The 72,089-nt window shown below is 31.3% G+C and overlaps 1 protein-coding gene across 2 annotated transcripts; it reads right to left on the reverse strand.

The window, feature by feature from the left end:
- Nucleotides 1-289: 289 nt before the first annotated feature.
- Nucleotides 290-39,696, reverse strand: LOC127723017 (fibrinogen C domain-containing protein 1-B-like). 2 transcript variants are annotated; one of them, XM_052229424.1, is made up of 5 exons: nt 39,664-39,696; nt 36,650-36,789; nt 5,692-5,788; nt 4,269-4,436; nt 290-935 (listed from the first exon to the last, which is right to left on the reverse strand). In XM_052229424.1, exons 2-5 carry the CDS (start codon nt 36,674-36,676, stop codon nt 688-690), a joined length of 540 nt encoding a protein of 179 aa, XP_052085384.1. In that variant the 5' UTR covers nt 36,677-36,789; nt 39,664-39,696; the 3' UTR covers nt 290-687. The 2 variants fall into 2 exon arrangements, with proteins under 2 accessions (XP_052085384.1, XP_052085383.1); XM_052229423.1 differs by lacking the exons at nt 36,650-36,789; nt 39,664-39,696 and adding exons at nt 6,462-6,601; nt 17,920-18,046.
- Nucleotides 39,697-72,089: the final 32,393 nt, after the last annotated feature.

Here is a 72,089-nt window from a genome sequence, read left to right on the forward strand (position 1 = left end):
AAAGGCATGCCAGTTAAAACAAATAATAAGAATAGATTGGAGCCAATCCTGTGGAAATATAAGTTTTAATTAATATTACCTTCTGTTTTACTGTAATCGGTAATCGTAAGTTGGTAGTTAGTTCTCTCATACCCCACATATAATGTTTTAAAAAATATATTTTATGTTGATTGAAATCCAAGATGTCAATGTAAGCGAGCGCATACCGAAATAACGTATCACAGTTTATGTTCACAATAAACAAAGGAGCCAACTGCACTTCATCATTGATGACAAGAAAGCATGCAAGAGAATGTGACAAGTTTATTAAGCAAGAAAAATATCGTTGATATTATTGTATGGAGGTGTAAAATACATAGCAGAGCAATCGTATCTGACATGAAACAAGGCGTTCGCATTTCTTTAACTCGTAATATCAATACTGTTCTAGATATATTTATGTTTATATGAATCTGAAGTGGTTATTATTCCCATTATAGCGTTGAGTAATGTGTCATTGCATTGTAAAATATTTATTATGGTCATATCGTTTTCGCTGCATGTGAAGCCAAGATAACCTTGGTTTTTGATAATTGAACTGAATTTAGTATACCATTTTTTACGGATGTCAAGATTAATACATTGATATAAAAAAAAAATCAAAAAAGTGTTTGTATTATAAAGGTTTCATCTATCATACATTTTTTCTTATGTTTTTTTATTTCTTGGTTTAATCATCATTCTTGTCTTTGTTATGCCGTCTTTGCGCCACGATTTCCAATTAAGGTTGTCTTTGAACACACCGTTGATGTTGGCATTAGTACATTTTGCATGCCACCAACCACTATTTTTGGAATCAGAACACGACCGAAGTGGTTTTAAGTCGTTATCCTTGTCACGAGTAGAAAACATCATACCATTCATTGGATTGTTATCCCCATCGTTCATTGAATCACCTGTAAATTTAAATTTAAAATATGTAAATTAAGGCAAAGTATTTTACCGATGCTATGATTAGTCGGAAAACAACAGCACAGTACATTAGTGAGATACTTTTTATACGTCTTTCTATGGAATTAAAGACACGTATATTAAAGAAGATGTTCTCTTAACACTAGACATGACTAATATCACGATTTAATTACATTCAAATCATTGTAACAATGACAATGACATTATCTTCGAAAACTGCCATGTTCATTTCAGCTACAGGCAATTGTTACCCTATGTTCTTATGATACTTTTGTATTTATATTCATTTAACTCTCATGTAGAATGGCAAATTTTACAGAGATTCTAACTACAAAGTAGGTTGTTCTAAAAAAGAAGTAGATATTGTGACGATAATATGCTGCAAACCATTTATTTCAAATGTTAGCTTAAAGTTTCCTTTGAACTTGAAATGTGTCTGCTCAAGTGTGAAAAACTGTAACACAGTATACACAGTACCAGAAACATTTGCGGGGTTGCATGTACCATTAAATCGTGTAGAATACAAGTATAACCTAAAGTCTTTTTATGACTGTCCGTCAATGAATGAATAAATGAATGAATGAGTTAATATTTTAAACATAGCATATAGTATAATAAAGTATGCTAGCTCTACTCTTTTAATTAATTGATATGGTGACACAATCATACCACATCTTCTTATTTAATTTTAAAGTATTATGTGCTAAAGTATAGTAAACAAACAAAAATCATGATGTTATAATAGATTTAATGAAATGCATGCTTAAATCAGATGAGTGCAACAAGGAACCATGTACATTCACATTTTGAATCTTGTTTCTTACATGGTATACGTAGAAACAGAAAAAGGTATACGTATAGCATTCAAAAAATGTGTCCTTCTTTCTAAAATTTTCCTTTTAAAATAAATCATAACACGACAGGCTTGTTTTCCAATAACATCTATATTGAATTTCTTTTGACGGACACTATTCTGAATCGTGTTAACGTTGCTTTTCGTAAATTTGTTGTTTTAAAAAAAAAGCAAACCGGGCCTTATGCAAAGACAAATCCGGGTCCTTCCATTTTGACATGACCCATTTATTTCGTTCCATGCACATAAATACAAACATTGAGAAGCACGAAGTGACAAAATTTTGCAATTTCCATCTTAATATCTTTCTTGCCTTACCTTTCTTTCCATACAATATGCACAATTTAACGAGAAATTAAACAAATTCGATCCAAAGGTCATTTAATTCATCATTTTGACATGCCTTTTTACTTTTTTCTCCGTTAATTCAGAACGGTTGTAGAAAATATTTTATCTCATAATTGAAATTAGTTATATGTTTATTTATTTTCTTCAATATCATAAAAATAACAAATAAATAAATAGAAATCCTACCATTTCTCTGTCTGCCGATGGTCCCTCACCGTACCGGATATTATATACTATTGAGTCCGAACATTTTTATCCGGGGTAGTTTAGACACAGTGTACTTAAGTTTTATCAATATGGAATAATATTCGTATACTACTTGTATTAAAAAGCCTGCTAAAATACGTCATTTTTGCCTAATTACCCAATAGCAATGTTCAGTCATGTTGCTATCAATTCTACAATATTATGTCTGAGTTGAAATGAGTTTTATCGGAAAAGCTTGAAGATTAAGTTCAGTGCATTTTAAAATTGTTTATATCATAATGGTTGAAAAGTAGATTTGAGTCAATATCAATATCGTTCTGAAAATATTCAATAACATGGCGGAAAACTTCTTTTCTTGATTTATCGTGAAACATGGTAAAAATTTACGCAAATTTGTATCTGTGGATCAAACGATCATGCTAAATTATTTTCTTTTTCCTTAATCGTTTGTTTCACTAAATTTATATCAAATTCTCTGCTAACGTACAAATAATCATTGTATATTTTGTTGAAAAAAACGTAGAAATGTTTAATTGTAACTTTTTATCTGTACACTTTCACAAAAGGTAAACCATGAAATTATCAGTCATCCAAAACCATAATTGAACTGTTTCATCCAAAGAACATTTCACAGCTTTTTTTTAATTGAAAATTGGAATTTCCACGTTATTCAAGATGAAATAAAGTTAAAAAAAAAATGCAGAAGTTGGTCTCAGTTCCCCTATTCAAAAAACGGACAGAGGAGCTCGTTGAAAAATGTTTGCCTTAGATGACGAGTCTTTTCTAAATGTTTTATAGTCTATTCTCATCTTCTGTTTTACACCACTGTCTTGTACTAGGCATATGATTGACTTGCAAGCATGTTAAATCCGGTCGAATTACGTACTGTTATCATTGACAAGACCGGACCCATTTATTTTACAGGGGAGTGTCACCAACATTTACTTTCAAAAAATTTCATCTTTGATTAATTTTTATAAGGTCAAAAAGTATGAACAGAGCTAAGAGTGACAGATGGCTAACAATTTTTTAAATTTCATTGTCTTTGATGTCTGCAGGTAAAAGTTCAAACGGGTCCATTAAATTATTAGTGTAAACACAATGCACGTGCAAACCCAAACAGTTGACTAGGTTAAAGAAAAATGGTAATTCCTGTTTTTCCGAACGGCAGTAAAACGGTTATCAAAGAAAGGCATCCGTTTGGCTATGTGGGATGTATAAATTCCAGCCACGTCTGGTCTAAATTATGACGTGAAATCCACTGTCTCGTGTAGATACTGCCACGCCCTCTGCACGTTAAGAACAGAATTCTTTGAGGGGTCCATAGGTGACATTTTTCAAGGGCTAAATTTTGTTTTCCAAAATAACAATTGCTGAATTGGTAATGCTGATTTTATATTTGGCCAGGCATACAAATATACTTTTACTTCAAATGATTATTTACTCGGTCTTAAAAAACTCGACTCACAAAAATCAAGAACAGATTTTCGATTATAACTCGTGCATCTAGGTTCTTGATATCCAATCCACAGAACAAAAACCAATAACACTTGTTTTTTCTTCAGGTTGATCCTTTTTTTTAGCAGACAATTGAGAATTAACACTTCATTTTCACATCTCCACACAATAGGTCCCCAAATAATTATCAACGATCGGTACATTACGTACGCACGCATTCCCCCTACATTTGCGCATACAAATCATTAAATTTACGCACAACGTTTTATAAAGTTTTTGCAATTCATTTTACAGGTAATTAAAGGTAAACTTATAGATAATTCACATTCCATTTCTTTACGGTCCTAGATTTACCATTACAGCTTTCAATATCAATTTTCAGGTTATATTTAAATAACAACTGTACAAGGGGACTTAATCCTGTGTAATTATAAGTTTAAATTATGATTACCTGCTGTTCCACTGTAACTTGTAATTGTAAGCTGGTAGTTAGTGCTCTCACTCCCCACACATATTCCATCGTACACAGCATAAGCTGTAGTCTTATTGACATCTTCAAGATCAAATCGGACTTGGTAATTTTTTTGTTGTCGAAGAATATAATGAAGATTGTCATTTCCTTTTGAAATAAATAATAATTAAAAGATAATTAGCGGTACATATTCTGTCGATATACTGCTTTAAACCTTGAAAATTCATAGATATTTGTGTACAATGAAATAGATTTTTTGAATATCAAGAAATCGGCGAGCAACCTTTCATTCCTTCTCAAACAAGAAAACAAACAAACAGACATTTAAACGTTAAAAATCGTCTCCAACAAATAAATTGTATAAACACGATGTAATATTTTCTACCAAGATTTACCAAGATTAAGTACTAGAAAAGTAATTGATTTAGTATCAAACACCTGCAATCAACACAAAAAGAATAACACCAACGTAGATTGTAGTAGATTGTAGTAAGGAAAACCACTGACAAACACTTTTTAAAATATCGTGCTTGTTATGGGCAACACTGTTCTCGGTGTTTATAAAGTTCGCCCTTTGAATTGTTCATGTTATTGTCCATCATAAAAGCATAAAGTTTCAAGGTAGTATTTCGAGATCTCAGCCATACGTGTTGATGGCTATCAAACGTTCGATTAACACTAACAGAATCACAAGGCATACGTTTTGATGGCTATCACACGTTAGATGAACGATACAACAGAGTCGTCACAAGCCATTCGTATTGATGGCTATCACACGTTCGATGAACGTGACACCAGAGTCACAAGCCATTCGTATTGATGGCTATCACACTTTCGATGAACGTTACAACAGAGTCACAAACCATACGTATTGATGGCTATCACACGTTTGATGTAACAAACAATTTAAGTTTTTGGATCTTAGACTATTACAAATATGCTTAAACATATAGTAAAATGTAAGTTACGGTTTTCACATGCCAACCGAATCAAGTTTGAAACTAATATATTTATAAATATGCTTGAATATAATCAAATAGTTAGGTTATTCTATTAGCATGCATAAGGTCAAATTAGCTTGTATGTAAACTGCTGTTGTTGGAAAATGTTTATTTAATTTCCGTCTGTTGTTAATTAGACAAGAGAGGGGAAAGATACCAAAGGAACATGCAAACTCATAAGTCGAAATAAACTGACAACGCCAAAAGAAAAAGACAAACAGTCGTACAAAAGTACACAAAACACAACATAGAAAACTGAAGACTGAGTAACACGAACCCTACCAAAAACTTGGGGTGATCTCAGGTGCTCCGAAAGGGTAAGCAGATCCTGCTTTACATGCTAACCCGTCGTGTTACTACAAACCGGTAATAAAAACAAAATTCTAATTAAAATATCTTACCAAGCCAATGTTCTCCTGCTATATCCCCAAATCCAGTTTTGTAATCCTCCCAATCTCTATAGAAATCAACATTTCCATCAAATCGTCTTTGAATTGTCTACAGATACAAAGTATTTTGAATATAAACGAAGATTTTAAGACCCAACGTCATGAAAATAATAGTATACTTCAGAATAAATTTAAATAAACAATTATTATATTTGCAAACAATCTTTTTTTCAATTTTTTTGTAGAGTTTGTGCTACTATTTTAAAAAAAAAATCAATTTTCAATTTCTAATTTTCGCAGTTAATAATTTTGATACACTTTTTTTTAACGATATCTTTAAGAATGACATTTTCTAAAAAAATGAAATTAATTGAATTAACAATGTTTTATTATTAGATATAGAGTAAGTGCATTTTTTTTCTATAACTACACTTCAGTGAAAAAAATTAATACAGTTATATTGCCATATAATCGGAAGGTTTGGCTAGCCATACAACCTGGTTCAACCCACCTTTTTTCTTAAAATGTCCTGTACCAAGCCAGGAATATGGCAGTTGTTATCAAATAGTCCGGTTCTCTGTATGTTGGCGTTTGATTTTGTAGCAGTTCAGTATTTATGTTGTTCCGTTGTTTTCCTCTTATAGTTGATGTGTTTCCCTCGGTTTTGGTTGTGACCCGGATTTGTTTCAGTTAAATCGATTGATGACTACTGAACAGCTGTATACTACTGGTGCCTTTTTTTATAATATTTTTTTTTTTATTGACAGAAAAATCTAACTTACCGTCCACCCTCTACCATCAGTGTCCATGTCACAAAACACAGTTATGGTTGGACCGTTTTCTGGCTGGATAGTATGTACCCCAGTACATGTTCCAGGAGGAAATTCGCTACAGTCGGTTGGTGTAGGAGAAAAGACCATAGCTGGTGAAAAGGAAATTACTATATACTTGTAGTATTATGATGCAATAGTTGAAATCAAATTATTATGATAATACACATCAAATTTATACGTATCAGTGCTCATAATGTAGGCAACATTTAATGGACTTGTTAACATCAATTTTGTTTTAATGGAACGATTTCGTTTACGTTTGGTCCTTTTTTTTGGGGGGGGGGGGGGGGGGGGGTATTTAAGCTAATCAACGTAACATGTGTCTTATTGTCCTAATATTCTGACTTTGAGCATTAGTGAAGACACATTATGTCAAAAACTGCATTTTGTGCAGTATACTTGGTACATTAATTAAATTTCACAATATTAGATAAAGTGCACAAAATGTCACGAATATAATGAATATAATTAAATTGTGTACATGTTTGTAGAATTTGTAAGCAACTACAAGGGACAGGATCATATTAAATTAATTATTTTAAATGGAGGTTAAAATAAATTGAGTAACCATAGATGAATAAACAATATCTCAAATCAAATGGGATATCAAAATAAAAAAAGAATAATAAATAGTCTTATATTATTCCTTGTCAAACAATAGGCAAAACGTTATCCTTTATGTTACACAGAATCCAACAATATTTTTTTTTTGTATTATTTTCATAAATTAAGGCACCTGTAGTTAACAGATGTTTAAATCCTATAATTCACATGCTAAAAATACAACACCCTCTATAGGAATACTCTAAAAATGTAAATTAAAAAACTATTCAGGTATATATGTTCTAAGACTGCGAACACATGTCTCTAGTGATTTGATACATAGACCTATCGTATCGATCAACTTATTTATTATGTTGACATCAAACCATTGTAGCGTCAAATTCATGCGTTTCTCCACTATTGAAAGAAAAAACAACTGTCCATACCAGTAACAGTTATTTTACGACTGATAATATTTGTCAAAGTTGTAACAGTTGTAAAATTTCACTGTTGCAGTTATTTTTTAACTGTTCCAACTTTAACAGTGTTTGTCTTATACATAAATCGATTGCAACAACGCTAAAAATAGTTGTCACAGTCATTATAGGACTGATACAATTATTTTAAAGTTGTAATAGTTGATTTACAACTGTCCCAACTCGAAAAACGTTGCAACAGTCATAAACAAACTGTTTTAACGACGAAAAGGTTGTCACAGTTATAATACGACTGCTGGAACCATTTGAAGGTTGTAACAGTTATTTCATAACGATCCCAAAGCAAAAAACCTTGAAAGAGTCATAAATGAACTGTTTAAACGCCGAAAAGGTTGTTACAGTTAAAATATGTTTGGTACAGCCATTATATAGTCATAGCTACATTCTGTAAAACAATTTCACTTTGCGTATTAATAAAGTTGTAACAAAATAGACAGCATTGTCGCACCCATTTAAAACATTGATTTAAATAATAACTGATGTAAAAGAAATAGGATATTGAAATATTTGTCACTGAATATTTTGGTATTCGCAACTAATTTGGTTATTTGTTTAACTTATCAACTTATTTAAAACTACCTTGCCTCACATATCTTTGAAACAAATTCTGAACCAGCAATTTCACATGGGGCTGTCTTATACGCATTAAATACTTCATATGAAAAAACACCTCACCTATAAGATAAATTGAAAACAGATTTTTCCAATATCTTCAACGGTAACAGTTAACCCTTTTCAAAATTATCGAAACAACAACTTTTTAATTAAGTCATTCATGCATTTAAGGCTATCTCCAATGCCCGTAGTTTTACGAATCACATCATAATAACGGTCAATATATTATAAACCCAGCGGGAATATACATACCTGTCATCCCCGTTTTAAACTACTTATTCCCGAGGGCTTATTTCATACGGCATGGACACTAATAGAAATCATTTGATTGTTTTTTAGCTTTTATTTGAGACCACATTTTTTTTTGTAACAAAATTATACCACATCATTTGATTTTTCATGATCTTATAAAAAAAATCTACTAGTTAGAATTTTCATGACTGTTTTTGTTTTTGTTGAAAGCTATGTCATGTATATGTTGACCTCTAAATTAAATTGTTGTTGTTTTTGTGTTGATGTCTCATCATAGCAGGTTACTCACATCACCCGTTTTAATATCATGTTTTAGCCAGCTGCATATTTGTATTTCATGAGCTTTTCACACCATGATATATTAATAATGTACAACAATAGTTATTACATTGTGTATTCACCATTGATAAGCAAGAGAGTCAAACTCTAATTGTACAGCCACAAAAAGAAAATTCCAATTCTCATCCTCCGTCTTGAAACCACTATTTATATTATTTTCTTTTTTTATTTCTTGTTATATTTTTTCTTTTGCTAAAAGTTTTCGAATCATAGCAAATTAAAACCCCAAAATATGCTTTCAAATAAAATTAAAGATAAAACAAACAGCTCACCCTATAGTACATAATACAAACACGCCCTTGTAATGCAAATTGTGTATAATAAAAGGGTAGCAAAAACATATTGGGATATTTTGAAGGCATTTATTCAAAAGCAAATAAAATGATTCTGTAGAAAAACATGCCCGAGATCAGAAGCTTGTAAATATTGGATCACATATAACGGATTTTGGTAAACCATAATACAGTTGTTATCAATGGGCCTATAACAATAGGAGACATCAGATATGATAATGAAGAAATTATTGTTTTATATCCTTAACTGACAAAATTTTTATTAAATTTTGTCGCCAACTGGTATTAAGTACTGGTGACCTCTAAACATGTTGGTATGCATAATTCTTTAGTTTTCAATCATTTTTTTATAAATATTTTACTTTCATTCTTATATGGTGGGTTGCAAAACCCTGATAGAGGCTTCTTTTTAAATGATTATAGTGGCTTTTGTTTGTTTGTTGAATTTGATGGTTGTGTCATCGAAATTCATACCACATCTCCTTATTCCGGTTATTTTACATTATACAAAACTATAATATTATCAAATGAATGTTAATAATCATTGTTAATAGTTCTCTGACTTTTGATATAAACAAGAGTGAAAACGCTGAAATGTCACGTCTGATTTACCTACATGTATAATTGAATTTATGAATATTGAAAGTCTGTAATATGAAAGTTTTACTACAATCATAACTATTGCAAGTATCACATACACTTAAAATTCATGAAATTATCAATGATCCATTAAAATGAAGTCAAAGTCAAATTAACAATGCCAGACAGATGATTTACAGCTTACAATCATTACATAACCCAAATTTAATGAATGTAGTGGTTTATAGTACAAATGTATCGGAGAAATAGACTAAACATCCAAACCATGAAAAGAAAATATTGTGCAATGAACCATGAAAATGAGGTCACGGTCAGATGAAACCATCCAATCAAACATGTACACCTTATGATCATTCCATATCTCAAAAATTGTGATCTTATAGCTTATAGCATCTGAGAAACATTGGGATATACAATGTAGACCAAACCCCAAAAACTTAACATTGTTCAATGAACCATGACATTGAAGCCAAGGTCGGATGAAACCTGCAAGTCAGACATATACACCTTATTATCATTCCACACCAAAAAATAGTTGATCTAGTGCTTAAAGTATCTGAGAAACGGACTTGACAATGTAACTACTAACTAAATAACCTAAATCACTGAATCTTGAAATGAAGTCAAGGTCGGGTGAACCCTACATGACAGACATGTAGACCTTGCAAGATACCCATGTACCAAATATATATAGATATATGACAGACAGAAACTTCATATCAACATATTTACTATCTGAATACAAGATAAGAAGCATCCAGGTCTTTTAGCTTCTAAAATGTAAAGCTTTATACGAATAGTTTACACTGTCGCCGCAACCAGATTGTAATACCTATTTCTTACATACTTTAATTTTTTTCGCAGGCAAGATAATAAAATGATACTTTGAAGTACATGTATTGTTTAATTTGATTGACCAGTATAAAATGCCAGTTCCACTTTGAACAGTAATTTAGACTTTATTTATAAACATGTACATTCAGACTTTAAGTATAGCAAGCAGACGTTTGATACTCAACAATAGTGACGGACAGTGAGATACCCTCATGGGTAGTCAATAAAATTGAGAATGGAAATGGGGAATGTGTAAAAGAGACAACAACCCGACCATAGAACAGACAACAGCAGAAGGTCACTAACAGGCCTTCAATGCAGCGAGAAATTCCCGCACCCGGAGGCGTCCTTCAGCTGGTCCCTAAACAAATATATATACTAGTTCAGTGATAATGAACGCCATACTAAACTCCAAATTGTACACAAGAAACTAAAATTAAAAATAATACAAGACTAACAAAGGCTAGAGGCTCCTGACTTGGGACAGGCGCAAAAATGCGGCGGGGTTAAACATGTTTATGAGATCTCAACCCTCCCCCTATACCTCTAGCCAATGTAGAAAAGTAAACGCATAACAATACGCACATTGAAATTCAGTTCAAGAGAAGTCCGAGTCTGATGTCAGAAGATGTAACCAAAGAAAATAAACAAAATGACAATAATACATAAATAACAACAGACTACTAGCAGTTAACTGACATGCCAGCTCCATACTTCAATTAAACTGATTGAAAGATTATGTCTTCATCATATGAATATCAGGCAAAATCTTTCCCGTTAGGGGTTTAGTATCATACCATCATAACATATATGAGAAGAACATAACCCGTGTCATGCCAACAACTGGTTTTTAAATAAATGTGTTTAGTGCTTATGCAAAGACCCTATAAGTGAATCAATATTAACGCCAAAATATGCAATCTTTAATGACCTGACAACAGTATCGTAACTATATTCCTTCTTAATAAGTCTATTTAAAGGTTTTGTTAGCTTCAGAGGTGAGTACTGACATTTTTGTGTAGTAAACAATTGCAATGCAGCATTATTTTCAGATGTGATGCACTATACATTTCACTGAAACTACAAATTCTCATTATCCAAATTGCTATTTTGAATAAATGATTATCCAATGTATTCATGAATTCAGATATGATGCATTATTAATATTCACTGAAACTACGAATATGCATTATTCCAAAATTGCTAGTTTAAATGAATATCTATCCAAGGTATTCATGAAATTCAGATACATGTATGATGCACAATTATTAGTCACTGAAACTATGAATTCTCATTATTCCAAATTCAAATTCATCATGTTCATATGAAATAGCAATTTAATTGCTATTTCATATGAACATGATGAAAAAGTATCCAAGGTATTCACAGTCATCCAGTAATGTGGCTTCTTAAAAATTGTAAGTTTGAAATTTGTTCAATGCACAATTTCTTTCTTGTCCTGTTGAGTTTTAAAATCACATCAGCAACATGGCATAATGCTGTAAGCGCTATTCGTTATTTCTAAAAACAATAAAGAATTAACACAAAATTAGGAATTAATCCAATGTTTCACAATTTGCAGTTATTAGAGTGACTCAGTGACATCTATATTTCCTATGCATCAAAATCAAAGTTCATATGTAGCCGGCTTTATATTCTGGCTGGGAATCATGGTCAAACCAATGTGAATTCTACAAAAAGTAATATACATTGAGAATAATGTACTGAAATATTGTAACTAATCTAATACTTTATACATTACCTAGAAGAAAGTCACAATTACAATAACTGTATTTACTAGGAAGAAAACTACCAATCCTAATTTGCTTGATAACAAAGTTTTAGGACTCATACAATTGCATTTATAAGTCCCATACAACAAGAAGAATAAAACCTTTTTTGAGGGTCTAAATTCTTAAAGATATTGTCTTCCTATCTACATGTTTTCTGAGGTGTGTACTTTCATTGACGGATTACTGTCTAATTGCGGATAATTTGAATATATCCACATTTTGAAGTCAGAGGATAATTAAAATTTGTGAACCTCAGTATAATATCACCTTCAATACACCTGACAGTTTTCATCCCTCAGGGCAATAAACTATTGTGTCTAAATCTGTTTATTACCAGTATAGCATGTATAAAAAAATTCCTAATTATTACCTATTCAGTATTAACATCTTGATTATTACCTAGTATTCTACTGTCACATTTGCATGTTCAAGAATTCATGATCAATAAATATATTTCAGTAATTTATTTTGAATTAGAATTATAGATATTTTCAAACTAAATTCTGAGACATACAAAGAATTTAACTAAGTCAATTTTGTGACAACTTACTTGTCAATACAATATATATAAAAACGATTTTGAACTTCATGAACTACTTAGTTTATGCCATGTTTACATAAAACAAATATGCTTACAGATAAAATTTTGCTGTTAATTTTTTTAAAAAGGCAGAAAAGATATAATTGAACACGATAAGAGGAGATGTTGGATACTAATATCAATGATATATCAACTCCCCCCCCCCCCTTCCCCCCAAAAAAAGAAGAAAAAACCAAAACACATGTAGAAAGATATGGCTAATGAATAGAAAGTCCTTTAACGATGAAATTTATATATAAATCAAAAGGCTTGAATGTTAAAACTGGATAACATTACACTTATATGCATGGAAACATATTTGTTGATGTGGATGGCCATTAATGCTTATATCCAACACATGAATAAAAGGAGATGTTGGTTATATGCCAAAGAGACAGTGGCCCCAAAACCAAATCAAGTAAATAGGAATTAAATGGATTTTGACTAACCATGCTAACAGGACACAATTTATATAAAAATGACAGAGTTCACATGAAAATATCTATGCATTTTGGTTTTTATACATAAATTCTAGCATGTTTATATAGTACACACATTCGTATTTAGTGATTTTATATTCTATGCTAAATCTAAAAAGAATACAGTTAGGAAGCTCACTTTGCTTCTTAAATAGTTTTTGTATTTCTTGTTAACTGTAAACCACCTAGCAATAAGCATGATACATTATTTATAGATATTTATTCATTGCAATAATTCATTTTGAGAAAAGATGCAACCTTCACAACCTTTTGTTCAATAAGACGCATTAAATACATAATGAAACAATGACCACATCTTGTTAAATAACCTTTTTAAAAGGACAACTGTTATGACTTTGTCCATTGTTTCCGGAAAATTAAATTAATAATATTGTTTTATTTTGTTAATTAATATTATTTTGAACCATTATAGAAATACTCATTTTCGATGCTTTATATTATTAAATATATTCATTTAATTGATCTGTTTTGTTGTCCATGACTCAGAAATTATTTGAAAACAAATATACTTATAATGCATTCTTGTTAAATAAATCACCTATAGATAAGAATTTAAACAGCAAAATATATGAATATTTACTTTGTAGTCAAATTCAACATTACCGTGATTACTTTAAGTGTTCTTCAAAATGCAAGACATTATTATACATCATCCAAAAGGTAATTAAGTAAACCAGGGAAATACTTAGAAACCGGTGTTAGCAACACAATATAAGCATATGTACATGTGGTTGATTTTTGGTTAAAAAAAATCCAGTGACAAATATTTCATGCCAATATAGGACAAGACAGTGAACAATACATTACCATACAATATGTATAGGTCCTATGAAAGGCCATCCCGCACAACCAAACCAATGCCCTACTTGAAAAGGGTTTAACAATTAGACGACAAGATCAAGAGTGACCTTTTTCTATTCCCTTGTCACCCTTGGGGTGATGGTTGTGAAGTGGATAGGGGATTGAAAAGTTTAGTCAGATTTATGAAGACACATGATTAACATGAGAATTTCACTAGCAATAGGTGACTTTAAACAATCAATTTTGTTCTAAACTGATCTGATTTTTTGTTCAATATGAACATTTGCACAAGTCACAGGTCCTTTAATAAATGAAATGTCATGTTTTGTCACACATCAACATCCTCCCAAGGATAACAGGTCAGAATGTGCCATGTCAGCTAGATCCACACATACAGTCTACACAGATGGGCACAGGCTTTTCAGCCCAGGCATGTAAAATGACTATCAGGCCTGTAAAATTTTCTATCATTCTGCCAATATTGATGATTTTCCTATTTTCATTTTCATCTAATAAGAGATTTGTCAAGGGCAAGATGAAAAAAGGAATGTGCATAAGATCACTAAGAGAGTGTTTGACTTGGGGTTTTCAGCATAGAAAAAAAATGGATTAAAAAGGGGGGGGGGAAATGGGGATTTACCTGAATTTCAATGATGCATAAACTTTTTACAATCTTAAATCCTAACTGCCTTGGAACATGCTACTATGCAGAATTGCGGCGAAAGATCATATAGGATAACATCATGTCGATTCTTACCTGTACTGTAGAAAGAATTTGGACATTTTTTCCTTCAAAATATTGGATGAATGATGATGATAATGATGATAGATTTGCTTTAAAATATTGTTCATTTCTACTCACCGAATGCAATTTCAAGCTCAGCTTATATTGTGGTCTAACTAAACAACTGTAGCTTCCTTTTGTAAAATGTTGTTTGACGACCACGGTCGGTCTGCCGACAGGAATGCAACAAAACAATAAAGAGGATGAACCGTTAACGGTGAAAATTTGTTCCGTTTTTGATCAAATTTGACAGATTTGATTAATTATCATCGACAAATATCCCTCATGGATAGCACTTCAAATAAAAGCAGTTATTGTCCTGTATAGAATAGGTAGTCATATTCTTTAAATTTATTTCAGGTACACCGTCGTTAGTTCGTAATCCTACACTTCTGCATAATTTATCAAAACAATTTCAAATATGAATTAAAATGAATTCATTAGCATTATTAGCATCTTCTGCAATAATTCTTAACCTCTTTTTTAAACGGAGACTTTTCATATGATGAAGCAAGTTATGAACAATTCTGAATAAACGGAATATTAGATAAAGATACCTAAAGGATAGTCAAACGCACAAGTCGAAAATGAACGGACAATGACGCGGCAATAAACGGGAAACGACAAAATGATCAACAACGATCGCAAAAAAGAAATAAATAATAATAAAAATAAAACCCACAATAGATGATAATAATATAATGTATTTGACAGCACCAACGTCTGAAAAGTTGACACAAACAAATTTTAACTGTCCCAACTATCAAAAGGTTGGGATACACACTATACAACTGCCACAACAACAAGACTGTAACAAATAGTATTTGACTGTGACAACGCCGTAAACAACTGCACAGTCCTCAAATGACTGTGGATAATAATTTTTGTTTTTCACAACCCCTAAAAGTGTTGGGATAGGCATGAATAAGCTGTTACAACAACATAAGGCAACTGTCACAACCCTTACATTTCTTATCATTTGATTTGAAAGTCATTTTCAGTCTTCCACAGACCAAAACAGTCGTACAACGACTGTTACTAATATGGACAGTTGTTTTTTCGTCCACTAGTCCGAAGTTTTATGTAAGGAGCACAACCTGCTCAGGAAGTCCGTTTAGATTGAACATACACGAGCGCAACGTATTAACTGAGATATAAAAAATTCTTGTTGACGTGAGCAGAGGCTATGTTAATGCTGATAATTTTGAAATTGACAATTGGAAAATTGAAATATTTACATTTGTCATATTCTAGTCGTTCAACGGTGTCAAAATCGAGGAAATATTAAAATATCAAGCTGACCTGTACCGAGTCATGAATATGACACTTGTTTTCCGTTCGTTAGATGTGTTTGAGCTTTTGATTTTGCCATTTTATAAAGGACATTCCGTTTTGAATTTCTCTTTGAGTTCGGTATTTTTGTTATTTTACTTTTTTTTATTTCTATAAACTGTCGCTTATATTAAATACATGAAATTTGTAGATACAAAATATATAGGTCCCAATTCAATCTGGCTATAGGGTTTCAAAGGAAAAATGATAGCTTTGTGTTTGAATTTTACTTATATAATTGTATTATATTCAAGTGAGAGAGCAGTTTTATTTAGTGATGGATATAAACAAATTTGACCATTGATCGATGTATATGAGATAACTGGTAAATTATACACATGGTAGTATAAATGGGGTCTATAGAATAGAGAAAAGGTAAAATTACAAAAATACTAAACTCCGAGGAAAATTCTAAAAGGAAAGTCCCTAATCAAATGGCAAAATCAAAAACTCAAACAGATCAAACGAATGGATAACAACTGTCATATTCCTGACTCGGTACAGTAAGGAATAAGTGTGTGCTAAATTATAAATAATAGATAGAAAAAAATGAAGACCTTCATATCATGACCCTAATATATAGTATGGAATCATTCGAACTTGGATAGGAACAAAAATAATACAAAACAGGTATACATCAAACACGTAAACACACCTACCTACAAAAGCAAAGACATTTAATTTTAAACGATTATCATTTAAGTAATACAACAAAATTAACCCACACTGAATTCAGTATGATCATCAGATGCGTATTTAAAATCACATAACAAAGGACAAAATAAAATTAAGAACCACGAAAAGGAATGCATACTTTTATTTTTGGAGAATGACCAAACAAATTAAACAAATATTGTATATCTATAAGATAACTTTTATTTTATTGTTTATCTACATTATTTTAGCTTGTGTACTATATAACATAAAGGTAATTTGTGATATCATTAACATGTCCGAATTGGCACATTTAACAGAAAATTGTCAATTAACACTAAGTGTGGGACAAAAAAGATACAACTAAATTAATGCGACAGTAGAAAACCGGTGTTAAAATCCCGTAAATTGATTAAGAACAGACAAATCAAGATATCAAACAAAGTAACTTGGAGAATCGTAGAACTCCGAAAGAAGGAGACTAGATTTGTGACAGGATAAGCGTCTTCTCCAATGCATGCAAATTCACAATCAGTCAAAATGTCATAATCGGTAAATGTACAGATCAGGCGACTATAATAGAATCTTAAGATCTAAGACCACGCAAAAATGTTGCTAGTGTGTTAAGACACTGACAAATCGTATCGTCAACCAATTTGTAAGGTTGACGGTAGAACTAATGTTGTGTCGAATTCTGTCGTTCTTCCTTTTAACTCATTCAATATATAACTTGACTTGATATCTTCGTCCATGAGATTTTAAGATTAAAAAAAGGTTTGTCCATAGTTTACTTCAAAATTTAATTCTTATCCTGGTATCTATGATGAGTTTATTCTTATCTTGACATCACACTTGTGACTAACGAGGGGACAAACGGTCGGACATTTGCATCACTATATAATCCCTTTACGTGCGAAGGTATGAAAACAGAACAGATATATTAAAATAGTCTTATAATAATATATAATTTTTATTTTGTAACAATCCTACCTAGTTTTGGAGTCTTTGTACTTGTATGTGATCCTGTAGAGGGTTCCTTCATAGGGCAGCAAGCCAAAAATAAGGAACAGTGTTCTAAGATTTGGTCATAGGTACTTGAGCAGCAAGTACTATCACTTGTGCACAACAAGGCACACTGGATTCGGGATTTTGCTTCCACTGTATGAACTGATGCTCCATTTTGAACTATTCTTATGTTTGTGTTGGTGTTAAACTTCTGTGTTTTAATACCAAAACTTTCAACATATTGTGCAAAAAGTGCAAACACAACTGCTGTTCTTATATAAAACATAGCATTCATTGATAATCCGCTACCATTTGAGAATATGGTTTTGTAGTTTTACTGTATAGCGTCTTCGCACAATAACCAAACAAATATGATGAGTCTATGACGATGTAACAAAGTGATTGCTTTATTGTATGATATATTGGTCTATTGATTTCTGTCATAAATAATTGAAATTATAATTTCAATAACATCACATAAACATTTTGGAAATGTATTTATTTTTCAATGGAGCTTGAAACTTGATATAAGAAAGTCGTATGATTTCAATTGGTCGAGCTTTTAACTCTTATTTCATGAAATTAATGTATGACAGATCATCAATACATTTAGAAAATACTTGGAGTAAATTACATTTTTCAGTCCCATGAAAAATATACGATAACCAATGAAAAACCTTTATTAAGTGTAGACACCTTTTGCGTTTACCGTAAAAACGTACATTTGGTATTACAAATCTACGAAAATTAAGAAGAAGGGTACAAAGCGTTATCTATTTTTCCTGATCTTTCAATCTTAATTAAATTTGGTAGTTTCGATTTCTGTCGTTGTTCCTTATTTTTTTTTCATTTTTTAAAGTACTGGTTAAATACAATAGCTGCTGGACTATGAGTTCCCGAGGGTATCATCAGCTCAGTAGTAAGTCACTGCTTTGATACTGACATGATTTATGACATACATTTCTTAAATTATTAAGACACTCAGGTCCCTAAAATAAATTAACTTTCGGTCGATTATTTTAAGGTATCATTTAAACATATTTATACACCCTCGGCTTTCAAATATTTTGCTTTGGAAAAATCGCTTTGGACGCAAAACATGTATGAATTGGTGTTTGTATATTTTTTGTTTAAGTGTGCAGAGGAAAGAAAATTCAGAAAGTTGTTCCGGACTTACAAAGTTGAACCAGTGTAGCTTTCATTGAAGTGAGAGGTATAGCTTTAAAACAAAGTTTAATCCACCTTTTGTTCTACATGAGAAAATGCCTGTACCATTAAGAAATATTTCCATTCGTTTGATGTGTTGAAGTTTTCAATTTTGCCATTTTCAGTTATGAATTTTCTATGAAGTTCGGTATTTTTCTATATCATATTTTTTACTTGCTCTGAGTAGGTTTTTTTACTGTCTTTGGACTGTTATCTATTAGATCAATATTAAGTGCGTATATACTAAGACATATTCCTAAACTTCATCGTTGAAAAAAAAGAAACTAATGTTTATGGCATTTTAATAGAGAGTACTTTTAGATTGGAACTTTGTAGATATATTCGTTGTGTCCTTTATATCGATCTGATGAGTCATTTCTGTTAACTGATTTTACCATTTGTTTTTAATTTGTTGTTGTTAAATCCCCTTCCATTTACAGGAAAGGTTGATCGCTCGTGAACATGTTGAAACCCGCCGAATCGTATGCTATCCAAGGTCAGGAGCCTGTTATATGGTGGTTGTTGTTAGTCGTTGTTTATCATATGTGTTTTGTGGTTATAACATGGTACAGTCCTGTACATCAACTAAGCCAAAGAGTTTTTTCATTTAAATTATTCTATTTTTGACATGTCGGGACATTTTATTGATTAATATACGGTATGGTATTTGCTCATTGACGACTACTAGTTGCCTTCATCTACCGATTATCTGTTGTGCAAACACCCTCGAACTGAAATGACACAACGTAACGAGATTCTAATTCATTGTGAACATTATGTACTATATCTTGTATGAAGGTATTATTTTGTTTGCCTCGAACAAAATATTTCATTTGTTAGAAAGCGTATGAAGCCGCTGCCAATAATTCAGGACTCGTTATGGATCGTTTTGAATAATGTCGTAAAAGGCATGCTTTAATTAGTGTACCAGTACACTCGTCCTAATCCCTGGAGCATTATCGACTACTTTTAGTGCAGTGTATTGAAATGAGTGTAACGTATACTAAAATATTAATGATTTCTAGATTAGTTTTATTGACAATCAAATATCTGATTATCTTTAAATCGGCACAATAACACTTATTGCGTAACAATTCAGTAAACACGGTAAATATTTCATAGGTACTTTTGATGTGCAATATTTTAAGCTATTGACTAGTATGATACATCAAAACTTCAATTAAGAAGGCAATTTCATTTTACTATGGAACAGTGATGCATTGCATAGTTATGACTTACGCTTATGAAACAGACATTCAAATTAAAAAAAAAGATTATACTATGTTAGAATATTGCAATTAGTATTGTCAAACTTAATTGAACACTGCGTTGTAAGTAGTCAGTATTTCTGTGTTGACACGAATTATCATTGATATTGTAATATTAGTAAATCAACTGTTTACAAAACTGAGAATTGTTCGAAATACTTAGGACTTTCGACACCAGAAATAGACTATATTAGCTGTATTTGAAAAACCTTTCGGTATGTTTTGTTCTCAATGCTCCACCTCTTCGAACTGTATTTGTTTGGCCTTTTAACATTTTTTTATTTGGGCGTCCCTGTCTTTTGTAGAAAGACGAACTACAAGTCTGATATCTTCTATAAGTTGTTTTTAAATTTTTTATTGGAATGAGTGTATGTTTCAAAGGAATAACAGAAGAGATTATAGCTTTTAAAGATATCAAACCTCGTTTTGTACAAGCTTAACAATATGACATATTGTTTTAACACTTGTCTGGTATTTATGATGTTGAAGACCATATATTGACGTAAATAACTTTTTTAGTCGGATTCCTGTCTGATCTGTATAAAACGTTAAATGTCGGTGATTTTGTTTGGTACTATATATCTTTATTTTATTACCTTGATGTATACTTCACAAATAATACAAGATGGTCCCGAGCGATAGATAATAGGTCCTGAAGTTGTGAACGTTTTATTAATTCACAGTTTTCCTTTTATTTGTTTTTGTGCTATTACGCTCTGTTTTCATATGACTCTTTAGCGTGACTCGGATTTTTTTGCTGACGTTTTTGTCAAATTTCATGTACACTTCTCCAATTTGAATTTACAAAGAGTTCCGTAATTTTGTTATACTTTTATACATGTACCAATGAGTTGTCTTTACCTACTTTAGCCCTGTACTTCTGAAGTCACACCTATTCAAATCCGTTATAAACATAGATAGGGTAAAAAGAGAATTAACATCCGTTTAAAATTCATGACGCTTTCCTTTATGATGTTCTCTCCTCTGTTTCAAAAAAACAAGCTTTTCAAAAGAGTGTTATAAATTGATGAAAGAGAGACTCCAGATACCCGAGGGACATAAAAACTCATAAATCGAAAATAAACTGACAACGCCATATAGGTTGTAGAATTATTACAGCGATTCAAGTATTATACACCTACAACAAAGCAAGGGTAAATCTAACATAGTATACAGCAGTTCCATATATATCGCATCTGGTGCAGTAAAATAGGTACCCGTAATGTTAATATTATAACTGGTCGATACTTCTGCTGGTGGACTGTTTCTCCCGAGGGTATCAACAACCCGGTAGCCAGTACTTCGGTAGTGGAATGAAAAATAAACGTATAATGTTTTTTTTTTAATTTTTTGTTTCAAAAGGTTTGACATCATTTTAAATTAAGGACAATATCTCCTTCATGCTAAGCTCTGATTCCTTCCATGGCTTTGGATATACCATTTGTCTTTTTTTGGTTTATAAGCTCTTCATTTTTCTTTAATAAGTTTTGGATTTTCAAAATTTTGATCTCGATCATCACTGAATAATTTTGTTGTCGAAATTCGCATCTGGTGCAGTAAAATTGGTACTGTTAATGTTGTTACTATTGATGATGCCACTAAAGCTTTCTCTTAAATGACTCGTATATCTGCATTGTAGATTCATACAGAAATAGTGTCTAGCCTTAAATATTGTCGGCGTTACATTGCTGAGTTGTGAAAGTCAGTGAATTCAGTTTAATGTTCGTTCCTTCCAACTGCACATGTTATTACAGGATACGACACTACATCATCTTTGTTTAATTTAGGCAACAACCCTATCAATTCAATGAGTTATATCAGATCAATTCAATGACTTATTCCCGTTCAATTCAATGACTTATTCCCGTTCAATTCAATGACTTATCCTATATATCACCATAATATATAAATGATTCCTTCGACGTCAGGTTGATAGCAATGTGGTATGATGCTAAGAAAAAGTCTAAACATTGCCATAAAAATTTGAACAGGCTATGTGTGAAATTTGCCCCCTGTGAATGCTCTAACTAAGCCCAACTTCCACCTTAAGAAACATCATTTAAACTAGGCGTGTTAAAATCTCTATTGAAAAATCTGATGAATGCGCATAAAGCTAAATCGGTTATTGGGTCGCTTCTATAATCTTGGTTAGGAAGCAGGAAATTTTGCTCTTGAACCTTTCTTGTTTGAAGGTCAAATGTCATCAGACTTCCTTCAAGGTTTGGTGTGCATGTGCAAAGGTTAATCAGTGTGCAGTAAGATTTGTGCGTTTTGAAGATAATTTGTCTTGAACTGAACTTTGTCAATGTAAAACACCTGTGTCATTATATCAATACACATTTGATAGATGTTGATGATGATGATGCGGCTTGATTATCTGAGCTATTTACATCTTAAACATTCGAATTAATTTTAAAAACTTACTTTGCATTTAGTTATTGTCTATTTGTTTCTGTTAACACATTTATGTAAGTTATCGCACAAAAATTATTTTCGTTCTATACGATATGGTACTTGGCAAATTACGAACGTCAAATAACGCCAAGAAACGTTGACAAGATACTAATATATTCTGAAAAATTTGAAAAGAACACATGTTTATGTAAAAACAGAAATGTCATAGATACATTTAGTCTGAATGAAATGTCAAATACTGATTAAAAAGCCAGTGGGACTAAATTCAATAAAATTAAGTTTTTCCCCTCCTTTACTTCCCGTTTAAGTTTTAAATACTGACAAGTCTATTAAAAAGTACATTTTTATATGAATTTGTATAATCAAAATCCAAGGCTATCCTTGTATGGAAACAAAATTGAGTCATAATTGAACAAAATTCTTAACTAATAAAAACATCAATTTCAAAGCATAAAACGTTATTCCTTTTTTATTTGATATCTCCCACAAGCTTCATAAATGCTGAATCAAATATTGACTAAACAATATGTTTACAAGTTCTGAAATAAACACCAAATTGTCAGTTAAGAAGACAACATTTGGAAATATATAATTGCTAACCTTGACCCTCATTATGCAAAATTGTTACCACTTCTGAGGCTTATGACATCATTCATCTGACGATTCACGATTTTCTCTTTCTAAGGATATATGATTTAGCCGTGTGTTCTATGGGTGCATTACATTACTTTTTGTTATGATTTTACCGCTGGTCTAACATGGTATCATCTATCTTTTTTTGTCACTTATTTTAATTGAATCGGTTTGGGTATGGAAGGGGAAATTACCAAAAATACTATCAACGTCATATAAATTTATAGGCAAATACAAATTTTAATCAAAATACAAACTATATAAAACAGAATTGACATAATCGATTTTGAATAGGCGAAACTAAGAAAGGCATGCTTTGGCTTCCAGAAAAAAATAACTGAATTCAACGAGCTTACAAAACAAAAATAGTAAACTTCACATTCAAAGATTCAAGCAAGCGATAAAACAAAGATAAAACGAAATGCAGCCTTTTTTTAGGGGGGAGGGGAGAGGGTGGGTTGGGGGTTGGGGGTTATATGAAGGTGAAAAGAAAAAAAATGATTTCAAACGGCATGCCAGTTAAAACGAATATTAAGATTTGGACCCAATTCTGTGTAAATATCAGTTTTGCTTAAGATAACCTTCTATTTTACTGTAATCGGTAACCGTTAGTTAGTATTTAGTGCTCTCATCCCCCAACATATAGACTTTAAAAAATATATATTATGTTGATTGAAATCTAAGATGTCAATGTGAGGAAATCCATACCGAAATAACGTATTTCAGTTAATGTTCACACTACACGAAGGAACCAATTGCACTTTATCATCGATTAAAAGAAAACATGCAATGGAATGTGACAATTTTATTGAAGTAAGAAAAAGTATCTTTGATATTATTGTATTGAAGTGTAAAATACAAAACAGAGCAATCTTATCTGTCAACGTATAAATCAATGACGTGAAACAAGGCTGACATATTTCTGCAACTCGTAATATAAATGCTAGTCTAGACATATACATGAATATATAATAAATTATACAATATTTTATATCTCTAAACATCAGAAGTGGTTGTTGCATCAAGTAATGTATAAAGTATTTGTTATGGTCAAATTGTTCTCGCTAAATTGCCGAATGGACTATGTGAAGTCAAGATAACTATTGTCACTTTCAATGTAATGTTTCTATCTTGATTTTTGATAAAATAACTGAATGTGGTATACCATTTACCTGCAAGTTGTCAAGATTTATACATTGATGAAAAAAGAAAACAAACCAACATAAGTGTTTGTAATATAAAGGTTTCATCTATCATACAATTTTTCATATTGTTTTTAATTTCTTTGTTTAATCATCATTCTTGTCTTGGTTATGCCGTCTTTGCGCCACGATTTCCAATGAATGTTGGAACTGAAATCAGATTCTGTTTTTGACTCACCGTTGATGTTGGCATTAGTACATTTTGCATGCCACCAACCACTCTTTTTGGCATCAGAACACGACCGAGTTGGTTTTAAGTCGTTGTCCTTGTCACGAGTAGAAAACATCATACCATTCATTGAATTGTTATTCCCATCATTCATTGAATCACCTGTAAAATGTATTGTAATATATGTAAAAGAAGGCAACAGTAAGTTACCGATGTTACAATTAATCAGGAAACAACAGCACAATACATTGGTTGGATACTTTTTGAACATCTTCCTACGTAATCAAAGACACGTTTCGTAAAGAAGAGGTTCTATTAACACCAGACATGACTGATATCACGATAACATTACATTCAAATCATTATACCAATAACAATTATAACAGTGTCTTTGAAAACGGCCATGTTCAATTTAGCTACAGGTAATTATTACCATCTGTTTTAGGACAAATCTTTTTTTAATGTCATGTAAAATAGCAAATTTTACTGAGATTCTAACGACAAGGTAGTTTGAGTAGATTTTGGTCAAAATATAAAAATAATGGATGATCAATATACCAGAACAATGATAATGTTCGAATCGTACATAAAGGACAGGTAAATACACGAATAGTTTTATATGATAATATAATACAATCATAGGTCAGCATAGCGACAGTAAAGACAAAAAAATAATATACAGTCCAATGACGAGTCTATGATTGACATTGTTAAAAGATAACGTCCTTTTTCTGCCAAAGCACAACACATATCTTTTGACTAAAACAATTGACAAAGTAGTGCAAAAGTATATGGTAACAGGCAATTTCTCTCTTCTTCCAATCCGAGTGTTCAAATCTGAGAAAGGATAGTGTTGTTATATGTTATACAATTACTGTCTTTTGGTGACTTTTTAAAAAAACTGTTATTCACTGAGGCCAGCGGCCAAAGTAATGTCAGTTTTCAAAAGTCAATTAAACCACGTGCTTTCCGAAACACAAGACAGTAATTGTTTTATTCAATATTCCGAGAGGTTACCAAATAAATGTATGTAATGATAATTATTTACCAAAACCAATAGTACGTTAAACGATTTTAACATAATAATACACGTAAACGCACGCAATGTTTTCCGCGGTGAATATGCGTATTTATTCAAAATCCAATTCATATAAAAAACCTACTAAAGTTCTATCAATATGGAATAATATTCGAATATCACTTGTATTAAAAAGCCTGCTTAAAAGATTACCGAATTTTTGCCCGATTACGCAAGAGCTATTTACAGTCATGCTGCTGTCAATTCTACAATATTATGTCATGATCTGAAATGAGTTTTATCGGAGAAGCTTGAAGATAAAGTTCAGTGCATTTTAAATTGTTTATATTTTCTTAATTCATCAATTTTATTGCACCTTTGCTGTTAACAATTTACTCAATCTACAGCTTCAATTAAGTATCCCTTTAAATTAGTTATTGAATATCTAGGGAAAGATATTCAATAAAGTATATCTATAAAGTAAGTTATATTAATACAGATCAATACATTAGAACTATTCTACATAATTTTAGTTTTTTTACCGGAATACGGTACGTTTCTTAACCTATACTGTATATGATTTTTTTATCAAAGCTTCACTGAACCGCGAAATTGATGATGTATTGATCTTCTTTGATACTGATAGCATGACTCTTCAGTCGACAATAGAATTTTGAACTTAAAACTTTTTGTTTTGTTTACAACACTGAATTATATAAGAAGTCTTGGATGATGAGGTAAAAATGTTTTTTTTTCACACATTATTTTTTAACAGTTAATGTTGATTTCTATGATAAAGCCGAAGATCGAAAGTTGATCGAAAGTACACGTGGTTTTCAAATTATACATGTTTGCAGTAACGTTGCATTGTGTTGTGTATTCTGCTCGCTCTCCTGCTCATTATAATTTTGCATTGTGAACAGGAATAAACATATTTAATAACAATTCTAATTCAGTGTAGCTGTAATAAATTATAAAAGAGAAAAATTGCGAATTTCAGTTGATGCACACCAATTGACTGGACACATGTGCAGTCATGTATTAATGAGGTCACAGCTAAGACTTGTATCTAATAATTGTCATTTCATTTAAAGGAATTCGAAATATTCCCTTGTTTTAAGTATTATTTTCTTGTTTTTTTTGCTTCTGATTTTATTTATGTTAATAATGTCCCAGATTTCATTTTTGAAGATTTTGAAGATATCAATTACCTTATCTTTCTTGTCAGACATATAATATGCTTTATAGATGGAAAAGAAAATTATAGTTAATAGATAGTTCATATCAAAATAAGCTTCATCATCAATTTTATAGCCAGTTACTAAACTTTCAAGACTAAGTATATGCTTATCAATTTTTAAAAATGCTAATAGCTGGTCAACTTTGTGCCAATAATGAACATTATATGAACAGGAAAAAAAAAGTGTTTATAATCATCATGTTGCTTACAATAGAAGCACAAACCACTTGGTACTATTTTCCATTGATAAAGTAATTCATTACAGGCTAATATATAATGTATTATTTTCCATTTAAACATTTTAAATTTGTTGTTTTCAAGGTAGTTAAAAATAAAGTTAAATGTGGACTTCAATTTTGTAGTCTTTTTTTTATGAAGAATTCTTTCCCACATTAAAACTCCTGTCGGTTTATCATGTGTAAATTGACTTTGCAAGAAAGTATATACTTCTTTGTTACTCATATCTGGTGAAATTTCATGTTTTAGTAGTATATTTAACTTCACTGATGTTTTTATATTGACAACAGTTTTGTAAGAGCTTTCTTGTTTTAAAATATTTTGCCAGTGCTTTGGTATAGCTTTTTTAACTAATGAAAATTCTCTAATCCAATCTTGTTTATTCTTTAAATTTTTTTGTACAGTTTCTGATGAGATGTATCCGTTTTCATCTTATATATTATTGATGTACAAAATATTACTATTAATCAGTTTTGAAAGAACAGACATTTCCCATTTTCTTTGATAAGATGATTTCCCCATATAAGTTGTTTTCTAACCTGAAGAAAGTTTCTTGGTATGATTGTTTGACCTCCTTTTATTTCTACCCATGTTTTAATTAATTGTTTATAGAATTCAGGTAAAGATTTATAATCTATTTTATTAAGCAAATTAACATTTGTTAAGTTCATTCTGAATAAAAGAAAATCTTTCCCAAATTTATCAAGGTAAAATCTTGGAATAATTTTTCAGTTATCATTTTCCTTTTTGATTAGTTTTAAAACCCATCTGATTTGTAATGATTTAAGATAGCAGTCTAAATCAATCATTTGTAATCCTCCCTCAAGATATGGTTTACATAATATAGTACGTTTAACTTTATCTTTTTTTCCACTCCATATAAAACTATATACTAAATTCTGGAACTTTTGCTTTATTTCCTGTGTTATTATCATACTTGATGCAATGTATGTTAGGCTTGGTAAAATTAAAGACTTACAGTTATCTTTCCTATTAATGTTAAGTTTCGTTTGTTCCATCCTTGAATTAATTTTTCACATTTGTCTGTTTGCTTTTCTGTATTTAATTTATGACATTCTTGATAATTGTATCCAAAATATATTCCTAGACTTTTAATGTGGTCTTGTTTCCAGTTTATATTTTCAAATTTATCTTTTGAATGTTTAAGTTTCCCAAGCCACAAACCTTCTGTTTTATTTCTATTCAATTTAAGTCCAAAAAGGCTTCCAAAAGTTTCAATAATGTTAAGGGCTATACTTATTTCTTTGCGTGTTTTTAAAAACAATTGAGTATCGTCTGCCAACTGACATATTTTTAGCGAGCAAGATTTTTCATCTAATTTGATTTCAAATCCTTTTAGTTTGTTATTTTCCCTTAATTTAATTGCCATTATTTCAACAGATAAAACAAAAATTAACGAGGATAACGGACACCCTTGTCTAATCCCACGGAATGTATTGAAGGGGGCAGACACCCATCCATTATTTAAAATACACCCTTTTATATCTGTATACATAGTTTCAACCCATTTAATGAATTCCTTTTTAAAACCAATTTTGTTTAAAGATTCAAACATAAAACACCACTCCAGTGAGTCGAAAGCTTTAGTAAAGTCTAATAATAAAATTGCACCATCTACTTTAAATTTTTCAGAATAATCAATGATGTCTTTGATTTGTCTAATATTAAATCCTATGTATCTGTTTTTTATGTAACCTTTTTGATCAGAGTGAATTATTTTTGGAAGTACTGATTTTAATCTTTGCGCTAAGGCATAGGCTAATAATTTAACATCATAATTTAATAATGTGATAGGTCTATAGTTATCAAGGGAGAGTGGATCATTTTTTTTATACAAAAGAGATATAGCTCCAATTTTTTGGGAGTTGGTTAATTCACCTTTTTTAAAGCAATAATTGAAAACGGGTACTATCAAATCTTTAATTTGTTCCCAGAATTTTCTATAAAACTCAACATTTAGTCCGTCCAAACCTGGGGCTTTGTTCAGTTTCATTTTAAATATAGCCTCTGTGCATTCACTTATAGTAATTTTTCCTTCACATATATTGCTTTCATTTTCATTAATTTTTTTACTTTCTTTAATAGTTCTAAAGTACTTTCTTACCTCTTCTGTGTCAGGTTTTGTTGAAGTATATAATTTAGTATAATAATTAACTTCTAGATTTATTATTTTGTTTTGGTCATATGTTACCTATTTATTTTCATCATACAGTTGAGTTATAGTTTTTTTTACTTTGCCTTGTTTTTTCTAGGCCAAGAAAAAAGGATGTGTTTTTCTCCCCTTCTTCTAGCCATTTCACACGTGATCTTATTATATTTCCTTTAATTGTTTTCATTATATAAGCTTGCTAATTGTTTTTCTATATTTTGTTTTAGGTTAATTTTCCTCTCATGTGTATTGCTGTCACAATCAATTTCAGCAGATAATGTTTTTAATGTGTTTTCTAAAATTTCAATATTATCTTTTTTAATATTTGCTTTTATTTTACAGTATTGAATGGTATAATCCCTTACCTGAACTTTAAAATTATCCCATAAAATATCTAGGTTTAGAGATGTTTCTGCTTTTGTTTTATATGTATTAATCAACTTTGAAATAATTTCTGATACTGTTTATCATCTAGGATGCTACTGTTTAATTTTCAGTAACCTCGCCCCTTTGAGTTTCTATTTATGTTGATTTTTAATGAAACGGCGTAATGATCAGTGTGTTGAAGAACTATTGGTCTTATATCGCATGAAATGCAATTTTTATTAACTTCATCACTTACTAAAAAGTAATCAATTCTTGTAGATTCTGATAATTTTTTCTTCGCCAGGTAAATTGGGTTTCATTTATGTTTCTGCCTCTCCAGACATCGGTTAGTTTTAGATTCTTAATCAATGTCTTGAGGTTATGAACTGGTTTAAATTGTTTATATCATAATGATTGAAGAGTCGATTTGAATCAATACCACTTTCGTTCAGCTAATCTTCAAAACATTGCGGAAAACTTTTTTCCGGTTGTCGTTCTTTTGTGGAGTTTTCGTGAACATCCTAAAAATTTACACACATATGTATCTATGGATCACACGTTCATGCTGAATTATTTCATTTTTACTTTATCGTTTGTTTCACAAAATATATATCAAATTCGTTGCTTTCCGACAAAAATCGCTGTATAGTTTGTTGACGTCACAAATGTAATATTGTAACTCTTTATCTGTAAACTTTAACGAAAGGTAAACCACGAAATTATCAGTCATCCACAACCATAATTCAAATGTTTTATCCAAAGCACATCTGACAGCATTTTTTTTAATAGAAAATTGGAGGTATATGATTGACTTGCAAGCAAGTGTATTCCCGTCGCATTACGTACAGGTATCATTGACAAGGCCGGACCCATTCATTTACAGGGGATTGTCATCAACATTTACTTTCAAAATATTTCATCTTTTATAAATAATTACACGGTCAACAGGTATGAACAGAGCAAAGGATGACATATGGCTAACAAATTTTTGAATTTCATTTGTCTTTGAAGTCTGAAGGCAAAAATTCAAACGAGCTCATGAAATTCTTAGTGTACATATATTGCACTTGCAAATCCAAACGGTTGACTAGGTTATAGAAAAATGGTCATTCCTTGGTCTTGTCCGAACAGCAGTAAAACGCTTATCATCGAGAGGCGTCCGTTTGGCTATGTGGGATATAAATTCCAGCCACGTGCGGTCAAAATTATGACGTGAAATCCATTGTTTCGTGTAAATACTGCCACACCCACAGCACGTTAAGAAACAGAATTCTTTGAGAGATCAATTTTGAAAGGGCAAAATTTCGTTTTCCAAAATAACAATTGCTGAATTGGTAGTGCTAATTTAATATTTGCCCAGACATACAAATATAGTTTTACTTCAATTGATTGTTTACTCAGTCTTAAAAAGAACCGACTAATAAAAAACAAGAAACAGTTGAGATTTTTGATTATAACGCATGCATCTAGGTTCGTGATATTCAATCAAGAAAACAAGGACCATATCAATGCTATATAGTCTTAGATGCATTATTTTTTTTATTAGTTGTTATTGGCTTTTAACTAGCTGTCAGTAACTGCAAGTACTCTCAGATCTGTACTTACTGTCTGTTTGTTGTTGGGATGTACAAGTACCCAGTCACGTCCACTGTGTTTTGTTATATGTATTTCAATTTGTATCCATCTGATGAGTTAATCCTTTTTCAACTGATTTTTATAGTTCGTTCTTATGTTGTACTGTCACACCACTGTCCCAGATTATGGGGAGGGTTGGGATCGCGCTAACATGTTTAACCTTACCACATTCTGTATGTATGTGTCTGTCCCAAGTCAGGAGCCTGTAATTCAATGGTTGTCGTTTGTTGCTGTGTTACATATTTGTTTTTCATTCGTTGTTTTGTGTATTAATTAGGCTGTTAGTTTTCTCGTTTGAATTGCTTTACATTTGTCATTTCGGGGCCGTTTATAGCTGACTATGCTGTATGGGCTTTGCTCATTGTTGAAGGCCGTACGGTGACCTATAACTGTTAAATTGTATGTCGTTTGATAATTGGCAATCATACCACATCTTCTTTTTTATAAGTACAATCACAGAAATTGGTTCTTCATGTTGATCCTTTTTAGTGGTTTTTCATGCAGAGAAGGGGGTAAAACATGTACGAAGGTATAATTTGAATTTACATAAGGTGGCTATAGGTTTTAATATGTTAGTAATAATCAAAATAGATGACAAATCATTTGAAATTTGGCAACAGGGTAGCAATACGTTATAATTTTCGGAAAAATTCAGCATACTATTGAGAATTAACCCTTCATTTTCACACCTCCACATAATAGGTCCCTAATTAATTATCAACGATCGGTACATTACGTTTGCACGCATTGCCTTTACATTTCCGCATAAAAAATCATTAACCCCTTTTATTTAATTTATGTGATTCATTTTACAGGCAATAAAAGGTAAACTTACAAATAATACACATTCCATTTCTTAGGTTTTACCATAACAGTTTTCAGTATCAATTTTTAGGCTACGTTTAAATAACAACTTTACAATGGGACTTAATCCTGTGCAATTATAAGTTTAAAAAGTAAAATAACAAAAATACAAAAATTCTAAACGGAAAGTCCGTAATCAAATGGAAAAATCAAAAGATCAAACACATCAAACGAATGGATAACAACTGTCATATTCCTGACTTGGTACAGGCATTTTCTTATGTAGAAAAAGGTGGACTAAACCTGGTTTTATAGCAACAGTCGCATACAATTCCATTATATTGACAACGATGTGTAAACAAAACAAACAGTCATAATCATGATAATGGGTAAAATGTCAAAAATAGGGGTACAACAGTCAACATTGTGTTATAATCTAAATCACTTTAAAAACAAGCAAATATGAAACAAAGAAACACAAAAAGGCATTGAGACAAAGCACATTAACAAAAATGAAAGACAGGAATACAAAAATTTACCATAGCACAATAACACAATGACGGGGTGTATAAGTACAGAAAAAAGTAAAATCACAAAAATACTGAACTCCGAGGAAAATTAAAAAAGGAAAGTCCCTAATCAATGACGGGATGTATAAGTACAGAGCCACGTCATATGTAATAAAGTACATTAGCAAAAATGAAAGGCAAGAATACAAAAATTTACCATAACACAACAATACAATGACGGGATGCACAAGAACAGAGCCACGTCAAATGGAAGTCACAAAAAACAGACCAAACAGCAAAAGTAATATTCATTAAGCAAAAAAAAAAAAAGAACACTATAACAAGTTATTAAGATGATGAACAACGTCATTACCCAAAATCTATACTTTAAGACCATCGTGTATTATTTGTGAAGTTGATACGGAATATTTGTCAACAGGTCTTGGTACCTTCTGATGAACGGTTTTTAGAAAAAGGACGAGACATTCTTTGACATACCCCTGTTTCATCAACTTTCAACTCGAACACTTGTGACGTTTTACAAAGTCTGAGTAGCAGCTGCAATTTTTTGAATAACGAATAAGTTGGGAAATATATATCCCATATACAGGCGAAGTTAGTATATTGCTACTAAGGTGTGGGAAATTGATAATTTATAACCAAAATCGTCTCGTTTGTCGAAGATTCTGGTACTGAGATGACCGCTTATGTCAAACTCGATGTTCTAGTCTAAAAATTAGGCGGAGGACGATGAGACTGTTGTTTCTTTAATTTCTAGTTCTGGGGGACATATTAATGGAATCCAGAAATGTTTCGATTGCTAATGGAAAGAACATCATAATGATTACCTGCTGTTCCACTGTAACCTGTAATTGTGAGTTGGTAGTCAGTGAACGCACTCCCCACAAATATGGTATCGTACACAGCATACGCTGTATTTTTATTGACATCTTCAAGATCAAATCGGACTTGGTAATTTTGTTGTTGTCGAAGAATACAATGGAGATTGTCATTTCCTTTTGAAATAGATATTAATTTATAGATAATTAGCGGTACATATTCTGTCGATATACTGCTTTAAACCTTAAAAATTCATAGATATTTGTGTTCAATGAAATAGATTGTTTTAATAAAAATAAATCGGCGAGGAATCGTTCCCTCTGAAACAAAAAAGACATTAAAACTTAAAGAAATGTCTCCAACAATGTATAAAACAAAATGTAATGTGTGAAGCTTTTTTTTCTACCGAGATTTACCAAGATTCAGTACTAAAACAATACTAAATAAGGTATCAAGCACCTGCAATCAATACAAAAAGGATAAAACCAACGTTTATAATGAGGAGAACCACTTACCAACACCTTAACTATTAATACCGTGATTGTTGTGGGCAACACCGTTCTCTGTGTTTATAGAAAACTGAAGACTTAGCAAAACGAACCCAATAAAAAACTGGATGTGATCTCAGGTGCTCCGGAAGGATAAACAGATCCTACTTCACATGTGGCACCCGTCGTGTTGCTCATGTTAGTACAAACCCGGAAATAAAAACTAAATGCTAATTGAAATATCTTACCTAGCCAATGTTCTCCCGCTATATCCCCAAATCCAAGTTTGTAATCCTCCCAATCTCTATAGAAATCAATACTTCCATCAAATCGTCTTTGAATTGTCTATAGATACAAAGTATTTTGAATATAAACGAAGATTTTAAGACCCAACGTCATGCAAATAATAGTATACTTATGAAAAAAGTTTACATAAATAATTATTATATTTGCAAACGATCTTTTTTTTCAATTTTTTTGTACAGTTTGTGCTACTAGTATGACAAAATTCAATTTTCAATTTCTAATTTTCACATCATATGTTCGAAAGAAAATTGTCAACTCCCCAAAAAAAATAAATCCAAAATTTAAAAAAAGGGAAAGACCATAAAACTTGATAAAATCAATTGCTCAACTATATTAAACAACGGACATCTGGAAAAACAAATGTCATACATACTCTGACTTGGTACAGTCATATTCTGAAGAAAACAAAAGAAGGCAGAACTGAAAAAACCTTCTCTCGGTATTGGTCTTCAAATAAAGACAACGTGTAGGACAATTTGTTTCTAGACGGTCATTGATGAAGGCAGCTTGTTCGTGCTTTTTATTCCCGAATTTCTATGCATAAAGGACACAAAGTTTAGTTGCAACATCTGCAACACAACCAGAAGAGAAACATAAAAAACCAACGGTAGGATTGTAAAGACTCATAAAATATACCGGATTCTAATTTAGAACACCAGACGAGCGTTTCCTTTACATGAGACTCATCAGTGGCGCTCATATACAAAAGTTGGAATTCCAAAATCAAATACGAAGTTGAAGATCATTAAAAACCGTAAAGACGAAACAAATTTCGCCACATACGTATAAAGCAATCACTACCTGGGGATAGAAACACTTTGAAATTGGCATCACAACAAATCCAGATACAGTTAGACAAGATGCATTGACGTTAGATGCATAGATGTTAGGAATGGTCGTGTATACATGCATTGCATGTTACTCGATTGCAAAGTTATAACTGTGGTACAACGTAATTGTTGAAACCAAGACATATACAATACAGAACTTATGTCCATCCTTTGATTTGAGGACTGGCACTTCTCCGTTGTGATTAATTTTTCTAAGACCTTTTCGGAATCCTCGGGTTTTTAGGTTATTATTCACACTTCATGTTTAAATTAACAAAATGTAGAGGCAGACTTTTCTCTGTTAACGTAATATTATCAGAACAGAAGGGAGAACAGAAATATGTTAGTTGGTTGAAATTAAATGAGGACCAGCAAATCTGTATTTTAATCAGATGGCAACTAACTAAGTTTTAAAGTGAATGGCAAATCTCAACGCGTTTGTTAATGTTTTTTTAAGCATTTGTTCATAAATTCAAGACAAAAAGCCTCAAATGACGCTAGTATTCAGGTCTCTGTGTTATCATCCTTTAGGTTCACAGGATACAAACTTATGAAAGGGTCATCGAATGCAAGGCAAACATATAGATACATATAAAATAAAAAAATAAAAAAGTAAAAATGTTTGATAAGTATAAAATAAGGAGATGTGGTATGATTTCAATGCAACCATTATCCAACACAGTCAAAATTGAGTGGTTTTAAGTCATTTTAGGTCACCATACGGCCTTCAATGATAAGCAAATTTTCACGTCTTCAATATTCTAAGTTTGTTTAAAACTACCTTTAAAGTATCGTGACGAGATAGATATACTCTAGCTACCATTGGTGACAAGTTGCAAGTTTTCAGTTTGTCATACACTCTAAGTGATCGTACGTACTGTTAAAACACTTCAGTTAATATTTTTGATACACCTTTTTTAACGATATCTTTAAGAATGACATTTTATAAAAAAATAAAATTAATTGAATAAACAATGTCTTATTATTAGATATAGAGTAAATGCATTTTTTTTTCTATAACTGCGCTTCAATGAAAAAAATGAATACAGTTTTATTGCCATATAAGCGGGAGGTTTGGCTAGCCATACAACCTGGTTCAACGCACCTTTTTTTCTTAACATGTCATGTACCAAGTCAGGAATATGGCAGTTGTTATCAAATAGTGCGGTTCTATGTATGTTGGAGTTTGTTATTGTAGCAGTTCAGTATTTATGTTGTTCCGTTGTTTTTCTCTTATAGTTGATGTGTTTCCCTCGGTTTTAGTTTGTGACCCGAATTTGTTTCAGTTAAATCGATTTAAGACGACTGAACAGCGGTATACTACTGGTGCCTTTATTTTTAATATTTCTTTTTTTTATTGACAGAAAAATTCAACTTACCGTCCACCCTCCACCATCAGTGTCCATGTCACAAAACACAGTTATGGTTGGACCGTTTTCTGGCTGGATAGTATGTACCCCAGTACATGTTCCAAGAGGAAATTCGCTGCAGTCGGTTGGTGTAGGAGAAAAGACCTTAGCTGGTAAAAAGGAAATTACTATATACGTGTAGTATTATGATGCAATAGTTGAAAACAAATTAATATGATAATACACATCAAAATTATAAGTATTAGTGCTCATAATGTAGACAACATTTAATGGACTTGTTAACAGCAATTTCGTCTGAATAGAACGATTTTGTTTACGTTTGGTCTTTTTTGGGGGTATATGAACTCTTCAACGAAACAGGTGTCTTATTGTCCTAATATCTTGATTTTGAGCATTAGTGAAGACATGTTATGTCAAAAACTGCATATTGTGCCGTATACTTGGTACATCAATTAAATTTCACAATATAAGATAAAGTGCACAAAATGTCACCAATATATTTGAATTGTGTACATGTTTGTAGAGTTTGTAAGCAACTACAAGGAAAAAGGATTATATCAAATTAATTATTTTAAATGGAGGTTAAACTAAATTGAGTAACCATAGATGAATAAACAATATCCTAAATCAGATGGGATATCAAAGTACAAACAAAAAATGAAAACAGTCTTATATTATTCCTTGTCAAAAAATTGGCAAAAACGTTATATATTACAAAGAACCCAACAATATTATGTTTGTATTTTATTTTCATAAATTAAGGCATCAGTAGTTTACAGATGTTCAAATCTCATAATTTACATGCTAAAATTACACCATTCTCTATAGGAATCCTCTAAAAATGTAAATTAAATTAAAAACTATTCAGGTATATATGTTCTAAAACTGCGAACACATGTTGCTAGTGGTTTGAGACATAGACCTATCGTATCGGTCAACATTTTTATTATGTTGACATCAAACCATTGTAGCGTCAAAATCATGCGTTTCTCCTTATAACATGTCGGAGAAGTTTTATATAAAGAGCACAACCTGCTCAAGAAGTCCGTTTGGAATGAACATACACACGAGTGCAACGTATTAACTGAGATATAAAAATTCTTGTTGATGTTAGAAGATGCTATGTTAATGCTGATAATCTGGAAATTGACAATTGGAAAATTGAAATCCTTACATTTGTCATATTCTAGTCGTTTATCGGTGTCAGTATCGAGGAAAATAATAAAATATCAAGCTGACCTGTACCAAGTCATGAATATGACAGTTGTTTTCAGTTCGTAAGATGTGTTTAAGATTTTGGTTTTGCCATTTTATAAAGGACATTCCGTTTTGAATTTCTCTTGGAATTCTGTATTTTTGTTATTTTACATTTTGTTTTATAAACTGTCTCTTATATTAAGCAACTAAAATTTGAAAATATAAAATATATAAGTCCCGATTCAATCTGGCTATAGGGTTTAAAAGAAATAATGATAGCTTTGTGTGTGAATTTTACTAATATGGTTGTATTATATTCAAGTCAGAGAGCAGTTTTATTTAGTGATGGATATAAACTATTTTGACCATTGATCAAGGTTATGAGACAAGTGGTAAATTATACACATGATAGTATAAATGGGGTCTATAGAATAGAGAATAAGTGTGTGCTAAATTAAAAATAATAGATTGAGAAAAAAGGTCTAAGACTACAAAAATAAAAACCTTCTTATCATGACCCTAATACATAGTATTGAATCATTCGAACTTGGATAGGAACAATAAAATAACAGGTTTAAATCAAACACGTAAATACACCTACATTGTATCCACAAAAACAAAGACATTTTACTTTTAGACGATTAGCATTTAAGGTGGTACCCAACACCTTGACTAATATTAATTTGGCTCGTTTAATTTTCCTAAAATTTTGACAAAATGTTTACTTTGACCCTTTGACAAAAATATAAAAATTTCAAATAATTTGAACCAACCACTTTATCAGAAAAAATTCACTGGTTATATAGCAGTTTGACAAACACTAATTTTGATCATTGAGAAGCTTAATATTTCCTTAACAATACAACGTGATTAAAACGTTTAGTTGATTTTTAAAGAGTTATCTCCCTGTAGTGTTAGGTACCACCTTACGTAAAACAACAAAATTAGCCCACACTGAATTCAGTATGATCATCAGATTCGTTATTAAAATCACATAACAAAGGACAAAATAAAATAAAAAAAAAAAAAACACGAAAAGGAATGCATACTTTTATGGATGGCCCAAAAATTAAACAAATATTTCATATTTATAAGATAACATTTATTTAATTGTTTATCTACATTATTATACCTTGTGCACTATATAACATAAATGTGATTTGTGATATCATCAACCTGTCCTAATTGACATATATGACCGAAAATTGTCAATTAACACTAAGTGTGGGGCAAACTAGATTCAACTAGATTAATGCGACAGTAGAAAACCGGTGTTAAAATCCTGTTAATTGATTAAGAACAATTAGAACTCCGAAAGAAGGAGACTGGATGTGTGACAGGACAAGTGTCTTCTCCAATGCATGCAATTTCACACTCAGTCTAAATGTCATAATCGTTAAATGTACAGATCAGACGACTATAATAGAATCTAAAGACCGCAAAAAAAAATGTCGCTAGTGTGTTAAGACACTGACACATCGTATCGTCAACCAATTTGTAAGGTTGACGGTCGAACTTATGTTGTGTCGATTTCTGTCGTTCTTCCTTTTAACTCATTCAATATATTACTTGACTTGATATTTTGGTACATGTGATTTTAAGATTAAAAAAAAAGGTTTGTTCCTGGTTTACTTCAAAATCTAATTATTATCCTGGTATCTATGGTGAGTTTATTCTTGACATCACACTTTTGACTAACGAAGAGACGAACGGTCGGACATTTGCATCACTATATAATCCCTTTATGTGCGAAGGTATAAAAATAGAAGAAATATATTAAAATAGTCTTATAATAATAGATTACAATTACTGTGTAATAATCTTACCTAAATTAGGAGTCTTTATACTTGTATATGATCCTGTAGAGGATTCCTTTGTAGGACAGCAAGCCAAAAATAATGAACAGTGTTCTAAGATTTGGTCATAGGTACTCGAGCAGCAAGTACTATCACTTGTGCACATTATGGCACACTGGATTCGGGATTTGGCTTTCCCTGTATGAACTTGTGCTCCATTTTGAACTATTCTTCTGTTCGTGTTGGTGTTGAACTTCTGTGTTTTAATATCAAAACTTTCAACATATTGTGCAAAAAGTGCAAACACAACTGCTGTCCTTATATAAAACATAGTATTCATTGATATTCCGATACCATTTGAGAATGTGTTGTTTTAGTTTAACGTTAAAGCGCCTTTGCACAAGCACTTTTAACCAAAGAAATGTGGTGACTCTATGACGATGTAACAAAGTGATCGATTCATTGTATGATAGATTGGTCTTTTGATACCTGTCATGAATAAATTATTTTAATTTTATATAGTTTATACGTTGATAAAAGAAAGAAGAAATTAATCGAAATTGAAATTTCAATAACATCACAATAAACATTTTGGAAATTTATTAATTTTCAATGGAGCTTGAAACTTCATATTAGAAAGTCGTATGATTTCAATTGGTTGAGCTTTAAACTCTCATTTCATAAAACAAACGCATGACAGCTCATTAATGCCTATAGAGAATACATGAAGTAAACTATTTTATTTCTCAGTCCTATGAAATTGAATAATATACGGTTACCAACGAAAAACTTTTATTAAATATAGACACTTTTTGCGTATACCGTAAATACGCGCATTTGGAATCATAAATCTACGAAAATCAAGAAGAAGGATCTTTATCAAATTTGGTAATGATGATTTCAGTCGTTGTTCCTTATTTTTGCATTTTGCAAAACACCGGATAAATACAACGGCAAGATTTTCCTAATCTCTATCAAATTTTGTAGTGATGATTTCAGTCGTTGTTCCTTATTTTTGCATTTTGCAAAACACTGGTTAAATACAACAGGTGCTGGACTATGACTTCCCGAGAGTATCATCAGCTAAGTAGTTAGTCAGTGCTTTGGTACTGACATGATTTATGACAAAACATTCCTTAAACTATTAAGAAACTAAGGTTTCAACGCCCTCAAATGAATTAACCTTAGATCAATTTGGCTATTATATTTAGGTGCCTTTTAAACATATAGCACTTCAACTATTTCGTTACTTATATACCCTTGGCTTTCAAATATTTGGCTTTGAGCGTTTCTGATGAAGATTGATAGGGAAAATCGCCTGAGACTCAAAAGCGTGTTTTTTTTCATGTGTTGTTTTAGTGTACCGAGGAAAGTAAATTCAGAAAGTTGTTCAGGACGCATAAACTTGAACCAGTGTTATTTTCATTTAAGTTTGAGGTTTAGCTATAAAACAAGGTTTAATCCACCTTTTTTTCTACATGAGGAAATGCCAGTACCAAGTCGGGAATATGGCAGTTGTTTTCCATTCGTTTATTTTGTTTAAGCCATCGATTTTGCCACTTTCTGTTTTAAATTTTCCTTGCAGTTCGTTATTTTTGATATGACACTTTTTACTTGCTCTGAGTCGATTTCTTTACTGTATTTGGACTGTTATCCATTAAATCAATAGTAATTGCGTACACACTAAAATAACTTGTTAGAAATATTTCTAATCTTCATCGTTGAAAAAGAAAGAAACTAATGTTTATGACATTTTAATAGAGAGTACTCCTAGATTGGAACTTTGTAGATATGTTCGCTTTGTCCTTTATATCCTAGGTCAGGAACCTGTTATTCGGTGGTTGTTATTGGTCGTCGTTTATCATATGTGTTTTGTGGTTATTGCTTGGTACATCAATTAGGCCACAGAGTTTTTTTTCATTTAAATTATTCTATATTTCACATGTCGGGACAGTTTATAGATTAATATACGTGTTCATATTTGCTCATTGACGACTACTAGTTGCCTACATCTACAGAGTATCTGTTGTGTAAACATCCTGGATTCTATACACTCGAACTGATATGACATGTTACAACGTAACGAAATTCTAATTCATTGTCAACATTGACATGTGTGTAACGTATGGTAAAATATTAATGGTTTCTAGATTGGTTTTAAAGACAACCAAATTTCTAGTTATATTTAAATCGGCACAATATACAATTATGGCCCGTTGAAAAGGTGAATATCCAAAATTGTCAACACGAGAAGGTTATTTCACCGAGGGCGCAGCCCGAAGTGAAATAACTTTAAAGGGTTGACAATTTTGGATATTCATCGCTTCTAAGGGGCCACAATTGTTTTATTATACCGGTGTATATATAACAGTGGAAGGGCATTTTGAATCATTGTAAAAGCACTTACCCTTACTTGAGTCAGTAACAAACACAAGTTGACGTTCAAAAATACATGTAATTTGTGTCTTAGAATTCTCGTATGTACAACAAAGGTAGATTCTTTTTGTAAAATATTGATGGCTCCGTATTGAAAAGGACCGTTATTAGAGATATCATCGGCACAAGATGCACGTCAAAAGCCTTATTTCCTCTTCTCTCGATCAATGGGCTTCCTGTTACTTGAACGTTGCCATTTTGTTTATTTACGTCTGTGACGTCATTTTCATGAGTACAAATCAACAAACTAAAAAGGTTATTCGCCGGTGAATAATAGGGTTATTCAACGCTGGTGTACATTTTTAGGGTTATTCGTTCTTCCTTGCAATTGAATGAAAATTAACTGAATTATTCCATGTCACGTGATAACGTTTTACCCAATAGAATTGTTTGAAATATATGTAAGGTATAATAATAACACTTATTACCTAACAATTCAGTAAACACGGTAAATATTTTAAAGGAACTTTTGATGTGCATTTTATGTACCTATTTACTAGTATTCATCATTGTATGTACCTATTGACTGATTCATCAAAACCTCAATTCAGAAAGAAATCTAATTTTATATTGGAACAGTAATGCATGGCATAGTTATAACTTTCACTTATGAAACAGACATTCAAATAGAAAAAAAATTATACAATGTCAAAATATTGCAATTAGTATTGTCAAACTGAATTGAACACTGCGTTGTAAGAAGTCAGCATTTTCGTGTTGACACGATATATCATTGATACGGTAATACTAGTAAATGAACTGTTTACAAAACTTAAAATTGTTCGAAATACTTAGGATTTTCGACACCAGAAAAAAAATATATTAGCTGTATTTGCAAAACCTTTCGGTATGTTTTGTTCTCAATGCCCCATCTCTTCGAACTGTATTCGGCCTTTTAACTTTTTTTTGATTCGGGCGTCACTGTCTTTTGTAGAAAGACGAACTATAAGTCTGGTATCTTCTATAAGTTTTTTTAAATTTTGTTTTTGGAATGAGTGTTTGTTTCAATGGAATAACAGAAGAGATTATAACGTTAAAAGATATCCAACCTCGTTTTGTACAAACTTAACAATATGACATATTGTTTTAACACTTGTATAGTGTTTATGTTGTTGAAGCCAATATATTGATGTAAATATTTTTTTTAGTCGGATTCCTGTCTGATCTGTATAAAACGTTAAAGGTCGGTGATTTTTATTGGTACTATATATCTTTATTTTATCAGCTTGATGCATACTTCACAAATAATACAAGATGGTCCCGAGCCATAGATAATAGGTCCTGAAGTTGTGAACTTTTTATTAATTCTCAGTTTTCCTTTTATTTGTTTTTGTGCTTTCTTCACATGACTCTTTAGCGTTACTCGGATTTTTTGCTGGCGTTTTTGTCAAATTTTATGTAGACTTCTCCATTTTGAATGTACAAAGAGTTCCGTATTTTTCTTATACTAGTATACATGTTCCAATGAGTTGTTTTTATCTACTTTAGCCCTGTACTGCTGAAGTCAAACCTATTCAAATCCGTTATAAACATAGATAAGGCAAAAAGAGAATTAACATCCGTTTAAAATTCATGATGCTTTCCTTTATGATGTTCTCTCCTCTGTTTCAAAATAACAAGCTTTTCAAAAGATTGTTATAAATTGATAAAAGAGAGGCTCAAGATACCCGAGGGACATAAAAACTAATAAATCGAAAATAAACTGACAACGCCATATAGGTTGTAGAATTATTACAGCGATTCAATTATTATACAACTACAACAAAGCAAAGGTAAATTTAACATAGTATTCAGCAGTTCCATATATATCGCATCTGATGCAGTAAAATAGGTATCCTGAATTTTAATATTACAACTGCTCGATACTTCTGCTGGTGGACTGTTACTCCCGAGGGTATCAACAGCCCGGTAGCCAGTACTTCGGTACTGGAATGAAAAAAACGTATAATGCGTTTTTAATTTTTTTTTTTCAAAAGGTTTGAAATCATTTTAAATTAAGGATAATATCTCCTTCATGCTAAGCTCTGATTCCTGCATGGCTTTGGGTATACTATTTGTTTTTTTTTTATGGTTTATAAGCTCTTCATTTTTTTTTAATTAGTTTTGGATTTTCAACATTTTGATCTCGATCATCACTGAATAATTTTGTTGTCGAAATTCGCATCTGGTGCAGTAAAATTGGTACCGTTACTGTTGTTACTATTGATGATGCCACTAAAGCTTTCGCTTAATGACTCGTATATCTGCATTGTAGTTTCACACAGGAATAGTGTCTAGCCCTACGTATTGTCGGCGTCACATTCCTAAGTTGTGAGAGTCAATGAATTCAGTTTTATGTTCGTTCCTTCCGACTGCACATGTTGTTACAGGATGCGACACTATATCATCTCTGTTTACTTTAGGCAACGAATCCTTACTACAGGTATTTAAAGAAACACCCTATCAATTCAATGAGTTATCCCCCTTCAATTCAATACTTATTCTATATATCACCATAAGATATATATGATTCATTTGACGTCAGGTTGATAGCAATGTGGTAAGATGCCAAGAAAAAGTCTTAACGTTGCCATAAAAATCTGAACAGGCTATGTGTGAAATTTGCCACCTGTAAATGCTCTAACTAAGCCCAACTTCCACCTTGAGAAGCATCATTTTAACTACGCGTGTTGAGATCTCTATTGAAAAATCTGGTGAATGCGCATGAAGCTAAATCGGTTCTTCGGTCGCTTCTACAATTTTAGTTGGAAAGTAGGAAATTTTGCTCTTGAACCGTTCTTGTTTGAAGGTCAAATGTCATCCGACTTCCTTCAAGGTTTGGTGTGCATGTGCACAGGTTAATCAGTGTTCAGTAGGATTTGTGCGTTTTGAAGATAATTTGTCTTGTACTGAACTGTGTCAATGTAAAACACCTGTGTCATTATATCAATACACACTTGACAGATGTTGATGATGATGCTGATTGATTATCTGAGCTATTTTCATCTTAAACATTCGAATGAATTTAAAAGACTTACTTTGCATTCAGTTATTGTTTATTGTTTTTTCTATTGTTAATACATTTATGTAAGTTATCACACACACATTATTTTCCTTCTATACGATATGGTAGTTGGCACATTACGAACGTCAAATAACGCCAAGAAACGTTGACAGGATACTAATATATATATTTTGAAAAATGTTATACGAACACATCTTTATATAAAAACAGAAATGCCATAGATACATTTAGTCTGAAATAAAAATGACAAATACTGACTAATAAGTCAGTGGGACTAAATTCAATAAAATTAAGTTTTCCGCTCCTTTAATTCCCGTTTAAGTTTTAAATACTGACAAGTCTATTACAAAGTACATTTTTATATGTATTTGTATAATCAAAGTTCAAGGCTATCCTTGTATGAAAACAAAATTGAGTCATAATTGAACAAAATTCTTAACTAATAAAAACATCAATTTTAATGCATAACAACGTTATTTTTCTAATATGATATCTCCTACAAGCTTCATAAATGCTGAATCAAATATCGTCTTAACAATATGTTTACAAGTTCTGAAATAAACACCAAATTTACAGTTAAGAAGACAAATTTTGAAATATATAATTGTTAACCTTTATGCAAAATTGACCACTTCTGAGGATTATGGCACCATTAATCTGAAAATTTACGATTTTTTCTTTCCAAGGATATATGATTTAGCTGTGTGTTCTATGGGTGCATTAAATTACTTTTTTTTTATGATTTCACCGCTGGTCTAACATGGTATCTTCTATCTTTTTTGTCACTTTTTTAATTGACTCGGTTTGGGTATGGAAGGGGAAATTACAATAAATACCATCAAAGTCACATTAATTTAAAGACAAATACAAATCTTAATCAACATACAAACTATATAAAGCACAATTGACATAATCGATGTTGAATAGGTGAAGCTTAGTAAGGCATCCTTTGGCATCCAGAAAAAAAAAGATTTTTTTCAACTAGCTTACAAAACAAAAATGGTAAAATTCACATTCAAAGATTTAAATATGCCATAAACGAAAATAAAACAAAATCTAGACTTTTTTTAATTTTTTTTTGGTTGTACATGTTGTATGAAGTTGAAAAGAAAATAAAGATTTCAGAAAAATAATTTCAAGAGGCATGCCAGTTAAAACAAACAATAAGAATAAATTGGAGCCAATCCTGTGGAAATATAAGTTTTAATTAATATTACCTTCTGTTTTACTGTAATCGGTAATCGTAAGTTGGTAGTTAGTGCTCTTATCCCCCACATATAATGTTTTAAAAAATATACATTATTTTGATTGAAATTCAAGATGTTAATGTAAGCAAGCGCATACCGAAATAACGTATCACAGTTTATGTTCACACTAAACAAAGGAGCCAATTGCACTTCATCATCGATGAAATGAAAGCATGCAATGGAATGTGACAAGTTTATTAAGTAAGAAAAATATCGTTGATATTATTGTATGGAGGTGTAAAATACATAACAGAGCAATCGTATCTGACATGAAACAAGGCGTTCGCATTTCTTTAACTCGTAATATCAATACTTTTTCTAGATATGTTTATGTTTATATGAATCTGAAGTGGTTATTATTCCCATTATAGCGTTAAGTAATGTGTAAAATATTTATTATGGTCATATCGTTTTCGTTGCATGTGAAGCCAAGATAACTGCAGTCGCTTTCAATCCAATGTTTCTACCTTGGTTTTTGATAATTGAACTAAATTTAGTATACCATTTTCTTACGGATGTAAAGATCAATACATTGATATAAAAAAATTTAAAAAAGTGTTTGTATTATAAAGATTTCATTTATCATACATTTTTTCTTATGTTTTTAATTTCTTGGTTTAATCATCATTCTTGTCTTTGTTATGCCGTCTTTGCGCCACGATTTCCAATTAAGGTTGTCTTTGAACACACCGTTGATGTTGGCATTAGTACATCTCGCATGCCACTATTTTTATAATCAGAACACGACTGCTGTGGTTTTAAGTCGTTTTACTTGTCACGAGTAGAAAACATCATACCATTCATTGGATTGTTATCCACATCGTTCATTGAATCACCTGTAAATGGAAATTTAAAATATGTAAATTAAGGCAAAGTATTTTATTAGATGTTATAATTAGTCGGAAAACAACAGCACAGTGCATTAGTGAGATACTTTTTATACGTCTTTCAATGGAATTAAAGACACGTATATTAAAGAAGATGTTCTCTTAACTCCAGACATGACTAATATCACGATTTAATTACATTCAAATCATTATAACAATGACAATGACATTATCTTCGAAAACGGCCATGTTCATTTCAACTACAGGCAATTGTTGCCCTCTGTTTTTATGAAACTTTTGTATTTATATTCATTTAACTCTCATGTAAAATGGTAAATTTTACAGAGATTCTAATTACAAAGTAGGTTGTTCTAAAAAATGTTAACTTCAAGTTTCCTTGGAACTTGAAATGTGACTGCTTAAGTGTGAAAAACTGTAACACAGTATACACAGTACCAGAAAAATTTGCGGGGTTGCATGTACCATTAATTCGTGCAGAATACTAGTATCACCTAAAGTCTTTTTATGACTGTCCGTCAACGAATGAATAAATGAATGAATGAGTAAATATTGTAAAAATAGCATATAATATAATAAAGTATACTAGCTCTACTCTTTTGATTAATTGATATGGTGACACAATCATACAACATCTTCTCATTTAATTTTACAGTATAATATGCTATAGTATAGTAAACAAACAAAAAGCATGATGTTATAAAAGATTTAATGTAAAGCATGCTTAAATCAGATGAGTGCAACAAGGAACCATGTACATTCAAATTTTGAATCTCTTTTCTTACATTGTAGAAGTAGAAACAGAAAAAGGTATACGTATAGCATTCAAAAAATGTGTCCCTATTTCTAAAATGTTCCTTTTAAAATAGATCTAAACACGACAGGCATGTTTTTCAATAAAATCTATATTGAATTTCTTACGACGGACAATGTTCTGAATCGTGTTAACGTTGCTGTTTATAAATTTGTGGTTTTAAATTAAAGTAAACCGGGCCCTATGCCAAGACAAATCCGGGTCCTTCCAATTTGACATGACCCATTTATTTCGTTCCATGCACAAAAATACAAACATTGAGAAGCACAAAGTGACGAGTCTTGCAATTTCCATGTTAATATCTTTCGTGCCGTACCTTTCTTTCTATACAATATGCACAATTTAACGAGAAATTAAACAAATCCGATCCAAAGGTCACTCATTTCATCATTTTTACATGCCTTTTTCACTTTTTCTCCTTTAATTCAGAACGCTTGTAGAAAATATTTTATCTCACAATTGCAATTAGTTATATGTGTATTTATTTTCTTCAATATCATAAAAATAACAAATAAATAAACAGAAATCCTACCATTTCTTTGTCTGTGGATGGTCCGTCATCGTACCGGATATTATATACTATTGAGTCCAAACATTTTTTTCCGGGGTAGTTGAGACACAGTGTACTTAAGTTCTATCAATATGGAATAATATTCGTATATTACTTGTATTAAAAAGCCTGTTAAAATACCTCATTTTTGCCTAATTACCCAAAAGTAATTTTCAGTCATGTTGCTATCAATTCTACAATATCATGTCTGAGTTGAATTGAATTTATCGGCGAAGCTTGAAGATTAAGTTCAGTGCATTTTAAAGTTGTTTTTATCATAATAGTTGAAAAGTCGATTTGAGTCAATACCAATATCGTTCTGAAAATATTCAATAACATGGCGGAAAACTTCTTTCAAGTTGTCCTTCTTTTCTTGATTTTTCGTGAAACATGGTAAATATTTATGCAAATTTGTATCTGTGGATCACATGATCATGCTAAATTATTTCATTTTTATTTAATCGTTTGTTTCACTAAATATATATCAAATTCTCTGCTAACGTACAAATAATCATTGTATGATTTGTTGAAAAAACCGTAGAAATGTTTTATTGGAACTTGTTGTCTGTAAATTTTCACGAAAGGTAAACCATGAAAGTATCAGTCATCCAAAACCATAATTGTAATGTTTCATCCTAAGCACATTTGACAGTTTTTTTTTAATTGAAAATTGGAATATCCACGTTTTTCCAGATGAAATAAAGTTGAAAAAAATGCAGAAGTTGGTCTAAGTTCCCCTATTCAAAAACGGACAGAGGAGCTCGTTGTACAATGTTTGCCCTTAATGACGAGTCAAGTCTTTTCTAAATGTTTTTATAGTCTATTCTAATCTTGTGTTTTACACCACTGTCTTATATTAGGCATATGCTTGACTTGCAAGCATGTTAAATCCCGTCGAATTACGTACCGGTATCATTGACAAGACCGGACCCATTCATTTTACAGGGGAGTGTCACCAACATTTACTTTCAAACTTTTTTTATCTTTGATTGATAGTTATAAGGTCAAGAAGTATGAACAGAGCAAAGAATGACAGATGCCTAACCAATTTTTAAATTTCATTGTCTTTGATGTCTGCAGGCAAAAGTTCAAACGAGTCCATTAAATTATTAGTGTAAACACAATGCACGTGCAAACCCAAACGGGTGACTAGGTTATAGAAAAATGGTCATTCCTGTTTTTCCGAACGGCAGTACAACGGTTATCAAAAAAAGGCGTCCGTTTGGCTATGTTGGATGTATAAATTCCAGCCACGTCTGGTCCAAATTATGACGTGAAATCCATTGTCTGGTGTAGATACTGCCACGCCCTCTGCACGTTTAGAACAGACGTCTTTGAGGGGTCGATAGGTGGCATTTTGCAAGGGCTAAATTTCGTTTTCCAAAAAAACTATTGCTGAATTGGTAATACTGATTTTATATTTGGCCAGGAATACAAATATACTTTTACTTCAAATGAGTGTTTACTCGGTCAAAAAAACTCGACTCACAAAAATCGAGAAACAGTTTAGATTTTCGATTATTACGCGTGCATCTAGATTCTTGATATCCAATCGAGAGAACAAGGACCAATAACAGTGGTTTGTTCTTCAGGTTGATCCTTTTTTTAGCAGACAATTGAGAATTAACACTTCATTTTCACATCTCCACACAATAGGTCCCTAAAAAAATTATCAACGATCGGTACATTACGTTTGCACGCATTCCCCCTACATTTGCGCATACAAATCATTAAATTTGCGCGCAACCTTTTATTAAGTTTTTGCAATTTATTTTACAGGTAATATAAGGTAAACATATAGATAATTCACATTCCATTTCTTTACGGTCCTAGGTTTACCATTACAGTTTTCAATATCAATTTTCAGGTTATATTTAAATAACAACTGTACAAGGGGAGTTAATCCTGTGCAAGTATAAGTTTGAATTATGATTACCTGCTGTTCCACTGTAACCTGTAATTGTAAGCTGGTAGTTAGTGCTCTCACTCCCCACAAATATTCCATCGTACACAGCATACGCTGTAGTCTTATTAAAATCTTCAAGATCAAATCGGACTTGGTAGAACTTTTGTTGTCGAAGAATATAATGGAGATCGTCATTTCCTTTTGAAATAGATAATACTTTATAGATTATTAGCGATACATATTCTGTCGATATACTTCTTTAAGCCTTGAAAATTCATAGATATTCATGTTCAACGAAATATATTTTTTGAATATAAAGAAATCTTCTAGCAACCTTTTACATTTACATTTAAACGTAAAAAAATTGTCTCCAACAATGTATAAACACGATGTAATATGTGAAGCTTCTTTTTTCTACCAAGATTTACCAAGATTTAGTACTAGAAAAGTAATTGATTTACTATCAAACACCTGTAATCAACACAAAAAGGATAAAACCAACGTATATTGTAGTAAGGAGAACCACTGACCAACACGTTACTTATAAAGATTTATGTAAATGATGATTAAAATATCGTGATTGTTATGGACAACAATGTTCTCGGTGTTTATAATTTTCGCTCCTTGAATTGTTCATGTCTGTTATCGTCCATCATAAAAGCATAAAGCTCCAAGGGAGTATTTCGAGATCTCAGCTTAATCGCAAAATTAACGAAAATAAATAACTCGCGAGAATTTAATCACTTTGCAGTATCTATTATTCCTCTGTTAAAGAGTAATACGTGATGACTGTACATTTGTAATTGTTTGTTATTGTATGTACCTTTTTGCAGTCAATCAGGATGATAAAGGCAAAGGGTTTCACAAACCAGTTTAATACATATTCTTGTAAAGGAAGACAACTCGCCGAAGGTTGTCTCATTTAGTATTTGGATGTATTTGTGCAGGAATGATAATATTTAATGATATACGTCATTGAGAAATCAGCTACCTCAATAATCAGTGTTACAACGAAATAAATGGTTCAACTACAGACACATTGGTCATACAATCATTGACAATGTTAATCCAACAATCCTCAAAAATAGTCAACAGAGTTGTGAATAAATAGAATTTAAATGAAATATGTTAAATCTGTCCGCTAGATAATATTCTTCAAATTACAAAAACAACAATTTGAAGAATATTATCTAGCGGACAGATTTAACATATTTCATTTAAATTCTATTTATTCACAACTCTGTTGACTATTTTTGAGGATTGTTGGATTAACATTGTCAATGATTGTATGACCAATGTGTCTGTAGTTGAACCATTTATTTCGTTGTAACACTGATTATTGAGGTAGCTGATTTCTCAATGACGTACATCATTAAATATTATCATTCCTGCACAAACATTTGGCAATGTTAAGCTATTTTAAACAACGTAGGATACGAAAAAGAATACTGAAGACGTTGCATTAATAATCTGTCCAAGAAAAGCACATAACACAGTGATACAATACGGTTATAAAAGTTCAGCCATGCTACTAAAAAAGACAAAAACAAACCATTTACAAATAAAACAGTGCCAAAGTTTGATTTTTGTCAGTGCAAGTCTAGACCTAACCTGCTGACGTGAGAACAGTAATGTGGACGATTGGAAAAAAGTTTAAGCAGCACCATTGTAAACACTGCATTAACATTCAGTATTTTGTAACGTCGACAACAACATATTGACCAAAGATGAATGCAGGAATTATTAAAGCTCCATGTAAGTTCATGTTTCAAAATACAGGTATAAAATGTGAAAAGGAGATGAAAGGCTTAAAAAAGAGATAATTGATCACTATAAGTAAAATTATAACCTTTTATCAATAAGTCGGATTTTGGATTTATGTGTGTGGTACATTTCGCCAAACAAGTGTACATTGTAGTTTAGAAGCCAGCCTCGGGTGCGAAATTTTCTCGCTGCATTGGAGACAAATTGGTGACCTTTGCTTGTTTTCTGCTCTGTGGTCGGATTGTTGCCTCTTTGACACACTCTTTGTGTCAATTTTCTATTTTATGGCAAGTTTTGTAGTATTTCATTCTTTTTGATTAAAAAATTTTTCGTTAATTAATCAACCGGATTTAAGTCTTGTCTTGACACATAAATCCTTTGAATTATGTCCATTTGATACAAATGAGGCCTCGGCGTTTTGTAGTACTGTATGTAACTGTACCACGAGGCTTTGTTTTAGAACAATGATTGCTCTTTTGTTTAACTAATTTTTTACTCAATTGTCACAAATGTTTTTGGCTCAGAGTGCTCCTTATTTATCTTAATTCATGACAAACTTTCCAGACACATTTAACTCTCTATGACTTAGTCTGATATAGTTTTTTTATGATATCATTTCTACCTTTATTTTGTGATTCTCTTATTTTAATTAATAATTTCAAACGAGTCAGATATTTAGAGTGTTAATTTATTCATTAGGTTGCAAATCCTTCAGGATAAGTTGATTTTATACGATTTTTACTTTTTTATAAATAAAAATAAAAGGCTTTTTTGTTTTAATGGCTTCAGCTGTCACACGTTCGATGAACGTTACAACAGAGTCACAAGCCATACGTATTGATTGCTATCACACTTTAGATGAACATTACAACAGTCACAAAAGAGGAACGTAAGATACTAGAGGGACAGCCAAACTCATAGATCGAAAACAAACTGACAACGCCATGGCCAAAAAAAAAAAAAAGACAAACAGACAAATAAAAGTACAGATGACACAACATAGAAAACCAAAGACTAAGCAACACGAACCCCACCAAAAACTGGGGGTGATCTCAGGTATCTCATATCACAAGCTATACGTATTGATGGCTATCACACGTTCGATGAACGCTACAACAAAGTCACAAGCCATTCGTATTGATGGCTATCACAGTTTCGATGAACGGTACAACAGAGTCACAAGCCATTCGTATTGATGGCTATCACACTTTCGTTGAACGCTACAACAGAGTCACAAGCCAGACGTATTGATGGCTATCACACGTAAGATGAACGTCACAACAGAGTCACAAGCCATTCGTATTGATAACTATCACACTTTCGATGAACGTTACAACAGAGTCACAAACCATACGTATTGATGGCTATCACACGTTTGACGGAACAAACAATAAAAGTTTTTGGATTATAGACTATTACAAATATGCTAAGATATATAGCAAAATGTAAGTTACGGTTTTCACATGCCAACCGAATCAAGTTTGAAACTAATATTACTATAAATATGCTTGAATATAATCAAATAGTTAGGTAACTCTATTAGCATGCATAACGTCAAATCAGCTAGAATGTAAACTGCTGTTGTTGGAAAATGTTTATTTAATTTCCGTCTGTTGTTATTTAGACAAGTAAGGCGAAAGATACCAAAGGGACATTCAAACTCATAAGTCAACAATAAACTGACAACGCCAAATAAAAAAGACATACAATAGTACACAAAACACAACTTAGAAAACTGAAAACTGAGTAACACGAACCCCACCAAAAACTTGGGGTGATCTCAGGTGCACAGTAAGCAGATCCTGCTTTACATGTGGCACCCGTCGTGTTGCTCATATTAGTACAAACCGGTAATAATAACAAAATGCTAATTGAAATATCTTACCAAGCCAGTGTTATCCTGTTAGATCCCCAAATCCAGTTTGTAATCTTTCCAATCTCTATAGAAATCAACACTCCCATCGAATCGTCTTTGAATTGTCTACAGATACAAAGTATTTTGAATATACACGAAGATTTCAAGACCCAACGTCATGAAAATAATAGTATACTTATGAATAAAGTTTAAATAAACAATTATTATATTTGCAAACAATCTTTTTTTTCATTTTTTTTGTAGAGTGTGTGCTACTATTTTTTTACAAAATTCAATTTTCAATTTCTAATTTTTACATCATATGTTCAAAAGAAAATTATCAACCCTCCAAAAAAAATAAATCCAAAATTCAAAAAAGAAAAAGACCATAAAACTTGAAAAAATCAATCGCTTGACTATATTAAACAACAGAACGACTGGAAAAACAAATGTCATACATACTCTGACTTAGTACAATTCATTTCCTGATGAAAATAAAAGAAGGCAGAACTAAAAACAACTTCTCTCGGTATTGGTCTTCAAATAAAGACAACGGGTAGAATTATTTGTTTCTAGGCGGTCATTGATGAAGGCAGCTTTTTCATGTTTTTTGTTCCCAAATTTCTATGCACAAAGGACATACAGTTTAGATGCAACATCTGCTACACAACCAGAAGACAAACATAAAAAAAACAACGGTAGGATTGAAAAGACTCATAAAATATACCAGCTTTAATTTAGTACGCCAGACGAGCGTTTCCTCTACATGAGACTCATCAGTGGCGCTCATATACAAAAGTTTGTATTCCAAAATCAAATACGAAGTTGAAGATCATTAAAAATTGTAAAGACGAAACAAATTTCGCCACATACGTATAAAGCAATCCTTACCTGGGGATTGAAAAACTTTGAAATTGGCAACACAACAAATCCAGATACAGTTAGACAAGATGCATTGACATGGTAGGAATGGTCGTGTATACATGCATTGTATGTTACGCGATTCCAAAGTTATAACTGTGGTACAACGTAATTGTTGAAACCAAGACATATACAATACAGAGCTTATGTCCATCCTTTGATTTGAGGATCTGGCACTTCTCCGTTGTGATTTCTTTTTCTAAGACCTTTTCGGTATCCTCTGGTTGTTAGGTTATTATTTACAGTCTATGTTTCAATTAATAAAATTTAGAGGCATATTTTTCTCTGTTAACGTAATATTATCAGAACAGAAGGAGAACCAAACTGTTTTTTTCAGCATTTGTTCATAAATTCAATACAAAAAGCCTCATACATGTATGACGCTAGTATTCAGGTCTCTGTGTTATTATTCTCTAAGTTCACAGGTTACAAACTTATGAAAGGGTTATCGAATGCAAGGCAAACATAGATACATATATATATATAAAATTAAAAAAAATAAGGAGATGTTGTATGATTTCAATGCAACGATTTTCCAACACAGTCCAAATTGAGTGGTTTTAAGCCATTTTAGGTCACCATATGGCCTTCCATAATAAGCCAAATATTCAGGTCTTCAAGATTCTAAGTTTTAAACTACAGCTAAAATATCGTGACGAGATAGACATACTCTAGCTACCATTGGTGACAAGTCGAAAGTTTTCAGTTTGGCATACACTCTAAGTAATCGTAAGTACTGTTACAATACTTCAGTTAATATTTTTGATACACCTTTTTTAACGATATCTTTAACAATGACATTTTTTAAAAGAATGAAATTATTAAATAAACATGGTATTATTATTAGATATATAGTAAATGCATATTGCATATTTTTTCTATAACTACGCTTCAATGAAAAAAAATAAATCCAGTTTTATTGCCATATATGCGGGAGGTTTTGCTACCAATAAAACCTGGTTCAACCCGCCTTTTTTTTCTTAAAATGTCCTGTACCAAGTCAGGAATATGGCAGTTGTTATCAAATAGTCCGGTTCTATGTGTATTGGCGTTTGTTTTTGTAGCAGTTCAGTATTTATGTATGTTGTTCCGTTGATTTCTCTTATAGTTGATGTGTTTCCTCGGTTATGGTTTGTGACCCGGATGTGTTTCAGTTAAATCGATTTATGACTACTGAACAGCGGTATACTACTGGTGTCTTTATTTATAATATTTCTTTTTTTATTGACAAAAAAAATATAACTTACCGTCCACCCTTTACCATCATTGTCCACTTCACAAAACTCAGTTATGGTTGGGCCGTTTTCTGGCTGGATAGTATGTACCCCAGTACATGTTCCAGGAGGAAATTCGCTGCAGTCGGTTGGTGATGGAGAAAAGACAATAGCTGGTTAAAAGGAAATTACTATTCTCTCAGAATGCTTGTTTTAGTTGTTTTTTCGCTGTGAAATATTCCCTTGTTATGAGTTATAGGGTAACTATGTTTGGTATATTGAATGCTTGCAAGGTCTACATATATCAGTCAGACATGGTTCTCCTGACCTCAACCTCATTTGATGGATCAGTGATCAATGTTAAGTTTTCGTGGTCAAGTCCGTATCTCAGATTCTATAAGCAATAAGTCAACTATATTTGGTGTGTGGAATGACTGAAAGGTGTACATGTTCGACTAGAAGGTTTCATCTGAACTTGGCCTCATTTTCATGGTTTATTTGTCAATGGTAAAATTTCGTGGTTTGTACATGTATATTAAAAAAGAAAATGTGGTATGATTACCAATTAGACAACTCTCCACAAGGGACCAAATGACACAGAAATTAACAATTATAGGTCACCGTACGGCCTACAACAATGAGAAAAATCTATATCCCATAGTCAGCTGTTAAAGGCCCCAAAATGACAAATGTAAATAATTCAAACGAGAAAACTAACGGCCTGATTTATGTACAAAATAATGAACAAAAAAACCAAATATGATATACAGCAACAAATGACAACCACTGAATAACAGGCTCCTGACTTGGGACAGGCACATATATAATTTGGCGGGGTTAAACTAGTTTTAAGGCGCGCCATCCCTCCCTTAACCTGGGATAGTAGTGTAACAGTACAGCATAAGAACAAATTCTAAAAATCAGTTGAAAAGGTCTTAACTCGTCAGATCGATACAAAGCAGAAATACATCTAACAAAAACACAGAGTGGACGTGGCAGGGTACTGAAAGCCAGTTCAAAGCCAATAACAACTAATATAAAAAAATCATGCATCTAAGGCTAAAATATCAATCAGTACACATCCAACATCCAATGGATTTAGGGTAAAGACGTCATTATCAGTCAAAGAAAAACATGACCTTGTGCAATGCTCAGATACAGGTATCGGTCTGATTCACAGACACTATCAACCAAATATTAGCTGTATTTGGTGTATGGAATGAATGAAAGGTGTATATGTCCGTCTGACAGGTTTCATCTGACCTTGTTTTTTTTTTATTCATTGGACAATGTTTTAAGTTTTTCCTGTTTGGGCTCTATCTATGATACTATAAGCCATAGGGCCAATATATTTGATAAAGTAAGTTTTCATGGTTTTGTCGATTTATCAAATACTGTAAGCCATTGATCAACTATATATGTTGTAAGGAATGATGAAGGTGTACATGTCTGTCTAGCAATGTTCATCAGACCCTGGCCTCATTTTTATTGTTCATTAATTTAGTCAATGTTCAATTTTGACAATCATGTCTGTTTCTCTGTTCCTTTAACTTACAGTATCTGAGTAGATGCAACACCCCAACTTCATTTGGTGTATGGTATGAAATTTAATTTAATCAAGTAAAGCAGGTGAGACATTTTAGCATGTGCACTCTTGTTTTTTAGTAGCATTTTATTCAGATAGTTATTTTTTTAGTATAAATAAAGTTGCCTTCACAAAGACTTTAATAATCTGACCTCGTTCACCATATTAAAATTAAAAATGTTTAACAGTGGCTAGCTAAACTGTTCTTGAATTTTTCTCTCTCTAAATATTGATACCCAAAACAATTGAAACAAAGGCCGTTTGTTCCGTCAGAGGTCCCAAACTCTTTGATTTTTAGATATGGTTATCATCAGTTTATAAACTAAAAAATAACACTGCATGCATGCACAGTCTGATGATGTCTATATACATGCATGTACATGTACCTCAGTTATAGCAGACATTGAGAAGGCAGCACATTGTTTAGTACTGTAAATTCAGAAAGAATTGCAAGGTTTTCATACATGTGAATAATGCGACTGGATGAGTATCGCAATAATAAAATTCACATTCTGATATCAGATACATGTACATGATGTATCTGTATGCAGATTTTTCTGAAATTGCAATGATTTAACTCACATTTTTGTACTTTCTTCCAAAAATCACAATAATATATCACGCAATGATTTAACAATTTACAGTAAAAATTCTAAGAAACAACTATTATAACTTATTATATTCAACTTTCTATATCTGATATTAAATTAGAAAAATAGGACATTAAAATTCAGCCAAAGAATTTATTAACGGTAAAGGTCCAGAGGAAGCTATTTTTTTACTTTGACAAGTATAGGGTACACCAACAATTCGTCTATTTTATATTTTGTTAGAGGGGGGATGGGTACATTCTATCTGGTTTTAAATGTAAATTTTGGAGCTACATGTACCAGTCTGTTTAGTCTTGGCATAAATAACAATCTAAACTTTGCTTTATTTGAGGCAGTTGTAAATTAGCATTGCTTGTAGTTGTTTCTTAATCTTATATATAAAAATAAGGAGATGTGGTTTGATTGCAAATGAGTCAATTATCCACCACAGTTAAAACGAAGTGGATGTAAGCAACGAAAGGCAACAGTATGGCCTTCGACAATGAGAAAAACCCATACCGTATAGTCGGATATAAAAAGGCTTCTTAGAGATCAGTTGAGAACAAAAATCACTTTAGTCTATAGACATAGTTCCTGTTAATAAATTTTCAAACATATGACTTTTTATACGCTTGTCGAAGCTGGACATATTAATTGTGTACCAATGTCTGTCTGTCTGTCAATACTTTGTAAGATAATTTAAATTTGCTTTGACCAATTGTCATGTAATTCGATCACAACATCAGTATTTTTGTTTTTGAAAACTTTTGGCTGTGTCGCTCCAGTGTTACAGGACTCAAAAAACAGTTTCAATTGAGGCAATTCTTTTCACATATCACGCACGAACTTCAGTATGCTAAAAACATGTTTATTACTATGTTTACCATATTGTTCATATTGATATTATTCTAGAAAGGAAGCTCCCTCTCACATATTTTGATTTTCTCCTCTTTAGTTGCAGAGTTACACAACATTAATTGTCAATATCAATTTCAATTTGATATGAACCATAAAACATGACAAAAAATCATGGTGTCTATGTTACATTACATGCACTCGCTGTTTTTTTTGTTTAACTATATGAATAAAAGAATAAAATGGTGTATTCAAAAACATTTTTGTGATTACAGTACAACCTGTGAAATTGTCTGAAAAATGTTTACCATCGGCTATGTTCAACATCCAATGTTGACCATTTATTGGGGTCATAAAACCTGGGATGTTGGCCATTTATTGGGGTCATAAACCATGGGCTGTTGGTTAATCTGATAAGGTTACCTGGAAAGATGCACTGATTATAACCATTGATTAAAAAAAGTTGTGTAAATGACATCCTGCAACTTAACTTTACCTATACAGGTAATTAGTTTTGTTACTTTTCAATTACCTACATGTGAATAGGTTTTGTTTAAAGATTGAAATAGAATTTTTTATTTATTCATTTCAAAGGTTAGAGTTCATCTACATGTATTGGTAATAATGAGGTATTTTTATTTTCATTTTTGTACATGTGATACTAATTCTAAAAATCTGTATTTTTATGTGATTAATTCCCTTTCTCAAGCAGTGTGAAGTATTTATAGTGTAGCAAATTCATTGGAATCTTTTTTATAATGCTTATGACATAGGCAGGAAGGTGTTTTTTATTACATTTTCCTCTTAGGACTAAGTAGGAAAAAAATCACTGGAAGGAACATCAATGCAGTTTATGATAATTTTTTTCTTTTTGTGATTTACAAAAGACTTATTTCATTTTTTTCTAAAAATGTTACACAACTTGTTTACAAAACTGGTGCATAAAAGTTAGTACCATACTTTTTGTTCACTTAGGTTCTGTCCTACATTCAGAATATACTAATATATCATCAAAATTAATCTTCATTAAAAACGCTAATGAAGAATTTCCTGATCTCTGAGTATGGTTAATCTTATGGAAAGACTTATTAAAACCAAATGTCATGTTTATTGAAACAATTGTAAACTAATCAAATATGACATCTTCAGTTTGGCTAATTTCTGCCAGTTAACAGCCAAAATTTTCTCTAGGAAAAAGTACAGATATATGGATTGTGACATTTTATGGACTATTAGATTAAATCATTTATGTTCAGTCTGTGTATTTGATTATGATCATTTGTTGTGAACGGTGTTACGATGCTAAGTTAGATATCAGCTGTTCTCCCCTTGTCCAATAAATTCCTGATTTCTGTTCTATTAAAAATATACAAATAAGGATTATTGAATTATTTATTAGATTATCCTGAATTATATATCAAGCAATTTTGATTAAGAAAAAAATAATATTATATATACATGGATATATTTTCTGATAATACATACAGCATGTACATATGCAAGTTATAAGATAAAAAATCTTCAGACTGAATTCTGAAAATATAAATCCTTTATTTAAAGAAGCATTTATATTGTCAAACTGCACGACTCGCATTGTACATATTCTGAGTATACATGGTATACATATACCAAGAATATTTCACCCAACCCAGACCTTTTAGACAAAGTTAATTGTAGGGACCTGAATGAAATAAACTCTTAAAGGCCCTTGATTCAAAATGAATTTGAAGAAAAAAGTAAGAATATTTTTGAAAATAGAATAAAAAATATTGATGAAAATAGTAAACTGTTACTTTATAAAAATTTAAAACTTAACTTGGATAGAGATTTGTTTTTAATTTAGTATCCAATGACTTTTCTATAAGAAAATACTCCACTTAGTTAAGAATTAGTGACCATAATTTAGAAATAAAAAAAAAAAAAAACTTTTAAGGATAAAATATGGAAACTGCCATTTTCTGGATGATGAAAAATACTTCCGCCTTAAACGTAAAATTAACAACAACAAAAAAAAAGTTACTAAGGGATAATCTGTTTGAAAATTGTTTATCTTCTAATAATTATGTATCTTACCAAAAACAATAAACGTAAAAGAAATGCTAACCCCTCTTTGATCTTTATCCTTTATAAAACAGTCATTAGAACTGAGGGCAGAAGTCTTATAATTTTTTTCCATGTGTTCATTTCTTATAAAATTGTTATTTCATTGTGTTATTTTGTTTTTTTTTTTTTTTTTTTTTTTGGTCAAAAACTAATTATGTTTATAAGACAATAAAGAAATTATTAAATTTTGCTGTAATGAATATTTTGAAATGTGAATAGAGAAAAAATTAATTGCCTAAATTGTGTAAATTGTAAAAAAAAGAGTCCTTAAGATAATCTTAAACATTTGTTAATAAATGTTGAATGGAGATTAGTATACCTAAATGGTAACGATTTTGATTTTAGAAAAACAATCTGAGAAACACCTTTTGACATTATAAGATCCATAGAAATTGGAGATTATACAAGTTTGCAAAATATTAGAAGATGAGATTTATTTATTTCTCATTTGCTAAAACATACATGTATATGTAAGAAATAACTTAAATTGAGAGAAATATTTTAGAGGTATAAAATCAAAACAGTCATTGCAGTATAAGCTACATATAAAAAACTGAGGTCATGAGACATTTTGTTTCTAAAACATATTATTAAGCTATATGTTAACTAGTTTAATTATTTTATTTTTTAATTTTCTTATCATTATCACAGTAATTAAATTTGACAAACACATAAATATTACCTGAGACATATCATATACATGTACATTTACAATGTACCTGAAACACTTTACCTGTAAGCTATTTGATTATATCACTTAAATGCAATCATGATTTCTATTTACCCTTGACTAGCTTTTGATTAATACCTTGTGTATTAATTAAGCAACAGGGGTTATATTAATGGACACATACTATCCTCATGGTGGACATAGTTTTTATGGCCACCATTAATCAGAGTATGTCTCAGGTAGTACTGTACTTTGCATTTTATTTTGCATATGCTGTATTATATAAATATGTAAGGTACCAGAATGGACCTTAAAACATCTAAAACCATACTCGAAATATGCTGAATATACATGTATATAAGGTTTTTTTTAATTAGCTAGTAACCCAAACAACACAAAAGAAAATAACCAACATAAAGCATCTTGGAATCTCAAACAATGTTTTGATTAACACATTATTTATGGTTGCAGTGGTTTCTATTGTACATATATTTTAACAAAGGTTGCATTATTTTAGTGAAGGGTTTAGTTTTCACAAATGACGTTAAAATACCAGAGTTCTGAAAACAGTGGTTGTCCGAAGATTTTGAACAACAATAATTTTCAAAGGACTGACATAAGTTTGGTGTTTTGCAATAGAAATTATGGTGAGAACCATCATATCTTCTTTAAGGACCACCAGGAAAAAAATATTTCGAGAACTCTACGTTACCCTTGTCAATGTCTAAATTAAACCATGACGGCAATGGAATCAGAATCTTTCAATTTTCTAATGGACAAGTTGGAACATTCATATTTGAAACGTTTTAATTATAAAATGTTCAAAATTATTATGGTATACTCTGTCCCTCTGTAGTCAACTCTTAAGACAATAACTCAAAATTGCTTTCACCAATTTTCATTAAACTTTTGTGAATTGTTTATATTTATTGACGTAAACTCTCTTTGATTTTTATGTTTTACGTTTCCAAGTAAAGGGATTAAATAATAAAAAAGGGAGATTTTCCAGTTTTCTGACTACAACTCAAAAATGCTTTCACCGATTTCATGAAAAATTGGTGAATTGTTTTTTTTTTATTAACATAAGTTTCCTTTCCATTTACAAAAAATTCTTATCTCAAGTTTTTGAGTATTGGGACTTTATTCATAAAAAGGGGGAATTTTCCAGTTTTCTGACAACAACTCAAAAATTTACGTTTTCGAGTTATGGGATTTTTATTCATTTTTTGGGGGGTCCGGAGGGGGGCTATTCGAGTAGTGCTCACAGTATATCTGGTTGATCATGTAAGTTCATTTAAAGCATAAAGACCAGCTCAAAGGAAGACCGGCATATTATGTGCTCATAGCGCAGCTCTTTGTTTTGAATATGATGAAGTAAATGTTCTAGAAAACCAAGGAATAAATAGGCATAATTCCTATGATGGAATCAAGTAAGGATTGCCGTAATTTATTTATTTAATATATCATATTCATTTATGTATGGTTCATTGTAATTAGCCTGCTCCTTGTGCATTTGTGTAAAGAAAGCTGTATTTGTATTACTCTCTCTTATTTTTAGCTGACCTGTCAATACGGGATACAAAGTGTCATTCCAGCTTTGATGAACTATAGAATAATGGTTTGAATTTGGAAAGCTTTATTATTAGACAGGTTAATTGATGCATTTTTTTCTTTTGCTCCTTATTAAAACTTGTAATCCTTTGTTTATGTATATATCATAATTGCTTTGTACATAAATCAGACCGCACAGTGACCTATAATTGTTAAGTTCTATGTCATTTTGTCTCTGAAAGATAGTTGTCTCATTTGCAATCATACCACATCTTCCAAAGGACCAAGTGAGCTTTTTCGTCTCTTGGCGTCCGTCTTACGTCGTCGTCTGTTAACTTTTACAAAAATCTTCTCCTTTAAAAACTACAGCGCAAAATTTAACCAAACCAATCATCATTGGGGTATTTAGTTTCAAAAATGTGCATGTACGTTGACCCTCCCTGCCAACCAAGATGGCAAACATGGCTAAAAATAGAACATAGAGGTAAAATGCAAAAATGGTCTTTTATTTTGAAAATTGTATAATAAGGTAAAATCTGACAGAAGCAAAAACGTTCATAATGTTGTGTTCTACCAATTGTCCATATTCGTCAAAACTCTTCTGATAGGAGTTATTGCCCTTAAATGACAAATTTTACCTTTTTTTCATTTTTGCCTATTATCTTGAAAACTATTATAGACAGAGAGAAACTTTAAATTGCAAAAATGATCAGCAAGGCAAGTTCTACAAATAAGTTTCATGGTCAAAATCGTCAGTCGAATCCTTATTAGAGTTATTGCTTTTTAATGACGATTTTTACAAACTTTTTTAATTTGTGCCTTATATCTTAAAAAAACAGATAGATAGAAACTTAAATAAGCAAAACTTATCAGCAAGACAAAATCAACAATTAAAACAATATGGAGGAAATAGTCCGATGACTCCTTATTGGAGTTCCTTTTGAGGACGATTTTCACCATTTTATGCGTTTTTCCTTTTACATGTATGATACAAATCATAATAGATAAGAAGATGCGGTATGACTGCAAATGAGACAAATATTCACCAGAGACCAAATGATGCAGATGTAAAAGATTTTCTCGCTGTAATAAAGACCTATTGGTGGCCTTTGGCTGTTTTCTGCTCTTTGGTCCAGTGTTTATCTCTTTGACACATTCCCATTTCCCTTTTCAATTTTCTCTATATACAGCACTTCAAAAGTCAAAAAGTCTGAAAAGACCAATTTTTGTCTGAATTTGCATGAAGTTTTACTCAACATTCTCTCTTTGTCTGAAATATTTCTAAAAATTCTTGATAAAGTCTGAATTTGTTTAAAATAAGTTCTTGATTTTTCTTGACATATGTCTTGTCAGTATGAACATTGTCTAAATATTTCTCGACACTTTCTTTATCATCGACCAATTCTTGACTGTCTTAAATTTGTCTCGATCAGTCTTGACATATTCTTGACATTCTTAATAATGTCTGAATATGTCTTGACAAATCCTTGACAGTCTTAAAGATGTCTGAATATATCTCGACACATTCTTGACGGTCTTAAAGATGTCTTGACACTATCTCAACAGTATAAATTTCGCCTGATTTGTGTATAGATACATTATGGACAGTTTAAACGCTTTATTTTGCTGTTTTATACTCATTTCTATTATCGTTAAACTAAACATACAAGAATTAGGATACAATAATACATTGCTAATTATAAAAAGCAACATGTTGGTACAATAATTGTTTATTTACAATATTAACATTGAATATTTTGCATGAAAAATGAAATATGTCCACAGTATGATTTGTTTCAATCATTTAGCAATTATGTATAAGATTTATAAATCAACATTTGTAATTATTCACAAACCCACATTTAAATTGGTTTATGTAGTAGAACATTGATAAGAAGTAGTGGATTCGTAAACGATAATCAACGAGCGACTTTAGTTGCAAGTTGATTATCGTTTCCGAATCCACTACTTCTTGTCAATTCTCTAGCTTAAATCATTTCTAGTAAAACGACTGTCTGTTTTACGTTTTGACAATGAATCATATCTTGTCTTTTTTATTCTATAATAGCTTGAAATGATTATATACACACGGTTCGCATCTATATTTAGACATTTGACAAGTTTACAAAGGTTTAAGATAACTTAAATGGGGTGTAAGCTCCCCTTTTTAACACCAGATTTTATTTTTGTATATACATATTTCATTTAATGTTTAAGCATTACAAATTATTTAAATTGAATAGATTTGTGTATATTTAATTTATTCAAAAAGATATATATTAATATACAGAATTTATTTATCTTGTTTTGAAAAGTTAAAAAATTTTAATTACCAAAATTTAGAACCTTCAAAATTTATATATATACTATTTAGCAACATGGTTTGGTATATTGAAACCTGTAATGCTCTTGCTACGGATGTACAATGAATAATTATGTTGATTTCATAAACTTACCATCAAACTGTTCATAGCCGTGATCGTCTAGTCGTTGGTAACGAATATCATAACGGTGATATTAACAGTGCAAAGTTCGAACCTTGTACCCGGAATGGAATTTGTTCATTGTAATTTTTTTTCTGGACTAAAATATTGTTTTAATCCTAGAACATGTAGAAGTATTATATATTTCATTTTCATATAATGGTGATGATTTTGTTTCTGTTTTTACTGTCAAAGAAGTAGTTTTAACCCATTTCTTTAAAAAAAAGATAACACCCAAAATAAAACAAATTCAATAAACATGAACAAACCAAGATATATATATTTCATTAGATTACAAAAGCGAATTATCAATGAGACAGAAATACAGTTAAATGACATGTATTGACAATTAAGCGCTTTAAGAGTATTATTCATATAAAAATAGATGTCAGTCATCGTGGTCTAGTGGTATCATGCATAGACTGAAGACTCTGCTGTTTATGAAGAAAATACGCGCGGGTTCGAATACTACACATGCCACTCGTTTTTGAGAGGATAAAAGATCGTAAGTTAAAAGTTTCAAGTTATAATATAAGTTCTCTTAAGTTAATAATGTGGTCAGTGGATTCTTAAATAATAAGCTAAAGTAAGAACAATAGACTGACGTCAGAGAAATGGGTTAAATTAACATACTCACATTTGTATTTGTTAATAATTGCATACCCATATTTGTATTTATAAAAATATTTATATACTCAAATTTGTATTTATAAAATAATTTCCATGCCCAACTTTTGTTTTTGTTGTAATAAGTGTAACTCGAAATAACAGTATATTCTATAAAGAGAAATAAAAATAAAGATATATCTTGTATATTGGTAATGATCTGTAAAGCTCAGAATTGTCAAGTAAAGGAGTAGGTTCAGTAAGACTCCTTTTTGGCCCCAACATATAGCAGTTTTACTAAATTGTTGAAATGTAAACTTTTAGCTGCTTATTGGAAAGAAGAATACTTCGGTTACATAAATATGGGCTGTTTTTTACAATAGAATGCACATGTATCGGGTACTAGCATCATTAAGTCATGCTAAATTACTGAAATCTTCACAATTTTAGCATTTGAGTTAATTTTTAGACGGTTTCCGTCTTAAATGGGTAAGGCCGCATTTGTGTTCATTTTTTATATTTAAATGTAAGTTGTTTTTGATGATAATACATAACATATATATAGGTTGAGACTGAACACGAATGCGGCCACCTTCATTTTTGACAAAAACCATCTGAAAAGTGTCCAAAATCTTTCTTCAGATGAACCTGAAATTTGGGGCCAAAATCGGCCCTTACCGGACCTACACCTTTAAGACACAATTCAAAATGTTCAAAATATGTCAAACCATACAGAGAAAAAAAAAGAATGTCGAGATCCTGTCGAGAAATTTCAAGACAGTATGCAAATGTCAGGAGTTTGTCAAGACATTTTAAGACCTTCTTCAGAATGTCGAGAATTTGTCGAGTAAATTTCATACAAATTTAATATAAATCAGAAATTGTCAAGAAAAATTAAGACACAAGTCATACTTTTAGAGAGTGTCGAGTAATTGTTCATGCGAATTGAGACATAAAATGGTCTTTTCAGACTTTTGGACGTTTGTAGTGCAGGTTGCTTTGCTGTCTACAACAATAAGCAAACCCCATACAATAGTAATCTATGAAAGGCCCTGACATGAAAAATGTAAAACAATTTAAACGAGAAAGCAACAAAAATGAATATGACATACAGTTATCAAAAACAACCACTGAATTACAGGCTCCTGACTTGGGACAGACACATACAGAATGTGTTGGGGATAAACATGTATGTGAGCACTCATTCCCTTTTTCCTCTAACCTTGGACAGTGTTGTCACAGTACAGCATTAGAACAAACTGTAAAACTTAGTGAAGAAGGCTTGACTGTGACTCGTCAGATCAACACATAGCACACAACAACACATAAAAAGGCACAAAGTACTTTCAGTTACTGAAAGCTACTTCAACGCTTATTAAAACAGGAAGAAAACAAGGTATGTTTCTATGCTATGCAAGCCTTGCTTTTCTTCCTGTTTTATAATTTGCGGAAATAAATTTTCTTTTTTTAATATGTAAGAATATTGTATGCTGTAAATTCAGAAATAACTGCGAGGTTTTTAAAAATGTGATTAATGCACCTTGGTGAGAATCACAATAATAAGAACTCACATTCTGATATACGATACATATCTGTCTGTATATTTCCTGAAATAGCGATAATTAATCTTGCATTTTAGTTCTGTTTTCAATAGTCACAATAATAAATGCATGCAATAATTTCTGTTTTGTTCACGCATCGTTGTAAATATAACGGAATTTGATAAGACTGTCGTACAAGTGAGAGGTTTAGCGCTATAAAACCAGGTTCAATCCACCATTTTCTACATTTGAAAATGCCTGTACCAAGTCAGGAATATGACAGTTGTTGTCCATTCGTTTGATGTGTTTTGTCATTTGATTTTGCCATGTGATTAGGGACTATCCGATTGAATTTTCCTCGGAGTTCAGTATTTTTGTGATTTTACTTTTTAAGAAGTAATTTCCACTATATGTTTTGATATGTTTTCATTGCTACAAATAGATACTCAATATTTCTATGTCTTTTCCTGAAATAGCGATAATTCATCTTGCATTTTTGTTCTGTTTTCAATAGTCACAATAATAAATGCATGCAATAATTTCTGAATTTACATTATCTATATATAGGCTCCTGAAATAAATATGCTTAAATCTGGTTAAGGATAAGATTTGTTTACAGTTATTTACAATAATCTATATTTTTTGTTATTTTAGGAAACAAAGATATGAATGAATAGATATTTGTACCACTCTTCAATTCATCTGAATGCCTGATGATTTGGTTGTCTTGCAAACAATGTACATAAGGAGTCAGATTGGCTAGGGCATTCATTTCCATAACCTGGACTCAGGAACTGTTCCACGGTAAGTGGTTGTGATAAAAGTTTGATGGTATTATGATAATTTGTTATGTAATAGAGACAACAAAACAGAAGACTTTAAAAAACATTTTGGGATCAAATGTCATAGCCTGTTTCACCACTACAGTGATTGGGTGTTTTATCTGACACCCTGTTCTTTTTAATATGTCCTTCAGCTAACAGAAATTGATAGTTCATAGTCAGTTAGCATTGTTACCTAACTTTTAACTTAACCAAATTATAAAGAATTAGGCTTTGTATTAACTTGGACAATTTCCACTATTTTCGTTCCAAGAGTTGTGGGACTTTAAAATTTGACATGATAAGCAATATTTCATGTTTTGCACATTATAGTACAGAAAATCATTTGTATGTTCTAAGAGTCTTTTTTGTCTATTTTTCCATACATTTTCCTTTCCCAATAGCAATTTATGCCACTTCAAACATTTACCAAAGTACATAATATTTCACACTAACTTTGAGACTGGTGTCTGCTGATTTTTTTGTCTAAAAAATGCTGACCGACTACTTTGATGATGTTTATGCAGGTCAACTGTAATTCAGGAAAATAAGAATTTGACTGGATTCAGGTAGGTGTTGCACAACTAAAAAAAAAAGAGTTTTATGAAACTTGGGACAGTACCGTAGCCAAATTTTAAAAACTTTTGTTTTATATTTTCTGTATTTTATAACGGATGAATGGGCTTATGTTGCAGTTAACATTAAGTAAAGTCTGTCCAACCTTCATCAGATTTTTTTTTATTTTGGCAGATTAGCTCTTATTGATACATATGAGAATCTAGCAAAATTCTAAAAATATTTCGTTTTTAGGCAGTGGCTATTTTGCCGGCTCGTAGTGAATTTGTTATCTTCCCGGTTCTTTGTAGAGAGTGAATTTTGATATTTACTTTTGAAAAGTACTACAAAAATGTACATTGCCAACTGAGAAAAAATCAAATTATTACTTTTATTATTAAATTATTATATGATTGAATAAGATAAGAGTAACAATATTTGTGATACATGTAATCGTTTAAAAACATTTATGAGTCCAAGTGAAAATAGGTATTTGTGAGAAGACATAAAAATTAAAATATTGAGTATCAATACATAAACATAAAATATTGAGGATCCATTTGTAACAATGAAATCATCAAAATATGTAGTTGAAATTACTTCTAACTTTAGCATTAGACTGAGTGATTTAAGAAGTAATTTCCACTATATGTTTTGATATGATTTCATTGCTACAAATAGATACTCAATATTTCTATGTCTTTTCAAAAGTAAATATTAAAATTCACTCTCTACAAAACAACGGTAAAATAACAAATTCACTATATTGCCGGTTCTGGCAAAATATCCATTGTTATAGTAATATCCTATTTTCCCGGCTTTTATTAAGATATTTTAATCAGAACCGACAAAACAGCATATTTTCTATAGCCACTGCCTTATTTTAATACCGTATTTTATTGATAAATGGACTTACTTTTTTGCATTTTACATTTTGATACATGGGAAGGAGGGTGTTTCATGAAATGTCGTGAAACTTTGACATAAGCTTCAAGAACAAGAGATACCACTTGTAAAGAATATTTCGATATCGTTTTTCTTTCTTTTTTTTTTTTGTATTTTAATGATAGATCTCATCATCTGAGATGGACTAAATTTTGACAGTCAACATTACACTTTTACACTGACGGCAACAATCATAGGCGAGACCCGGGGGTTTCGTGAATACATTTTATTTTACAATTTTTCTCTCAAAGGACTAGGGACTATAAGAGCCATTTTTAGCCCCTACCTCAAATTTCATTTTGTCATGTCATAACTCTATACCAAAGACCTTCTGAAAATGGTTTTATTTTGGGTCTATCTGATATATTCTGTTGCCTATCAACCAGTATAATGAGGGAGATAAACTCATTAAAAATGCTAAATAAACAGGTTAAATCGATCTAATTTTAAAACCAAACCTGTTTCTATATGCAGTGAATTTTACACGTATACACTAATTTAATGTAACACAATGAAATGAACATTTCTTTGCAAAATCATTGTATTTTCTCCCTAGCAACAAATCTTTGTCCATAGCAACGGCAATTTGTTTTCTATTTTACAAGATTAAACTTTCAATATTTTGCAACAAAAAAATAAATCAAGATGCACATTGTAAAAAGGAACAAACTCCAAAGAAAATGGATAAGAACCAATGTTGAAATATCAACAAACAAAACTACAGACAAACAAAAGTAATTCTTTCAGAGAACGTGGTAATGAAATGCACTTTTAGAGTCCATCTATGGTGTAAAATATTGAACAATTGCACTTACGGTGAAATTGCTGGTAACTACATTTTTTTCATGAATCAATATGCGTACACCTTACATATTTTTTTAATCATATTAGATTAACAGATTTTGTCTCTAGTGCTAGGTGGAGTCCTTTTAATTTCTAATGCCCCCGCTGTGGGGTTTCACTAAATAGCGACGAAAAGAATAGTGTAGCGACAAGAAGAAAATCTTATTATCAATTATAATTATCTAAAATGAAGAAATATAAAAACATGCATTAAAGGGTGTTATCCTTTATATAAGTGTATCTTCATAATAGTACTTATGCAGAGTCGGCAGGGTTGACACGTAAAAGGAAATGAACGTGAATGGAAGTGAACATGATTTTGGGCGAATGGACCCGGATTCATTACGGTTTACCCTTGTCAATCCGTACATTTCGAATTGGTTTCAATTCTCTAACTTTACCTTGCGACAAACAAATGTCCTGAAACTTATACACAATCCTTTTAATCTCAAACACAGATCAATTTAGAATTAAGGTGGCGTTACTTTCACTGTTCTATGTAATGTCCCTTTATAAGTGGAAAAATCTGCATTTTTTTCGGTTTCCGTTCACTTACATGACTTACTTTATTTTGCCACAACCAAATGTAATGAAACTTGTACTCATTATTCTTATCACCACCAAAGACATATCTAATTCTACATGTTCTAATTAGGGTTGTATCATTCAGACAAATGTCCTGTTTCTTACCAATTATGTAAATTAAAGCATAGAATCTTTTTAATCTCTTTTCGGTATATTTTGTTTTATGG

The sequence above is a fragment of the Mytilus californianus genome, unplaced genomic scaffold (assembly GCF_021869535.1).
Source record: "Mytilus californianus isolate M0D057914Y unplaced genomic scaffold, xbMytCali1.0.p SCAF_13, whole genome shotgun sequence".
Taxonomy (NCBI): domain Eukaryota; kingdom Metazoa; phylum Mollusca; class Bivalvia; order Mytilida; family Mytilidae; genus Mytilus; species Mytilus californianus.

What these genes read in the sequence shown, in the direction of transcription:
- LOC127723017 (XM_052229423.1), bottom strand. Translation starts at nt 17,971, where the DNA reads ATGAAGGAACCCTCTACAGGATCACATACAAGTACAAAGACTCCAAAA. An exon ending in CTGATGGTAGAGGGTGGACG is followed by an intron (nt 5,789 to 6,461) that starts GTAAGTTAGATT and finishes TTGTATCTGTAG; the next exon opens with ACAATTCAAAGACGATTTGA. An exon ending in AAGTTACAGTGGAACAGCAG is followed by an intron (nt 936 to 4,268) that starts GTAATCATAATT and finishes TTAAATTTACAG; the next exon opens with GTGATTCAATGAACGATGGG.